We start from the raw sequence: 60,306 nt of genomic DNA on the forward strand, positions 1-60,306 counted from the left end.
TTTTTGTTTTTCTTTCATCCTAGTGGAAATCACCTTATGATGGGTTAGGTAGCATATCAATGTCATGGTGGACCCACCATATAGCTCATGCTTATAAGAGATTCTCGAAATCCCTGGTAACATGCAATTCATGTCCTAGTGAGCTATAGTCAGTGTTACAAGAATATGTGTTATGGGTTGATAGATGGGAATATCAAGGGAATGCTTTGGTGACACTTATTTTTTAATTTAGTTTTTACATAAATGGTTTTGGGAGGCGAGGGATCGTCAACTCCAACTGAGTGTGAATGTGTTGCACATGTAAAAGAATCTAAGCCGACAATAGGAGGCACCATCATGTAAAAGGGATTTCGCGTGGTGTAGCATACAACACCTACGTTGGCACTGTGTGCTACTGGAAAAGCTCTGTGGGCCTCACCATCATGTATGTGGTTCATCCATTTTTCCAGCATGACCCCACAAATGAGGTAGAACCAAATCTCAAGTGGACCACATAATAGGAAACAGTCAGTAATCAAATGCTCATCTATCTCATCATTAAAAGTTCTCAGGAGCTACCAAAGTTTTGGATCAAACTGATATTTGTGTTCTTCCTTCATCTAGGTCTATTTTCCCTTCAATTTCCTTCAACCGCCATTTCACCCCATGAATGACATGTTATAAATTGGCATTTCCCCCTCATGTAACCTTATTCTTATGGCTGTAAAGGACCTGGCCCGAGGTTAGCTTCGACCAAGATTTTGAAATGTTCCGGCCGGGCCTGATTGGCTAGCACTATTCAAAATTTTGATTTTGCCTGGCCTGAGCTCGACCTCGACCCATTGACAGACTTGTTTATTCTTCCCCAACAAAGCTCCCATATGATTATTAAGGAGCGATACCTCTTATTATTGGAAGAATAGATGATTCCACCATTTTTGGATATGTACTTGAGTGGACTGGTTAATTACTGAGAAGAGCAACCCCAAATAAAGAGATGAAATGAGCTTAGACCTTTTGCACTAACCTCCCTTTAATGGTTCTAACCCATGGCTCAGTGGTAGATAAGAGTGCCCCTCAACACTGAGGTCATGAGTTAAAGTAACTTATTTGGTGCTATCCAAATGGACCCAAAAAATAAGTACTTATTAGTATTTATTATTTGGTCATGAGTTAAAGTAACTTATTTGGATACTAAAAAATAAGTATTTATTATTATTATTTTCTTAACTTACATAAGTTAATAAGTTACTTTTCTTAAATAAGTTAGTTTAGTTATTAAATTTAAATAAATAGTTTTTTTTATTATTTATTATAGAAAAAGTAACTTATTTTTATCAAACAAACTTTCAGGATAATTAATTATGACGTTGGAAACCAAATATGCTTTTCTACTTTTTGGATGATAAGTATGTTCTTTACCAAACATACTTATCTGTTGATTAAGTAGAAACCAAAACAAGCTACTTATGGCATAAGTAACTTATCTAAAGTAACTTACGATCCAAATGCCCCCTAAGAGGATACTCTTAACGATAAAAAATAAAAAATAAAAAAAATAAATTCCCTTCAATTTGGGTTGCTCAATATTGTGCTTTTAACCATTCATTTGGTGGCCATTACATGGATGCTTGAATTGTTTTATTAGTCTAATTTAGATATATGTTGCATCAACAATGGTACTCACAAGTTGGATGGTTTAGATAGTTGTACATTGGTGCCACATGTGAAAAAGATGAACCATACTAGTTGTAGAAGCTGTGCAACAAAAGCTTTGTGGGGCCACTGTGGCATCTCTGTAACATCTACTCCGTCTATCAATTATGCCAGCTCATGTTAGGACACGAAGTAAAATAAAATAAAATTAGGCTAATATGACAAGAGAGGTTGTGGGAATTTCATGGTTTCTTATTCAGTTAGCATTGGACAGTAAAACCCTACCTTCTTGCTTTGATATGCACATCTGTTGGACATCCCTCCTCATGTGGAGGTGGGACCCACGTGTGTTGGCTTAAGTAATTTATTTTTCCACATGTGTGGGAGTATTTAGGTCTATATATATATATATATATAACTTAGAGAGAGTTTTAATAACATTTGGGGTTTAATTTCTTTCGTGAAGAAAAAGGGGAGAAACTAAAAGAGAGAAGGGTTTTGTACAAGAGGAAGAACAAGAGGCTCCTATCACCTAAATTTTTACATCCAAGTCCATGAGTGTTCATTTACAATGTTGGTTTCTTTAATTATCTTCTCCAAGGGATTGTGTTAGAGGTTTTCTACAATCTCTAATTGGTAAGAAATTTATTTCCTTCATTGGTGGTTGCAATCCACCTTTGGGTGATATAGTTTTGGTATCTAAGAAAGGTCGCTTGATGATTATACTTCCATTATTTCTATTAGAGTGGATATGTGGCGGACTAGGTCTCGTGATTTTTCCCTTCACTTCGGATGATTTTTTATGTAAAAAATCTTTGTGGCTCTTAAACTTTACATGTTTGATGATTTACTTACTTGTGTTAGAAGTAATTATATGTACTAAATATTTTATATTATTAATCCATTGATTTGTACATAGAAGGGAAATATGTGTGATTCAACCAGATGGCCAAACAAGCTGATTGATCAAGATTTGAAGGAAAGGCCCATATCTCATGCTTGCACGCTTCGAACATGTGCACAAGAAAAATTCCCACTTTCTTTTTTAGGCCATCCCTAACTTTTATTTTTAGGCAAATCTCTAGATTAGAAAATTTTCTTTATCTTTCATATCTTTATAATAGGCAAGGAGAAATTTTAGATATTTCTTATTTAAGTATTTTTTTAGTTAGTCACTTTCTTAATTACACTCCTTTCTTATTTAGTTTTTTATTTTCTCAAATATTGGTTAGTTAGGAATTCTATGTTTAGATCTCATAGCATTTATTACTGATTGTAAGGTTTGATTATAAATAAGGCTTATGACCTTTGGAATAAGACAAGTTGAATGAAATGATCTTTTAAGAAATTCTCTAATTTTCTCTACGGTGGCTATTGAGAAGGGGTGGGGGAAGTGATCTCTAGTTCAAGACTAAAGGACTATTGAGCTTGCTCATAATCTTACATTCGTAGTCTCTTGCATTCGGCTAGAGAATTGTTGGGTCTATTATAAAATCTCTCTTTTCTTTTCTTTAATCGATTTTCTTCTCCTCTTGGGTTTGTATTAGTGTTCCCAACAACCTCTTCTTGGCATGCGCACCTAATTCTCATGCCACATCTGCCTGGTATCTTTCAAATAATCAATCTCCAATAAAGATATATACAACCTTGAAGTGCCTTATCACGTCTTATCACATCATTTTGTTGTGTCACTGTAGTGTTAGATGACTATTTCCATTGAACTTCCAAATTTCATTAGTACTATTGGAAGTAAAGAAACATTCACCATGCTAATAAGAACAATATAATGGGTTGATGTACTTGGTTTTCTACTTTCATTTTATATCGTTGAAAGTATGAAGGCTTCTATTTTTCTACTGTATCGTTTAAAGTCATCTATAAAAGTAATAAGAAATTCCGTATTTTAACGAGCTTTAATGCCATTGGGGAATGGTTTTATTCACTTATATCAAATTCAACTCTATAAACTTTGTTGAATCAAAATAAATGGCTTTACAAATTTTTTTCTAGGCATCACAAAAAAGAAACGACCCTCAACTATCATATAGCACTGCCTTATTAGGCCTATATACAGGCAGGCCCAACCCTACCCATACAAAAGTCCTAATCAAAGGTATCATATATGTGAATGCTTAAGAAACAATTATTAATACAACAGAAGTATAAGTTGAAGCCATGTAATAAGCATAACTTATTCTATTAACATTCATGTCTTTAACTACATTAAGCCCATAAAATTTTCTTTTCATTAGTTAGCTGGCCCCAAGCAAAGATGCTACCATATTTTTCGATGTCTACCTTTGTGGCAGGAAGCAAAAATTAAAGAAAAAGCTGATGAAATATGGGAATGACATTGCACCTCATGTTAGGCAACAAAACACATCAGATCAAATTATATCTTGTCATGCTTTAATCTATGGGTTCCATACCTAACAGATTGAAGTGGGTGTTTATCAATGTAACAAATATTGTTGAGATTTTAAAAATCTCACGATATTAATTAATCAAATGATATTATTGCACTAATACACAATACTTTAAGGTCTTGGTAGTTTTATTCTATTTTATTTTTTTGCACTTTAATGCAAAATTATTTCAAATTTAATACAACCAATGGAAAAGTAAAAATAATTCATTCTATACCTATATATTTAAAATTTCAAAATTAATTATTGATTTATAATAAATATTCTTATATAGTTTATTTCTAGTGAGAGTTTTTCCAATAATATTGCGAGAAAAAGAATAAAAATGTAGACAACTAACAAGAAATTCCCAGGCTCAAAACAAGATTGTTTGTATGGTGTTTATTTACTATGTTTATAGATTTGTTTCCCTTGGCCTTAAATCTCTTTAAAGTCTCAAAAAAGTCCTTAAAATTCGCATTGTGGCAATCAACCCCACGTCAAACAACAATCCCTGCACGTCTTGTTATGCGAGCAAATACTCAAAACAAATGAAATCACTTGAAATTTACAGGGGGTATGGCAAATGCAATGGATATGAAGAAACTGGGAGAGGGAGAAAAAGGGCAAGAGAGGAGGGAAAGGGAGAGAGAAAAAGGACTACGCTAGCCTGTAGTCATAGGAAGGGTGTGACTTGTGCTGACCCCTATGTGGGAAGAACATGAATCAAATCCATTCTTTCCATCAGGGGTGCTATCGCATTTCCACCATGGATCCTAAAAGCTAGTCCAATCTATGACATAGGCAGGCCACATCATAGGGAGCCATGCAAAATCATGCCTAAAATATCTAAATTCACGTGATGTGGCCTGTATGAGTCTTGGAATGTTCTAATTTTTGGGCATCCATTCATCTTGGAGTGGCGTGTCAGATGAGTAGATTGTATGGCGCATATCCACAATTTTGGGTGCATAAGTTAGATGATTTTAATGGTGAGACTCCCCATCTCAATTGTTCCCCTTAGTAAACTCCACCTGAGTTTTAGGCCTTGATTCAAAACAAGGTGGTGCATCTGATGGACAGGGTGTTTCTCATCCACATGAAATAGTTCCTTCCACATCAACGAAAGTCATGCCCCACTATAACTAAGAAAATCATGGATGCATTTTTGGAGAAACAAAAAGAAAGAAAGATAGAGGGAAAGGGTGTAGCTCCACCTGGCTTCATGAAGAGAATAAAAACCAAGGAGTATTGAGAATAGTTTCAATTGTGGGTGACCCATGCTCATATTTTGAGATGATGTGGCCCACTCATATTTTAGATTTATCTTATTTTTGGGCTAACATCCTGACATGATATGAGTCGGTACAACAAATATATAGAATGGGATGCCACATAGCCATGATGGTGGGCCCTACAGAGCCATTGTTGCATGGGCTCTCTAATAACTTGCGCTTGTGCAGGGCTACGAAAAAAATAGTAGATGTTCAGGAAGAACCATGCCTCGGTGGTAGACTCACAAGAGTTTCAACACGAGGTCATGGGTTCAAGTACCCAATGCAGTGAAAAGTGAAAACCACTATGGTGTGAGTGCACGGGTTTGTGTGGGGTGCAAGTGTGCTAATGTTAAAAAAAATAATGATTGGGTGCGAGTGTGTATGTGTAAGCATGTGTGTGTGTGTGTGTGTGTGTGTGTGTGTGTGAACAATAGGGTGTGAGTGTGCGTGTTAAAAAAAGAAGATGTCCAAGAATACTCCTTAGGAATGGATTCAAAAGACACAAAACACTTTCAGATGAAGGTCCATCTACAAGCCAAAAGCTAAATGGTCCATGCCCCTCTCTACTAATGACATGTGCAGGGGTAAAATTAGCCAAAAGCTCCTCGCATTACATATAATAGAGAGGAAGTTTTTTGCTACCACTTAGTTGATGTGGAACTTAAATGTTCATTAACTTGAGCTTTCATCTCATGCTCTTGTTCCGAGGTCAGTTGCGTAGGAAGATCCATTAGGTTTAGAGATTTTGTGTATACGCCAAAAGTTAAAGGATAGTTTGGATGCCTCTAAATGGTCCAAGTTGTAAATGATTTATAATAAATCATTTACACTAAGTTTTGGTTGACCTTTTTTGCCTGTAAATTATTTACAAACAACATTTATTCCATCTTATTTATGGGCAAAAAGTTCAGATTACATTTACAGTCTTACCATTTACAGCCTAACAGTTATAAATGGAAAGATTGACTCTCCATTGATGGGACTTGAACAATTTATAGGCTATTCAGACACAAACACTCATTTACCTGTTAATCATTTACAGTTTAAAGCCAAACAAGACAGGCTGACACTGGTAAATCATTTATGGTCTTCCAAACAACCCCTGATAGTCCAAGCCAAAAGCAAGGTATGTGAGGCCTCACCGCTTGATGCCCCTTGCTACTTATAATAATTGCAAGGGTAAAATTAGCCAAAAGCTACTCGCATTATATATAGTGGAGATGGAAGTTTTTGACAAACACTTACTTCGCGATGAACTTAGAAGTTCATTATCTTCATCTTTCTTCATGTATTCTTCTTGCTCCGAAGTCAGTTGCATAGGAAGATCCATCAACTTAAGAGATTTTGTGTTTAACCTTCAAGCTTTCGTGATCATTCCCTAGGATAATGTTCACCAGCTAGTCAAAATGGTAGACACTTGCACTCAATTAGGAATTTCATTCCATATATATGAGTTCTTAGGATTCGATTAGGTTTTGTTTTGTTTTTGTTTTTTTTTTTTTTTTTGTATTTTGCAATGTTTTCCATCATCATTATCCAAGCGCACACCTACATCTTTAATTTTAATAATGGGGCAAGATGGTTTAAATTGTTTCTAGGGTTTCCTATACTTCCCCAATGATGTAGAATTCTCCAACCCACTAGAGAGGGAGAAAGTAGCATTGAAATTCTACTCTCTTCACACATCCCAGTATGCAACATTTGTGCCAGAAGCTGTATGATGATGGTGATATATTATTGAAATAGAACATAGCCTTAAATGTCACCCACACAATACCACCATCCACAACCAAAACAAGGGCATGTCACCGTAACATCAACTGTAGAACAAGAACCGGTAAAGCAAGGATTTTCGGGACTCAGAACATGATTTTTCAAAGTAAGCAGATGAAGGTGCCCTGTTAGATTGATCTTCCAGCCAAAGCAAGCAAGAAGTCCCTATAGTTCCCACATGTTATCTCTTCGATTTTGAAGGCAAGGGGAACTCCATAGACCTTTTGGTACTCCTCTTTGATCTCCTTCATGTCAACGTCGGCACGGGTCACAATCACTCGGGTGAGTGCTTCTTTCGTGCTCTCACTCACACCATCCTTTAAAGCCATGTCCAGTGTCTGCAACCCAAAAGAGTGACCAAAATGAAGTTTAAGAGAAGCAGAAATCTGTGAGGTTATGGATGAATTTCGATTGTATGTTTGGTGCTGATTCTTCACCTTGCTGAAATACTTCGGAGCAGAGCTCAGGCATTGGACCGTCTCTTGTAAGCTCAAGTCCTCTATATCCTAACATGTTACACCAATAAGCTGTAAGCTGAGAGACACAAAAGGCTGTGACGAATAATTAACAGACATTTTTAAAATTTTGGGAATTTTAGTACGGAGTATATAATATTTCGGTTTTACTATTTCACTTTCTGGAATGGAAAGTGTTCATATGCAAATCAATCCAGTTGAGTTCAGACATCAATTAGCTTTGTCAAACAGCATAAAAACCTCCACTTTCAACCATACCAAATGAGAGGATAGTTAGATACCTTCAAAGTAACTAACCATGTCTGTTTGGATAAAAAGGATCCAAAATGTGGACATGGAAACTCCTACAAAATCTTTTTTGGATGACAACTTATGTTTTCTTTTAAAGGAATCAATGTCCATGTTTTTTAGTGAAACTTTGGAAATTAAAATTGATCTTGATTCCTACAATTTTTTTTAAGCAAGGGAAAACTGTATATCCATGGAAATCGTTTTTTTTTTTTCCTTCTTCTTCTATAGTTCCCAAACAGGACAGCTGAAAATCACGCGATGCATTGGAAACATGGTAATGTTGTGATGGTTTGGTCATTGTACCTTGTCAATGGCCTCCCCGAACATCTCCTTGTACTCGTCGAAGGTAACTTTGAGCTGTAACTTGCTTCTTGTAGATAGAATCCTTACCACATCTTCATTTTCGATGAGCTTCTTCATGCTCGCTTCCTTAATAGCCTTACCGAGGGTCTTGGCCTCTGATCCCGCAATCTCTTTTTTCACACATGTTCCCTCATATCTATAAGAGCTCACCAATGCAACCAAGAGCTGCCATTAAATCAAGAAAAAACCCACAATGAGTCCTCTTTGAACAAAACTAGAATGGAAATTATGAATTCTCAAGATATTTTATTGACTTTCGTGTTATGGAAGTGTCGAAAGGTACATGTGAACAGATCTTTTCATGTTGAATTGGAGTTGGGCAATACATCAAAACGAGCCTCTTGGCCAAGAATTTCAAGATGGTGATTTTCAGATGTATGTAGCATTACCTATTGTATTTTCTTGTGCATTTTGGTTTGAAAACAAACCTCATTAATCTGGCCATTTCCAATGCCATTCTCGGCCAAGGGATCAATGTGATGCTATTCTCGATCAATGGATCAATCCCTTCCAGTGAGATGAAATGCCCAATTCCAAACTGCCTTCTGTCCAGGACAGGATCTCAACGGTTGAAAATGCCCCATTTCGTTGAAGGGGTTTAATCAGTTTCTAAAATGGCTTTATGAAGTCATTAATCCAGCAATGTGTACTTACACTTCGGTTGGCTCCCCTGACATGATAAGCGACGTCTTCCTCAAGAGAGTGGTTGAAAAGGGAATGATATGCCCTCCTCGCACCCAAGAGCTCTTCGGACGATCGGGTGCAAGCGATCTCTATAAGGATGCCCAATGGCTGGCCCTTGTGTATGACTTCATAAGCCAAGCGAGCGTCTCTTTCCGATGGATGCAAAGTGCATAGTATCATGGCTTTCTGAGACAAGCGAGCAGTCCAAGTAAGGATGAGAGCCTATTGAATTTTGTTGCTGCATTTGACCGAATTACATGAGCATCTCTACATTGAACATCTCTAGAAATCATGGGAGGCAAAAATTGTTGACTGCGTTTGGATATGCAAGTTGATTGACTTGCAGTGATTTATTATAATCATGAAGAAAATGACCGAAAGCCAATGACGATTCCTAGCATTCCCCAAACACTAGGCCCTCGATTTGAATTCAAAGACCTTAAATGATTTATTTCAACTTATCAAACTAATATTTGCAATTCAATTCGATATTGCATCCAAATGCACCTCTAACGTCTCAAACCCAAGTCAGTGCAGCAAAGTCTAATTGGGTTTGTTTATATGCCTAAAACTAAACAATGAGCCAAGACTTTAAAAGATGATGAAAGAAAAGGTAGAAAAAGCTTCGCCAAAAATTCGAAACCTCGAAACTCAATTCCCATCAATTGTACCAGTCCTGAAATCGTTTATAATGGCTGCGATTTTTCACCAAAAACTTCATTCACTATTTTTGCATCCTTTTGATAGGCCATGGTTTAAAAATTCAGTTTTTCAGTAATATCCAATCTCAGGAGTATAAATATGTAATTTGTGAGTAGAATCACAAGTTTCATTTTTTTTTGTTCGGAGTTCTGTCAAGTCTGTTAGAAAACCTTAATAAAATCCAAAACGAAGGTATTTATACAGAAAACCCAGTCCTAATCGATATAAGCTGTTGATTTTCTAACTAAAACTTTTTAATCTCATCCACCTTTTTTGAGTCTTGATTGAGTCATGACCAAATTAAGATTTTTTGTCCTAATGAAATCTGGTCGAGTTGACTTACTTGGGTCGAGTATTTTTTTTGTTTTGAAACTATGGTTTGGACACATATCAACTACTGTTTGTATTTCTTTTCAGTTGTCTTAACATCCAATTGGTCCCATCAACCTGACCTGCCATACTTGCCCTTGGTCTGGAACTCAGAAACTTTTGCAGGACCTACACACAGGCCTCGAAGCCAACCGCAAGCCTTGGCAATAAAGGCTCTTGAGTCCGACCCATTTTGAGCTGGTAATGAGTGCCTGGAAGGTTCGGTCACCCTTTTGCCAGCTTTAAATGGAATGTGAGGAATATGATCAGATTTAAAGCTCAACATGGCTGAGTGAGTGATTGATTCAGTAATCAGCCATGAGTAAGTGGAACTGGGACTGGGTTGACTCGATTTAGTTGACCAACAGCTGAGTTTCCTTCAATTAGTCAAGCAGAGCTCTTACTCATTTGGGTCGAAGCTATTTTTTAGTTGAATTATGGTAACATTGTTGAATAGCTATTAAGGGAAGCAATATGCAGGGCCTGACCCGACACTTAAGACCCAAGGCTGAAGACTGAAAATTGGTTAGGCATGGGCCCAAACAGCTACTCGAATGTTTCTAATCCATCCATTGATCAAGTGGGCCACACATGCACAAAGATATAGACATTTTAGCGTATGCATTCAAGATGGATGGTTTGCCCATTCGAGGACTGAGATCAAATATTTGTACGATACAATGCATATACATATAAAGTTGGCTCGGGCTAGGCTGTGCTGGGCAGATTTGAGCCCAGGCCTGACCCAAATATTGATCAGCCCATGCATGTAAGGCCCAAGACCGGCCCATGGGCCAAGCTAGTAAGTCTAAGTCCAGCCCAACGTGGGGCGGGCTTCCAGGCCCATTGTCAACCTTAGTAGCCATTGAACTACTAGGTATTGACCCTTGTTTCACAAGGGAATGAGGCTTAACTTAACCTCTTGCATGTAAGATGCTAACTGGTATATGTGTGCAAAATCCAGGCCATTCATCAGTTAGAGTGCACAATGAGCTTGCTTTGGCCCAAAAATCAGGCTGGTCCACCTAGTAGGATGGACGGTTAGAATAAAATGATGCAGCCCACATTCAACATACAAGTCTGCCTACTGTTTTTTTTTTTCTTTGGGGGTCTAGATCATGCTAACGCTGCGCCTAACCTGATGAATGGGCCAGATCTTGCAAATGTGCACAATGTTGGCATTTCTGCCACAAAGCATCTGTTCATCGTGCATAAGAGCAAGGGGCCATATGGTTCTATGGTGAATACTGTGTTGTGGCCTACCTGAGTTTTGGATCAACCTGAATTCTGGGTTTTCTATAGTAAATAGGGGGCGTCGGATCTGATAGAAGGGGTGGATCTCGTGCTTATGCAGAGCAAGTATGGCCATAGACCTAAGTGAGTATGGCTCCCTGATGACTAGATCTCATGCTTATGCAGAGCAAGCCTGGCCATAGACCTAAGTGAGTATGGCTCCCTGATGACTAGATCTCATGCTTATGCAGAGCAAGCCTGGCCATATACCTAAGTGAGTATGGCTCTCTCTCTATACCTGAGTATGGATCTCTCTCTCTCTCTCTCTCTCTCTCTCTCTCTCTCTCTCTCTCTCTCTCTCTCTCTCTCTCTCTCATGACTGGATGTTGGGCCCACATATGACCTCTTTATGAGATGATGGAATTTTGCACACTTCCATGTTCCATTCTAATAATTGGGTACCTAGAACAGAAGGCATCTTCAAGGCCACAATTGGATCATGACTGGATGTTGGGCCCACACATCACCTCTTTATGAGATGATGGAATTTTGCACACTCCCATGTTCCATTCTAATAATTGGGTACCTAGAACAGCAGGCATCCGATGGACCTGATTTAGCGTTCCATGGCCAATTATCAGAACCATGTAAAATTCGGGTTGGGTTTAGATCCACCATTTCGGACCCAGTTTGAAAATCAAGCCCATTGGGTTCAGGATGGATTGATCATATTAAAAAGTATTAATTAATCTGACAATGGGACGGGGTTTGTAAACCCTAAGCATGTAAGAGGAGCCAATTTACAAACCATGCATGTGTCAAAGGGACACACGAGTATGTGATTGAATCTATCAATCAGGTGGTTTGGGCCATGCAAATGCCCTTATGTAACCCAGAACTAGCTCAGATCTGACTTGAAAACATAGTTGGAAGACCCAATACTTGAAGAATGCCCAACCTGATGGCTGGGTCCTAAAAAGCAAGACTCAGACCTGGCAAGACCCAAATCCAATCAGCCCTGGTCATGTACTCTAAGACCTGACTCAAACCCATTGACACCCCTAGGCCAACACAACAGACTCAAATAAAAACCATTCAAAATCCAGGTCCAACCCATGCCTGGCCCACCTACACCTCTATTTGCCTAATGAAACAAAACTATCAGAATCATATATTCCAAGAGAATTGCACTAATATGGATTAGAAAAAAAAAAAAAGACGAAGAAGAAGAAAAAAAAAACATACCTTAAATCGGGCAAATTCCCTTTCCAATATACTGATGTGATAATCTTCCCACCTCTCAAAGAACCGATCATCCTCTTTGAAAAATTGGGGGCAGCTCTTCCGGAATGATTTCCGCTGTTCGGGGTGCCATTTTGATAATACTGTGATTATGGATTTCTCGTCCACGCCAAATCCTACAAAAGAAGATGCAATTCACAGATAAATCAGTTCATGAATGATCAGATCTTTATCAAATCAGTAAGATTTTGAAATGTGATATCACCATATATAGAAATCTGTGCATGATTATATAGAATTGAAAATGGAATTTTATGTAATATTGCAATAGAAATGACACCCAAATGGTATTTAAATCTAACACTGCTCCAATTTCAGATAACTCGGTTAATTCGAATGTGTTTTTCATCAAACAGGCCTTGAGTTGAATTTCGGTATGATTTTCTATGAAATCTGAAAAAAATAATGGGTTTTGGATAGAAAATCATAGGAATTTACCAACAATGATTGCGATGTTGAGCTTAATGAGTTATTTACGTCTGCTGGGATTGATTTTGTAAACACCCAATTTCCATATTCGGAATTTGAATTGTAAGAACTAGAAAACTCAGTTAATTCATGTGTTTTTTCATCAAACAGGACTCATGTTGAATTTTGATACAATATCCTATGGAATTTGTATTAAATAATAGAATTTGGATATAAATCATAGGATATCAACAACAATGCGCCCGGACTGATTTTGCAAACACCCATTTTCCATATTCGGAATTTGAGTTGTAAGAATTAGAAAATTCGGTTAATTCATGCATTTTTTCATCAAACAGGACTCATGTTGAATTTTGATACAAATTTCTATGGAATTTGTATAGAAAATCATAAGATTTCAACGGAAAAGATCATGATGTTGTTGTTAATGAGGTATTAACACCCACTCGGATTGATTTTTGCAGACACCCATTTTCCAATTTAGAGATGGATGCAGGCAAATCACACAGGACGGATCTAGATATCACATAAAAGGTGAGAAAGATTATGGAATTATCAAACAAAAAAAGGAGAAGAAAGATGCTAGTTCGCATTTGGGTGACACCCAAACATGCATTTTAAACAAATGACTAGGATTGTATTTGTTATTGCGGTATACTCTCTCCTCTGTAGATGGACTTTTCAAGAAAGGCCTTTCTCATAATGGTACGATGAGAGTAATGTCTAGATGTAGCATCCATGTAAGACATCCTCTCAGACAATAAATCGACCTTTCCCTAAAATGCTTTATTTATTTATTTATGATTTTATTTTTTAAAGTCAGATAGAAGTTAGTCTAAAGGTGTCAGCTGTGTTGGCAGAAGCTAAACTAACTATCTTTGGGGAAACAAGGCCTTAGTTGTCCAAAAATGACATTTAAATGAAAAAATAAATATGAAATATTATTAATGTTATGATTTGGAAATTAAAAAAATAAATAAAATAAGGGTGTGTCTGGTTTTAACAGTTTTCATAAATATCGTGGCCTTTAGCACAAATATCATGATTTCTTTTTTATAAAAATTTATAGATATATCATGAGATTAGTTACTACCAAACACACCCAAATGAAAGAGAGAAACACAGAGAGATTTTTAAAAAACCTGAGAAAGCTCGTGTGAGCGCCTCAAACTCTTCTATGGCAAGGGAATGAGCCATTTTTCTACAAGGAATGCAGGAATGGAAGAAGGAATGAGGAATGGGACGCTCTCTGTCCGTCCTGCCTTGCTTTTATATATGCGTTCCCGGAAAGGTTAATTTTGTTATATGGAAAATTCAAGAGGGGCATTATCGACATTCGAAAGAAAAAAAAAATAAAAATGCATTATCGTTACGTTGGGGACTTGCTGTTTTTTGTTTATGATTGATGGTAATTACGTCTCATAAAGAAAAGGCAAGAAACTAAGAAAACGATAGTCGACAGGGAAGTCCCACCCAACAGTTTCATTTTCATTGGGGTTTTTAATAAAAGAGCTCGTGTTCCACGAGTGTAAAAAAAGTCGTGTTGCACGAGGTAGAAGTTGGGCCTGACAAGGCTCATCTAGTATGAGTCCAAGCCCAGACCAACCTTGACTGGGCCACAAACCGTCATAAGTGGACGGTCCAAATTACAGGATTTTATCAAAGTATAGCAAAAGCATGGTTCATGCACATGAATGTAGAAATTGAACATATGTTGGCATACATGTAATTTAAATTAAACCGTCCAAATTGTGGGGCCTGTTGTAGATAGGTCATGTACCTAGAATGTATTGACGGGATACTCTCTACCTCTCATTTAGGGCCCCTTTGGATACCACCAAATAAGTTACTTTTTCTACTTACAGCAGTAGATAAGTGACTTGTTTTGTATAAGTTTGGTTTATGATTAGTTATAAGTAACTTTTTTACTTAAAAGTATATAATTACTTTAGTTAATTTTTATTTATTTTTATAGCCTTTTTACTTTTTATAAGTTGTTGAAGAAAGGCATTTGGAGAGACAAAAGAGAGGAGCTCTTTGATTCTCTTCATTCCTCACTTGGTTTTCTTGTATCTTTGGTATGTGAATTCTTCATTAATGACTTTCAAATCTCTAAATCTTCGTTTAGTAATCTTTTGAACATAAATCTTCCTTTTGGCATCAATTTCACCTTAAGCTTTCGAAATTATCTTGCACATGAAAACATGCATAATTAAATCGATTAAGCATTATCATGCTTATAAAACCAAGGTATAAATAGAAAGAAATATGCAATATTTTACACTTAACACACCCCCCAACCAGCATTTTGCTAGTCCCGACCAAAACATGCATGAAGTGATCTTCAATTCTCAGTGTTCAAAGTTCTTTAAGAAAACAATCATTCGTATAAACAAGTATGAGTGGGTATAATCCAAAGAAGCGAGATTAAAAATTTGTATACCTAGAGCTGAATCAAACGAGCAATCAATCAAATAGATTATTCATCAATTAATCTAGAGCATAAATTCATATATCAAGTTTTCCTAATGTGATTAGTGAATTTCAATTTACTTTCCATAAAAGCATATTATCATTACAAAATATTAGCCATGATCATCACCTTAAGATTAATTGAATAATCATGTACTGATACTGAACTTATCTCATTTTCATTCTTTTTGTAGTTTTTGATTTTATATCGACAGTCTCTTTTTATTTATTCATTCTTTTCAGACTTTCCATTATTTTACAGTCTATTCATTCTTTTCCAGTTTTTTCATCATATATGACATTTTTGTCGATCTCACTGTTTTTTAAACTGGTTTTTTTCATCTTTTAAGGTGGATAAAATTCTCCAGACTTAATTCACAATCATCTATCAATGCTTCACATACTAACAAATAAAAATTCTAGCATAATTCACAAAAAGCAACTTAAACGTATCTTGTGACGTAGATTCACATGATATTCAAACTTCATCTTAATCAATTAAAGGCAAGAATTGTAGGTGATAGATTACTTAGTTGATCATACTCCAACAATTCAAAATTCAATCTTAATCTTATCATCATACTCAAAACATTTTTTACATACACGATTTATCATTTTCCAAATAGATTTCAACTTGAAACATTAAAAATTTAAATTAAAAAAATTGCTCAAAAATAAAAAAAACACTGATTAGTTTACCTAATCCACACCCCCCAACCTAAAATCTACATTGTCCTCGATGTAAAAAAAAAAAATATAAGCATGCAATGCATATGAGACAATGAAAAGAAATGAGAAGTGATAAAAAGGTAGTACCTAAAGAAAGGGGATTGAAGCTTTTCCAAGGTTCTCAATGTGAAGATGGGTTAGCACAAAGACTCAAACAAACTAAAAGCAAACTATCATAATCCTAAATCCTACGAAAGCAATAAAGCTAACTACACCTCCATCAGACTAGGAGATTAATCCTGGTACACAAGATCAGTCAGACGCATGGACATGTCCTCTGAGTCAAATTTCTCAACAAATGGCTTTAAACGTTGTTCGTTCACTTTAAAAACATGGCTATTCATTGGATTCTTTATCTCAACGGCCCCATGTGGATAAACATTATTAACAGTGAAAGGGTCGGTCCATCGAGATCAGAGTTTACCCGAAAAAATGTGTAACTGAGAATTATACAAAATGACTTTTTAACTGGTTATGAATGATTTCTAAAGGATGATCCTGTTGTGAAACACTTTCATCCTGTCATTGTAAATTCTCGAGTTCTTGTATGCGTCGTTCTGGATTTCCTCAAATTCATTCAACTGTAGTTTGCGCAGTGAACCAGCGTTGTTCAAATTGAAGTTTAGATTTTTGATAACCCAGTAAGCTCTATGTTCCAACTCTACAGGCAAGTGACAAGCTTTTCCACATACGAGTCTAAAGAGAGACATTCCAATGGGGGTCTTAAAAGTTGTACGGTATGCCCATAAAGCATTGGTCAAACGGATTGACCAATCCTTACGGTCAGGGTTAACCATTTTCTCTAGAATGTGTTTAATTTTCTTATTGAAAATCTCAGCTTGCCCACTTATCTGGGGGTGGTATGGAGTGCTCACCTTATAAAAGATGTCGTATTTCTTCATTAAGATTTCAAATGGCCTATTACAGAAGTGTGAACCTCCATCACTAATGATGGCCCGAGGTGTTACGAACCGGGAAAGGATATTTTCTTTTAAAAATCGAACGACCGTACGATGGTCATTGTTCCGACACGGGATCGCTTTAACCCACTTAGTGACATAGTCTACAACTAGCAAAATGTACAAATTTCCAAAGGATTAAGGGAATGGCCCCATGAAATCAATGCCACAGCAATCAAATGCTTCAATAATATGAATGGGGTCCAGAGGCATCATATTTCGACGGGACAATGCACCCAATTTCTGACAACACTCGCAAGCTTTGCAAAACTCATTAGTGTCCTTGAACATAGTGGGCCAGTAAAAGCCACACTACAGAATTTTGACCGTGGTCATTTTAGCAAAAAAGTGACCACCACAAGCCTGCGAATAACAGAAGGAAATGACACTTTGGTGTTCATTGTCTAGCACACATCTTCTTAGAATTTGGTCTAGGAAATATTTGAATAAATATGGGTCATTTCAGAAGAACTTACGAACCTCGACGAAGAATTTTTTCTTATCTCGGGCATTCCAATGGGTCGGCGTGAAACTTGTGGCAAGATAATTAGCAATGTCAGCAAACCAAGGTAATTGGGACAGTTTAAACAATTGTTCATCAGGGAACATATCGTTTATAGGTGGCGTTTCAAGAAAATCGGGGAGATCAAGTGTCGAAAGATGGTCAGCTACTACGTTCTCTACTCCCTTTTTGTCCCGTATTTCCAAATCAAATTCTTGGAGTAAGAAGATCTATCTTATCAATCGAGGCTTAGCATCATTCTTAGAGAGAAGGTACTTCAACGCCGCGTGATCAATGTAGATGATGATCTTGGATCCTATCAAGTAGGACCTAAATTTGTCCAAAGCGAACACTACGGCCAAAAGTTCCTTCTCCGTAGTAAAGTAGTTCATTTGGGCAGGATTTAGAGTTTTACTTGCATAGTGAATTACGCAGGGCTTTTTTTCTTTTCTCTGGCCTAACACCACCCCAATAACATAGTCAAACACATCACACATAATCTCAAAAGGAATGCTCCAATCAGGTGGCTACATGATAGGTGCGGTAGTCAACATGCCCTTGAGCTTAGTGAAAGCTTCCTGGCATTGCTCAGTCTACTCATATGGTACATCCTTTTAAAATAGATTGCATAAAGAACTAAAGAAGTGACTAAATTCTTTTATGAATCGTCTATAAAATTCGGCGTGTCCTAAGAAGGATCGCACGTCTCGTATGCTCTCAGGTGGAGGTAGGTTAGAGATAAGATCAATTTTAGCCTTATCTACCTCAATTCCCTTGGACAAGATGATATGTCTAAGAACAATTCCCTTACGAACCATGAAATGAAATTTCTCCCGATTTAATACCAAATTCTTTTTCTCACATCGCTTCAGCACATTTTTCAGATTTTTCAAATACTCGCTAAAGGATGGACCAAAGACAGAAGTCGTCCATGAAGACCTCTAAATATTGCCCCACCATGTCAGAAAATATACTCAACATGCATCGCTGAAAAGTGACGGAAGCATTACAGAGTCTGAATGACATCCTTCTGTAATGACCCGAAAAATTTTGTGCTAAGACCAGAGTACTACCTCTATTTTCCTTAGAAGCTTTTTGGGGTAATTAGCGCTTAACTCGATTGCTTGTGAAATTTGCATCAATCACTTTAAATTGGATCTGCATGACTCAAAATCTGTAGAATAGTTAGCGCTATGTTACTCTGAAATCTGGGATTCATCGCTAAAGCCAGTTACTCTTGGAAATTTTTGAAAGTTCTGGATTGGACTTGGACCGCGCGTCGAAAGTCCGATAGCGGTGATTTTAGGCTATTGCGGTCGCCATGTTGGACTTCGCCATCACCTCAAAAATCAAGTACATGTGATGTTCTGGGTCAATTTGATTGAGTCCGGAGTGAAGAGTGTGAGAACGGTTGGAAATTAATTAAGATTTTATGAAATCTGAGTCGTGTCGCTTGTGCGATGATTTTAAGCAATCTGACCATTGGATTCTGACCCAATTTCACCCTCTGATCAGGGAAGGTGGCCCAGGCATGTCCTTGTGCTTGTGGGCCTGATCGAGATTCGGTGACCGTTGAATTGCGTGTGGTCCGCCATGGCTGATCTGAAGATCCGATCGATACGAAAACTCAGCTTGACCTAGATCCATGGTCAGTGAGCTTAAGTCCGACCTTTCGTGGTAATAGGCCCACCGGAAGTGCTTCGTTGGATCGTGAGATGCCTGTTTTGGCTATACCCTAAGTATACCTTGGCCCTGAGGTTATTTTCATCAATGTTATGCCTATATATAGACCTTAAAACCCTAGCTCTCTTTTCCATACGAATTTCCTAACCCTAGCTAAGAAAGAGAGAGGAAAAGAGAGAGAAAGTGAGAGAGAAGTTGGTGAATCATCTTAGATTCTTTCCTGTTCTTCTTCATCCTTAAACCTTCACTTTAGAATCGTTATTCCGGCGATTCTGAGTTCATCTTTGGGTAAGTTAACCTAACCCTAATCTGTGTTAGAGCTTAGAATAGTCTTTGTGATGTTGTATCTCATTTTTATTCTTGCTTTAGGTTATCTTGTCGCCGTTGACGAAGACATATCGTCTGAAATCAGTTCGGTGTTCTTTTCTGGTTTAAGGTGCGGACTTTAATTGTATAGGTTATGGTTTTCAAGGCTTTCAATGCCATGTAATGGTTTATTCTTGTTATGGGTGCAATTTCACATGCCAAATGTTATGTTTATTTTGCGTTCCTGATATGCATGTGTTACATTGAGGTTTGTGTATTCTATGTGTATGTATAAAGTACCGTATACGTATAAAATATGAACATGTGTTTGCCATGATTATTTGTCGTGTACTTATGCTAGATGTATGTGCGACAACCCCTTGGTAAAAGGAATTGTCCAAATGTGTGTATTTCAACATACGTCATGTATGTTGTATTATGTATTCTAAGTGTTTGTAGAAATGTCTGAATGATCTAAAGTGTAATATATCAATCTAGTATGGGCGTCGAGAATAGATTCTCAACTCTCCCACTAGTATGTATGATTTCCTTCATGCAAGTTACATTCCTTGTTGTTTAATTTCAAGTATTACTTATGCTTAAATCCTTGTTAAGTTGATATTCTTCAAATGCTTACATACCATATGACTTGAGTTGTTGTTCCATTACTATTCTAAATTGTGTATATAAATATCTGTTGTAGTGGAATGTGTGTGGGACTATGAATAGTCCAGAAAATCGGTAATCGGCCTTAAGTTCGTGGCTAAGGTTGCTTTCGCCACGTAGGACGTGATTAGACGAACCCGAGTCGTATTAGAGTTGTCGGCAGTGGTTTGGCCACGCGGAGTGTTTACACACTCTATGTCGTTCAACCCAACGTGCGCTCGTGCTAGTCGAGTTCGTCAAGTAACCCGATTGTCCGATGTATGTTCACCATGTATGGACGCTACTGTTTGAATCTAGGGTACCAAACTTACCAATGAAATCCTGTTAACCATGGTACCTTGATCTGCCAAGACTCATGAGCCGGACATGGTGGTATGGGACACTGTGGTCTAGCTGTCTGCCTACGCTAGGGTGACGAGTTTCCCCATAGTGACCAGTGAGCAACCAAACTTGTGAGCCGATTATGGTGGTATGGGACACTATATTCATGCTGTCGGCCTACATTGATTGGTGACGAGCCCTTTGTAGTGACCTCGAGCATGCCTGGATACCGCATTGAGGTGACGAGCCTTATTGTAGTAACGAAGGTATGATGGGCGTGCATTGATTGGTGACGAGCCCTTTGCAACGACCTGAAACCATATGATCGTATGAGATGTTTAGGACTGACGACCCTAGAATGGATCACTGTTTGGATGGTGATATGAGGAAGGTACCTTAGCTTCCCAATCCTGTTGTATGAAAAGGACTAATAACAACTTGGTAATCATATTCATGCACCGCATTTGCATGTGCTTTGTAGACGTGGCACACTTTGAGGTGGTGTCATGCGTAACGTAAGATGAAGATGCTGAGGGTATACGCGTGAGGGCACGCATCATTCTTCATACATCCTTGTATTAACAAGAGTACTTAGGACATGTTTAATTGTTCTGCTTTATCATTACTGCTTGATTGAACTGATAACATGTTAACCTTTGCTTTATTGTTCTACTGAGTTGATCACTTACTCCCACGTTCTGGGGCGGTGTTAAACACCCACCAGACTCTGTCTTAGTTGCTGATGTTGCAGATGTTGATGCAACCTTTGATGCAGAGCCGGAGATCGATGATGATGAAGCCGCATTCTCTTTTATGCAGTTTTCAGACGGGTTCTAGTGAGCCTTGTTCTGATGCGCGGGATGCTAGGATTTCTTTTGAGAATTAAATGATGTAATTTGATACTTATAATTTTGATAGCAACACTTATAATACGACCTGGTATGTATATGTATTTCAGGGATCTGCACATGTACACATATATTTCTTTAAGTCTTCCGCTTGCGTTCTTCACTTATCCCTGAATTATATTTGTTATTTGGCTTAATCTATTCCATGTTTTATGCATTAATACAGACAACGTACATCCATCATTCAATATGTTGCATAAGTGATGTTTTGGAACTCGGGAGCTGAGTTTTGCTCGACCCCCGAATTTTAGGGCATTACAAGTTGGTATCAAAGCATGATTTGGATTAAACCGGACCTGGGTTATGGTCACACACCGCACGCTATCGCCACTTTAGTGTATTGGGGTGCGAGTTTATAGTAGATTGTGTGTTTGTGCTCCGTTGCTTCTATCGGCGAAAGTTTACTGAAAACGATCGCCGAGATCGAGTCTGTGCTTTCTCTTGATCACACACAGCGACCTGAAACCTCTCCTAGACCATTTATTAATGAGTTTAGATGGTTTATCATCCCATTTCAACCCTTCAACCTTCAAGAAATCTCTGTTTGTATCAGATTTCTGCCCGAATGGCCCGATAGGCGTCGAACCAAGCAAAAGGGCCGATCGGGGCATTTTCAGTGGGGCCCAGGGGGGACCCACATCATTTTGGAGCTAAGGGACTAAGAGGACCTCGCCCAATCGGCGAGCCATCACCGGACGGTCCAGAGACCGGCGATGTCATCGCTGGTTCGGCGAGGCCTCGCTGATCAGCGGGCCGGCTCGGGCCGACAAGTGTATTGCCTAGTGTGGCCCACCCTTCCACGGTTTGCTGGTTTAAACCTCTTCTAAACCCTACTTCCTTCACAACTCACCCTCCCTAGCTCTCCTTTCCTTCAAGTTCTTCTCCAAACTCCTCCAAATCTCTTCCAAATCTTCTTCTTCTTCCATTTTCGTGCTCACCCTATCCACCCATCTCAAAACCCTCACCCCCATTGCTGTTTACCTTCCCTTTTCTTCTCATTTGGGCTCTCAAATCCTCTTTTGGGATCTCAAGTGTGTGGAAGCTTCACCATCCTTCCTATTTCTCTCTTTCTCTCATTTTTCATGGCCCTCTTTGAGTTTATCATGGCCATCTTTTCCATTTCTACCCTTCTTTCTTTGATGGGGAAGAAGAGAGCGCCCGTGGATGAAGCTGGGCCTAGCCACCCAACCCGTGCACAGAGGCCGAGAGGTGCCGCCGCGAGCACGACCACCGCTCGTGAGTTTCAGACCAAGCGGGACCTTGATCCTCGAGCTCCCATTGGTAGAACGTTGTTGGCAGAGTTGTCTCATGGAGTCTATGAAGGCCGTAGAGTCCTTTTTGAGGCTCATGTTGATCCGCGGCTATATGGCGAGTTTCTGTTGTTGGAGCGCCTGGAAGAGGCTAGTTTGTGTCCCTTGTTTGAAGGTGAGTATCGCGTGAATGTAAGTATTGTTCGAGCTTTTTATGCCAATATTCATGATCCTTCGCTGGAGCCTCTGCAGTTCAAGATTCCTTGTGCCACTTGGTGAGGTGCATGCCAGTGAGAAGAATTTGAACAGTATGCGCGAGAGGGATCGTCGCACCCGGCTCTTGTGTGGTCGTCTGGTCGAATGGCAGCCGAATAGAAGTCTTCTAGCTACCAACATGACGGACGACTTCCGCTTGCTTCACCACATATGTACGTTCAATGTATATCCGAGGTGGAGCAATCGCAGCGAGTGTACGCGCCTGATGGTAGATTTTCTATATCAGGTGAGGTAAGGAGCGAAGTTATGTGTGCCGACGTACATCTTGCGTCAGATTATCCTTACCGCTCGTTCGACTAGGAGGACCGAATCGCTTCCTTTTGGCCGACTTATCTGTAATCTTGCTCATGAGTTTGGCTATAGGCTTGGAGCAGAGAAGTCGGTTCCCGTTCGTCATATTAATCTGACGACCCTTAAGCAGATGGAGATTGGTTCTGATCGACAGGCCTCAGAGAGTGAGGATGAGTCAGAGAGTGATGAGGATGAGAGTTATGCTGAAGGTGGTCCTGAGATTGAAGAAGAAATAGAGCAGGACGAGGAAGAGGTTGAGGCACAGGATACGAGTGAGAGCTCTCCTCCAGTGGCACCAGAGCAGAGCGCAGATCAGGCTGCCAGGGATGCCCGTATTGCTCGGCTTGAGGAAGGGCAGGCTGTTCTCGCCAGGATATCATGGATCTTCGAGGCCTTGTGAAGCATAAGTTTAAGAAGGTGACTCGAACTCTAAAGTCTATCATGTGTTGTTTGCAGGATAAGAGTGCCCCGCCTCCATCTCCTGATTTCGACGAGTAGTTGTCGTTGTGGCCGTCCTTGCTTTGTTTGTTGTTTCTTTCTGTGTGTAGCCGTTGTTGGCTTTGTAGTTGGAGTTGTTTGTAGTTGTTTGTTGTTGTTTGAAGTGTTAGATGTTGTAGTTCACATGCTTTCCTGTCGTGATTCATGTAATGCTGCACTACTTGTATTACGACAATTTTGTTTAATGGAATGCATGTTGTTTATCTTTGGAGTTGTGCTGTGAATGCTGTGTGGATGGATTATGTGGACGTAGAATCTTACAGGTTGCATCCTCTGTTGAATGTAGGGTATGCCTCCTAAGGGTTCGAAGACTTCGGCCCGTCTCTCCTTGGTTGAGTCGCTTGCTGGGGTTCCTCCCTTGAGCGATAGCCAGTCAGATCCACAGACGGGCCCGTCTCATGCCGGTGTTGGGCCGACACCTATGGCTCCTCCAGTCACGCCTTCGGTTCCTGAGCCGAGCCGTGCATCTTCATCTGCTCCACCGTCTGATAGGTTTGAGCAGATGATGCTGTTGATGCAGCAGCAGTAGATTCAGCAGCAGCAGCAGCAGCAGTTCCTATCTTTCATGGCTGGCATCTTTGCTCAGTCAGTGGGGGCGACTCCTCCTGCTTCACCTATGCCCCCATCTGGGAGTGCCAGTGCGAGCGGCACTTTTGAGCGATTCCAGCGCTTACGACCTCCCACATTTGCGGGTTCTTATAGACCCGAGGAGGCCGAGTATTGGATCGATCGCATCTCTAAGATGCTAAGACCGCTGCACTGCTCTAAGGTTGAGCAGGTTGAGCTTGCCTCCTTCATGTTTGAGGAGGCCAGTCTATGATGGGACAGTGTTCTTCGCACTGTCGAGGAAGGATTTGAGTGGTCGTGGCAGGCGTTTGAGGCGCGCTTCCACGATAAGTATTTTTCGGTTACGTACCGACATGAGAAGGAGAGTGAGTTCCTTCGCCTCCGCCAGGGAGAGCTGTCGGTGACGGAGTATGAGAACCGGTTCACTGAGCTAGGTCGGTATGTTCCTTTGATTCTAGGCGATCTGCCGATGAGAATGCGGCGCTTTTCTGAAGGATTAAGGCCTGAGATCCAATCGAAGATTTGCTGTGCTAGCATTTCTTCTTATGCGGAGTTGGTGAGCATGTCCTTGCGAGAAGAGCAGGACGGGGACAGGTCGTCCCGTATGCGAGCACCTATGGTTCCTAGGCCGCGACCTGACTTTCAGGGTGCACCTTTCCTCGGCAAGAGGCCGCGAGCAGATTCTCCTCCTAGGCGTTCAGCGCCGCCCGCTCAGCAGATGCGAGCTGATCTTCACTATTCGTATTATGGGAAGATGGGGTATTTGGATCATTTTTGCTTTTCGCGTATGCGGGCCAGTGGTTTTACTCCACCGCAGAGGATTAGTCGTCCGATGCCTCGGGTTATTTCTCCTCCACCTCTTCGTTTAGCGCCAGCTCATCCATCCTTCAGACCTGCAGTACCTAGCTTCAGGCCACCTCAGCGGCCCATGGTTCCTCCGCCGAATCGTTAGCAGTAGGCTCGAGTTCATGCGCTCTCAGCTGAAGTGCCTATGTCTGACTTGGTGCCGAGATCCTTCGAGGTTACAGCGCACATTGAAGGTATTTTCGTTTCTATGTTGGTGGATACAGGGTCCACTACCTCTCTTATATCAAATGCGGCAGTTAGGCGTTTGGGTTCGAGCACTGTTTCTATGCAAGGAGTGACGCTTACTACCGCTATGGGGATTTCCTCTGCTATGAACAAGCGTTGTATGGATTGTTTGGTCGATCTGGGAAGTGAATCGATTCGTGTTGATTTCTTTGTCGCACCTCTTTATCATGACGATGTTATTATGAGTATGGATTGGCTCACGAGAATGCGAGTAGAGATTGATTGTGAAGCAAGGTCGGTGACCATCCATGAACCTGAGGGCGAGACAGTTACTTTCCCAGTTCAGGTCAGTTACCCTCTTCGTCTTGATTATTATACTTCTCTGTTGGAGAGTATGGCTGATTCGGCGTTTGATAGCACGCCGGTAGTTCGGGAGTTTGAAGATGTGTTTGAATCGATTCCTGGATTACCTCCTCAGCGTGAGATTGACTTTACTATCGATTTCATGCCTGGTGCGGCACCCATTTCATTGCCCACCTATCGTATGCCTCCGAGTGAAATGGAGGAGTTGAGGAAGCAGATAGATGGTTTGCTGAATTTGGGTTTTATTCGGCCTAGTGTGTCTCCTTGGGGAGCACCTGTCTTGTTTGTGAAGAAAAAAGATGGTTCCTTGCGATTATGTATTGATTATCGCAGGTTGAATCTGGTAACTGTGAAGAATAAGTACCCTTTGCCTAGGATTGATGATTTGTTTGATCAATTAAAGGGGGCACAGTACTTTTCAAAGGTTGATCTGCAATCAGGGTATCATCAATTGCACGTCAAGAGTGAGGACGTGCAGAAGACCGCTTTCAAGACTAGCTTCGGTCATTATGAGTTCCTTATGATGTCGTTCGGTCTTACGAAAGCACCGGCCGTGTTCATCGATCTGATGAACAGGGTGTTTCGGCCATTCCTGTTCCGATTCGTCATTGTCTTTATCGATGACATCTTGATATATTCTGCGAGCCGGGAAGAGCACGAGGAGCGCTTAAGAGCGATTTTTGGATACTCTTAGGAAGAATTAGCTTTTTACGTAGTTCAAGAAGTGTGATTTCTGGAAAGAGGAAGTCAAGTTCCTAGGACATGTGGTGTCCAAGGAAGGGATAGCTGTCGATCTTACCAAGGTAGCTGCAGTGCAGGATTGGAAGTAGCCTGGTTCAGTTACTGAAGTAAGGAGCTTTCTAGGTCTTGCAGGCTATTATCGACGCTTCATTCAAGACTTCTCGAAGATTGCCAGACCGTTGTCTCAGTTGACACGGAAAGATTTGAAGTTTGCTTGGAATGAGATGGCGGAGTTAGCTTTTCAGGAGCTGAAGGACAAGTTGACGTCCGCCCCTGTGCTAGTGTTACCAGAGCAAGGGGTTAAGTATATTATTTATACTGACGCCTCTCGCGTTGGTCTGGGTTGTGTCCTTATGCAGAAGGACAGGGTGATTGCTTATGCTTCGCGTCAGTTGAGGAAACACGAAGAGAATTACCCTACGCACGACCTGGAGTTAGCAGCTGTCATTTTCGCATTAAAGCTCTGGAGACATTACCTCTATGGTGAGGAGTTCAAACTCTTTTGCGACCACAAGAACCTTAAGTATATTTTCACGCAGCGTGATTTGAATATGAGGTAGCGCCGATGAATGGAAACATTGAAAGACTTTAAGTTCGATGTTTCATACCATCCGGGCAAGGCGAACCTTGTGGTAGTTGCGTTGAGTCGCAAGAAGGCTATTGAGTTTGCAGCTCCGCTGATGATAGCAGAGTGGGATATTTTGGAGTTTGTGCGGGACTTTGAGCAGAAGCTTACGGTGGAAGAGCCGTATGAGGTTATCGCACACATTCGTGTACAGCCCCTTATCGACGAGAAGATCGTTGCAGCTCAGGCAGATGATGAGCTTTTGGCAAAGATGAGGAAGCGGGTTGGTACAGATGAGAACTCCGACTGGAGTGTTAGTTCTGATGGGGGCCTACGATTTCATAGCTGGTTATGTGTTTCTGACATCCCTGACTTCAGACGGGAGGTTCTCGAGTTAGCCCATAATTTTAAGCTTGCGATGCATCCAGGTAGCACGAAGATGTATCAGGATATGAGAAGATCTTATTGGTGGGACAACAAGAAGGTCCATATTGCTGAGTTTGTCTCTTGTTGTCTCACGTGCCAGCAGGTCAAGGCAGAGCATCGCCGACCTCCTGGGCTGCTGCAGCCTATGCCCATAGCAGAATGGAAGTGGGACTTCATCTCTATGGATATTATTTCTGGGTTGCCGAGAACGAGGAAGGGATATGACTCTATTTGGGTGATAGTCGACCGATTGACGAAGTCGGCTCACTTCTTACCGATCAGAGTCACAAACTCTGCAGACGAGTTGGCTAGATTGTATATCAAGGAGATTGTACGTCTGCATGGAGTTCACTTGGAGATTGTGTCTGACAGAGACACGCGTTTCACATCTATCTTCTAGACTCGTATTCAGGAAACGATAGGTGTGAAATTGAAATTCAGCACCGCGTTTCATCCGCAGACAGATGGGCAGACGGAAACCGTGAATCAAGTCCTGGAAGACATGTTGCGAGCTTGTGTTTTGGATTTCAAGGACAGTTGGGATGATTGTCTTCAGTATGCAGAGTTCGCGTATAATAACAGTTTCCAGGCGAGTATCGGCATGGCTCCCTATGAGGCGTTGTATGGTCGCCCGTGCAGAGCACCGCATTGCTGGGCAGAAGTTGGCAAGCATAGTTTGATTGGCCCGGAGTTGGTGCAGGCGACTTCAGAGAAAGTTGACATTATTCGACGTCGACTTCTGACAGCCCAGAGTAGGCAGAAGAGTTACGTTGATACGAGGCGGTGACCGCTTGAGTTTGAGGTTGGAGACCATGTATTTCTGAAGGTCTCTCCTATGAAGGGAGTTCTGCGGTTCGGTAAGAAGGGGAAGCTTACGCCGAGATTTATTAATCCGTTTCAAGTGCTGGATCGAGTGGGAGTGGTAGCATACCGCCTTGCTTTGCCCATACCTCTTGCGGGCGTGCATAACGTATTTCATATTTCTATGCTGAAGAAGTATGTTCCTGATCCTTCGCATATTATCAGTTGGGAGCAGGTGCAGTTGAGCGAGGATGTCACATATGTACTGCGACCGACGCGTATTCTGGACAGGAAGGAGCAGGTATTGCGTAGCAAGGTTATCCCTCTTGTGAAGGTGCTATGGACGCATCATAGTGAGGAGGAGGCTACTTGAAAATCTGAAGCTGAGGTTAGAAAGAGCTACCCTTAGATCCTTGAGAAATATGAGAAGGTATGAATTTCGAGGACAAAATTTTCTTTAAGGGGGGTAGATTGTAATGACCCGAAAAATTTTGTGCCAAGACCCGAGTACTACCTCTATTTTCCTTAGAAGCTTTTTGGGGTAATTAGCGCTTAACTCGATTGCTTGTGAAATTTGCATCAATCACTTTAAATTGGATCTGCATGACTCAAAATCTGTAGAATAGTTAGCGCTATGTTACTCTGAAATCTGGGATTCATCGCTAAAGCCAGTTGCTCTTGAAAATTTTTAGAAGTTCTGGATCGGGCCTGGATCGCGGGTCGAAAGTCTGATAGCAATGATCTTAAGCTGTTGCAGTCACCATGTTGGACTTGGTCATCACCTCAAAAATCAAGTCCATGTGATGTTCTGGGTCGATTTGATTGAGTCCGGAGTGAAGAGTGTGAGAACGGTTGGAAATTAATTAAGATTTTATGAAATCTGAGTCGTGTCGCTTATGTGATGATTTTAAGCAATCTGACCATTGGATTCTGACCCAATTTCACCCTCTGATCAGGGAAGGTGGCCCAAGCATGTCCTTGTGCCTGTGGGTCTGATCGAGATTCGGTGACCGTTGAATTGCGTGTGGTCTGCCACAGCTGATCTGAAGATCCGATCGGTACGAAAACTCAGCTTGACCTAGATTCATGGTCAATGAGCTTAAGTTCGACCTTTCGTGGTAATAACAACTTGGTAATCATATTCATGCACCGCATTTGCATGTGCTTTGTAGACGTGGCACACTTTGAGGTGGTGTCATGCGTAACGTAAGATGAAGACGTTGAGGGTGTACGCGTGAGGGCACGCATCATTCTTCATACATCCTTGCATTAACAAGAGTACTTAGGACATGTTTAATTGTTCTGCTTTATTATTACTACTTGATTGAACTGATAACATGTTAACCTTTGCTTTATTGTTCCACTGAGTTGATCACTCACTCCCACGTTTTGGGGCGGTGTTAAATACCCACCAGACTCTGTCTTAGTTGCTGATGTTGCAGATGTTGATACAACCTTTGAGGCAGAGCCAGAGATTGATGATGATGAGGCTGCATTCTCTTTTATGCAGTTTTCAGACGGGTTCTAGTGAGCCTTGTTCTGATGCGCGGGATGCTAGGATTTCTTTTGGGAATTAAATGATGTAATTTTGATAGTAACACTTATAATACGACTTGATATGTATATGTATTTCAGGGATTTGCACATATACACATATATTTCTTTAAGTCTTCCGCTTGTGTTCTTCACTTATCCCTGAATTATATTTGTTATTTGGTTTAATCTATTCCATGTTTTATGCACTAATACAGACAACATACATCCATCATTCAATATGTTGCATAAGTGATGTTTTGGAACTCGGGAGCTGAGTTATGCTCGACCTCCAAATTTCAGGGCGTTACATCTTCGGTAAGCAAATATTCCAAAGGGGCATGTGAATGTAGTCTTTTCTTTATCTTCAAGGGCTATCTCTATCTAATTGCAGCTCGAATATCCATCAAGGAAGCAATAGTAAGAGTGACCAGCTAGCCTTTTCAAGATTTGATCAATGAAGGGCGAAGGAAAGTGGTCCTTCCTCGTGACGATATTCAACTTTCTGTAGTCAATGAACATTCTCCAACTAGTAGTAACTCTCGTTGGCATGAGTTCATTGTCAGCATTGGCTATGATGGTGATTTCGGACTTCTTAGGAACCACCTGAGTTGTACTCACTCATTGCCTATCGGATATGGGGTATATGATACCCACATCGAACAACTTAAGTACCTCGGCCTTAACCACTTCCTTGATGTTTGCATTTAATCGGCGTTGTGGTTGTCAGGAGGTCTTCGCATTTTTCTCAAGATGAATGCGGTGAATACAAATCAAGGGTCAATTCCCTTGAGGTCCGCAATCGACCATCCAAGGGCTCATTTATACTTAATGAGAGTAAATATAAGCATACTCTCTTATTCTTGCTCAAGGTGGGAAGAAATCTCCACTGGGTATGTCTCATTTTGACTTAAATATACATATGTAAGATCAGTTAGGTCAAGCTTCGACGCTGTGAGGCTAGACGGTAGAGGCACTACATTAGTTTAGGGTAATTCTTCAAATTTTGGCCTCCACCAATTAACTTTAAGTACCGGCATAGCATCAAGCATAGCATCCATCTCCCTAATTGTGTCGTCATCCAAATCAAGGGAGTGAGCCAAGCACGTCTCTAGAGTGTCAGATTACAGAGTCAAACGTGCTCTATCTTTCACAAAAGAATCAATCATATTAATGTCGTGGGTATCGTCATCATCCTATGACTGTTTGCTCATATTGAAAAAGATGTTGAGCTCCAATGTCATATTTCTGAAAGATAGATTCATAATCTCATTCCTACAATTAATGATAGCATTTGATGTAGCAAGGAATGGGCGACCAAGAATGACGGGTATCTGAGTGCTCACATTCACGATGGGTTAAGTATCCAGAACAATAAAATCTACTGGGTAGTAGAATTTATCAACCTGGACCAACACATCCTCGATCATCCCTCTCGATATACAAACTAATCGATCAGTAAGTTGTAACGTGGTCCGGGTGAGTTTTAATTCACCAAGACCCAGTTATTCGTAGACCGAGTAATGAATCAGATTTACACTCGCCCCCAAGTCAACAAGTGTATGCTCAATCCAGTAATTCCCAATTACACAAGTGATGGTTGGGTTACCAGGATTGTAAGACCCGTGTCCTAATCCGTACCATTCCGTTAGCTTCCGCGGTCCTTCCGGTCAAATTTCGGCAACCTTCGCACCGTATTCGGTGTTTGCGCACGATCCTAAGCCAGGTCCCGTGCACCGACGTCGGCTTGATCCGAAAGTTGTATCATAGCGACCGCGTCGTCGCCGCGGTTCCAACGCCGTGACTTGCGCACCGAACCGATACCCAGGCAAGAAGATGCCGATCTGCGTTTATTCCGAAGAAACACCGCGCATTGCGGATTTCGAGGGAATCTCCTCAATAAGTCCCATCAATCAACATTAAATGCAACCTTATCTCAAGTACAACAACCCATCCCTCTTTCTTCACAAAGTCAACTCTCTCTCTCTTCACCCATCCCTCCTTTACTCACTTTTCAAACAAACCCATGCCTCATTAATTACACCCATCACTCCATCACCTCATATCACTCCCATCCTCTCATTTTCTCTCTCATTTTCTCAAATCTCTCCAAGCAACCAAGCCTCTCACGTCCAACACTTCTCTCCCAAACCACAAGTGTGGTCCACCTTCCATCTTCCATCTACACCCTCCCATCTCTCATCCACACCATTAATCTCCCATCATCCACCATTCAAGGCATAGGCAAGGTGCATTTGAAGCCAAGGGAGCAAGGAGGAGGCTTAAAGGTGGGTGATTGGCCATTATTTTAAATTTTAGGGCCCACTTGTTGGTGGGACCCATTTGGATGTATGTGATTTATTCAAGAGGGCCCATAGTGGCGGGGTTCCTCTATCTCACCGCATATCTCTCTTTCTATCTCTCTCTCTCTTCCTTTGTGATGGTGTGGATCCCACCAATATGTGTTACATCTACCCGTCCATCTACATTAGACGGTGCGGCCCATCTTATTGTAGGTGATGATCCACACCATCCACCGTTTAGGTGGGCCAAATGCTTTATATATGTAAATATATGTTATATTTTATATAATATATATAATATATATAATATAATATGTATTATATATATAATATAATATAATATAATATATATATATTATATGTATAAGTATTGGTGGGCCACATCTGCGTGGGACCCACCACATTAATGTATTCATGCATGCCGTCCAGCGTCCCTGGACGCTGGACGCTGGCGAACGGTGAAGTGTAAACTGACGTGGGCTGTGCTAACGGGCTAGCCAAGAGAAGGAGTGGTGGGCCACTCATGCAGGCCTCACCTTGATGTACACGTATAATCTAAGCCGTCTATTCCGTTACCCATTTCATTTCAGCCGTTGAACCAAAAATTTGGACTAATCTGATAATCAAGTGGGCCATACAAAAGGAAATAGCGGTATTGCCATTAAAATCCCTCCCTAATGCTCCTGTATGTTTGAAATATCCCAATATTGGACTCTATGGGCTTGTATCAAGCCACAGGGACTCATGGCTGGAGTGGATCTTGCTAATACCGGGCCCATCTACTAAAATCCGTAGGAAAACAACAAAAAAAAAAAAAAAAAAGGAAAGCAGCAGTGCTGCTGCTACTGCTGCCAGCGCTCGTGCAGGCGCTGCCTGCGCTGGCCACCGACGGGCGGACGGGCTGGGGGCTCACGGTCCAGCTGTGGGCCCCATCTTGATGCGTTTCGACGATCAACACCGTGCGTTTAATGAGTACCCTCAGTCCACGCGTCCACCCTCATTCGGGTGGCCCTATAAAAAGGTTAGACGTCAAATATTTTGGTGGGCTCCCTGCCCGCGCAACCCGGTCAGCAGGTCAGATGAAAAAATAAAAAATAAACATTGGGGTGGGCCCCTCCCTGGCTGCACGGCCCTGTGAATAGGTTGTATGAAAGTTAAACATTTCAGTGGGCCCTTGGTCCACACGGCCCCATCAATAGGTACTATGGAAAATAAACATTTCAGTGGGCCCTATCCAGGCCCACGTGACTTTTGAATAGATTGGATGATAATAAATATTTTGGTGGACCCTACCCTGGTCCACACGACCTTATGATCAGTGGTTGGAAAATAAACATTATATTGGGCCTTAGGCAGGGTGGAAAACAAGCATTATGGTGGGCCCCGCTTATGTATGTATTGTAAACCACACCCTCCATTAGTGTGGGCTCTATCATGATGCATGTGTTTCATCCAACAGTCCAACCGTTTGGAGATAAATTAAGGCCCACTGTGGAGGCCCATATTCATGCATTGGTGGTCCTTGTCAAGGCCCACCTTGATTTGTATTAGGGCCCATATCCTGAGGCCCACTGTGATGTATGCAAGGCCCGTGTGACTAGGCCCATGTTGATGCAATTTTGGCCCATCATTAAGGCCCACCTTGATATGTATCTGTGAGACCCATGTATGAGGCCATTTGATGTAATAGAGGCCCATGAGTCGAGGCCCAATAAGATGTACAAAAGGCCCATTGAAATGTGTGATTCGTGTAAGGCCATTCCTTGGGAGCGATGTTGGTTTGACGTCCACATTGATAATGATGGTTAAATGTCCGCATTATAGCTCTCCCTAAGGCCCTCTGATAGGCCCAAACTTGTGGTAAGTAGACCGTCTAGGCCCATCTCCATTATACCTAGAACTCATCTCGTATTACATGTTTAGTATAGATGCATGATTCATGATCATTCGCACCATATGTATGCCTGATGTGAGGAGTGACCGATCATAGCATATACCTTTGGATAGACTGTTTATAGGCTCCCTGATAGGTGGAGTTGCCTCATATAAGTGCATGGTATATACAGAACTGTTGCATGACTGATGGTGTGACTCATGCACTTGCATTTGTGTGATCGTAGTTACTGTAGGCCCAGCGACATCAGGGCCATAGCCTCCATAGACACATCGTGGATGGCTGAGTTGGATACCGGAAATATTTGGTTCTAGCATACGGGCGCCATAGACGTCCCTGGGTGAAAATCCCTAAACCCGATGGTACCAGAGGATGACTCCAACGTCGAGACCGAGTGGATATACGAACGCACGAGGGCCGAATACCAGGAGGCCGCGTCTCCCACTGTGTCGTGGTCGGTTGGAAAGGGGTGTGGCCTTACTCGCCCGAGGGTAGGGGGCAATACTAGGCTGAGTTTGACCAGCTCGCGAATGGGTTCGCTATCGACGTGCCGGATAGGTATTGGCAGACTATTGGCCAGGCGGATAGTGAGGTTTCTTACGCTCACTTGGACTGTGCGGCTAGGAGAGCGACAGTGCCATTTGGAGTGTATTGAACCCCGGTGATTATCCAGAATGAGAACTGTACTGATACATGATGAGGATTGACATGCTTGAGTTGCATCTCGCATCGCATGGCTGTGTTATGGCCGATAGCATTCATATCTTGCACCGCATAGCCTTGGTACGGCTGATTGCATTCATGTGCTCATCACCATGATTCCGCATCACTCTGACCTTGCATTTTGAGCACGTTTATATTGCGCACACACTTACACCACCCTCTAAGCTTTTCATAAGCTTATGCACCATTGATGCGTGCAGGTGACGCCAGGACGCATTCGCAGCCATAGTCTCGTTGTAGTTGGAGCGTGCAGCCGAGCTTCTGGAGTTTTGTTTCTTTTATTACATTGTATTTTCCCCTTTCAGCCGCATGTACTAAAAAGTTTTTGATCATAGTGGATTTTGTGGTGGTGTCCTTGTGCTTATTGTTTGTGGGTTATGCTTTTGTTATGCTCATTATGAATCAGACTAATGATTTGAAACCCTCCTTGTAGTATCCCAGGATCGGAACCTGGTGAATGGGTGCCGGGGTCCGAGAATGGGGTTCTACGGAGGCTATCGGCGCCGGATTCGGCGATCGGGAATTTTGTGAGCCCGGTTTCCGAGTTTGGGGCGTGACAAGGATCTTCGTATTTTTGTGTCACATCTTGCTTGAGAATGACATTCACTTTTTCCATCAAAAAGATTTTCTTTTGTATATTTTGTCGTCTTTTTGTAGTGCATAAATCTTTCAGAAATTTAGCATATGAAGGAATTTGTTTAACGATATCCAATAGAGGGATGTTGACTTCACTTGTTTAAGCACCTCTAGAATATCGTGAGAATTAGATAGAAGTTTTAGTGCAATCAACTGTTGAGGGAATGGCACAATCGGCTTACTTTGAGGTTTTCGTTTCTAACCCATATAGAGTAATGTTAGGTCTATCACTCTTATCTTCTTCGAAATTCTTAGGCTTTTCAGCCCTTACTGGAATAGATTTATCAATTGTCTTTCCACTCCTAAGAGTGGTGATAGACTTGGCTTGCTCCAGTTGATTTGAATAGCTTGGGTCACTAATTTCACATTGTGGCTTTGGATTGGGAAGAGGTTGGGCTGGAAACATCCATTTCTCCTTACTCGCTAAGTGTGACTCAATCCTTTGAATGGACAATACAAACATTCCCATTATTATTTTGATATCCTGGAATGCTTGTACTGTATTCTGGTTGAATAACTCATGGGTTTGCATGAATTTTAGAACCATATCCTCTTGAGGCCTCTTCTGATTTAAAAATTGAGTAAGGGCCTCTTGTGGGTTAGCCGTTTGTTCATTCCTCCAACTAAAATTTGGATAGTTTCTCCAGCTGGAATTGTATGTATTTGAGGTGGGTCCTCTGAAAGGTCTTTGGTAGTTGTTCACGGCATCCAATTGCTCATTCAATATCTCTTGAAAAGCAGGAATTGTTGGACAATTTTCAATTGTATGTATGTTACAAGCACAAATACCACAAACAACTTCCACAGACTTATCAGATTTGATAAGTTCTGCCTTTTTAAGTTTCATGGCCTTGACTTTTCTTGTGAGATTGGCCACTCTTGCACTCATATCATCTTCCTCTTTTAGAAAATAAATTCATCCCATTTCCTTTGATTGAGTAGGCTTAGAAGTGGTGAGTCTTGAAAAGGTGTCCCATGATTGCGTATTTTTTTGCCAATTGATCAAGGTAATCCCATACGTCATCGACCTCTTTGTTCATGAATTCACCATTACATATCATCTCTATGAACTGGCGCATTGGTGAAGTCTATCCGTTATCGAAAAAGCTTATTGTTCGCCATACTTCGTAGCCAATAGGAATTCGTGAGATCTTTGAATCTTTCCCAGCATTGGAAGAAGGTCTCTTCCTTTTTTTGGGCAAAGTTCATGATTGCCTTCCTTAAAGTGTTAGTTTTATGAAATGGGAAAACTTTTTGAGAAATTTCCGGGTCATCTCAGCCCATGTGCTGATGGATCTTAGCTTTAAGGAGTGCATCCACCTCTTAGACTTATCTTTCAATGAAAAAGGAAACAATTTAAGTTGCACTGTGTCCTCAGACACGTTTGGAAAGTGTAATGTAGTGACTATCTCATCAAACTCCTTGATGTGTAAATATGGACTTTCAGAATCTAGTCCATGAAACTTAAGGAGTTGTATCACTGTAGGTTTGATATCCACGTTTCCTGCATTAAGTGAAAAGACCATGCAAGAAGGTATACTCACCCCCGCTGATTGTAAATAATCGCGTAGAGTACAAGGCGGGGGTGCACTATGCAACTCGTTTTCATCTTGAACTTCTTCAACTGGTGGTTGAGGTTGAGGTTGAGGTTGATTTGTATCCATCACTTCAATTAACTCAAAGGATCTCAAGTAGTGTCTAATCCTTTGATGGATAGGCAACTCTTCGACTAATCCTTCTTCACTCAAGAGACGGTGAATGTTCTTACGAACCCACTTAAATATGAAACACGCATAACCCTCAAGTAACTAAACAATTAGACTTAAAAAGAAAACTAGAAAAACTAAAATAAATAAGAGATCTAAGAGAGAGAGAGAGAGAGAGAGAGAGAGAGAGAGAGAGAATTAGAAAGATGTTACTGAATTGGAGTTGCTATGTTAGGATCCTACAAAACAGAAAACAATGTTAGTTTCTAAAAATAATTTTAAAGAGGAAAAAAAAAAAACCTCAACCTAAAATCAAAGCAGAAACTTAATCTTAATCTTAACCTGATTCTAATACCAATTAATTTTAGAAAAACATAGCCGTAGTCCCTGGTAACGGCGCCAAATACTTGTTCACAACCCCAAGTGTAGGGTCGCGATTAGTAATAACTCGTGAGAACGAGGTCAAATCCACAGCGGCTAAACTTATACGTATTCTGAAAAGAAATATAACTATAACTAGAAGAAGATCTAAATCTGAATTCTTGAATAAAAGAGAATAATTATGAATAATGTTTAAACTATCAATTAAAGGTGGGAATTAGGGTGCCAAGGATCCACTTGTAGCTATTAAGATGCTACCTTGCTTAATTCAATAAACACAATTGGAATTGGAGTTATATTTTATCCAATTGGAAGATAAAACAATTTAAATCAAATCTGAACTTTTTATTGACATAATTCTCAATGGAGGAGAATTGTGAAGATTGGAAGGGATTCCATCACCCTACCATGCCCAGGAGATAATGGTAAACAATGAGATTTACCAATTTTACTATCTCAAAACAGGAAAACAAGATATCCAAAGCTATCACATTATCTATTGTAATTTGAGTCAAAATAAATTATCGAAAACTGAAAATAATCATTTAATATCAAATTAGAAATCAATGAAGTTTAATAAGAACAAGACGCAAAGCAAAATAAATATCCCAACATACTACAACATTCACCTCTTAATCCTATCTAAGAGGTTTAGCGAACCATAGACATGATTGAAACCAAATTTCTTAAACAAAGCATGAAAAATAAAATAGAGAAGAAGAAAAACTCTTTGACAGCTGTTTCACCCCTTTGTTATGCTCATTGAGACATTTCCAACCCTAGAAGATGCTTTCGAGCATCCTAGGGAGTCCTATTTATAGTTGTGAAACTCTAAATTTCGTACTTAGTTGGAAAATTCTAGAAACCGTCTCAAATTTACACACTCTCCGTAGTTTGCTAAATTAAACTTTACTTTGCGCAATTTTTCAAAATATACTTCATTCTGTACAACTAAAATAGATGCCGAGTTTCAGAATATACTTTTTTAGGACAATTTCAGAAATATATTTATTTTTAAGACAATTTCAGGATTCCTTTTCTTCACTTCAAATCTTTAATTCTCCTCATTCTTCATTTGGTTTTCTTGGATCTTTGGCATGTAAATTTTTCATTAATGATTTCCAAATCTCAAAATATTCATTTAGTAATCTTTTGAACATAAATCTTACTTTTGGCATCAATTTCACCTTAAGCTTTCAAAATCACCTCGCACATGAAAACATGTATAGTTAAATCGATTAAACACTATCATATTTATAAAACCAAAGTATAAATAGGGAGAAATATGCAATATTTCACAGTCAATACGGAGCCTCCGCCTGTCCCAAGCTCCAAATAAGCGGGGGTAGTACCTAATCCATGCGCGAGACAGATTGGCTACAACCCCTGCCACCGCATCGGGGCTGGTGGTCGGTACTCTGTGGGCCCCACCATTATGTATGTGTTTCATCCATTCCTTTCATTCATTTTACATATCATTTTAGGGCTTGGTCTCAAAAATGAGAGTGATATAAATCTCAGTGGACCACATCACAGGAAAACAATAAGGATTGGATATCTACCATTAAAATCCTCCTAAGTCCACTGTACTGTTTATTTGAAATCCAATCTGTTGATTAGGTCATAAAGACCCAGGTGAAAGCAAAAAAAAAAAAAAAAGATCAGTTTCATCCAAAACTTTTATGGCCCCTAAAAAGTTTTTAATGGCCGAAATCCATTCAACACTCTTTCCTGTGTAATGTGGTCCACTTGAGATTGGCATATACCTAATTTTCGGTCTCATTCCGGAAAATGATCTAGAAAAATAGATGTACAGCATGTATGAAACACATTCATCATGGTTCATCATGGTAGGGTAGGGCCCACAGAGCACCGACCACCAGCCATTGGCTAGTAGCAGGGGGAGTAGCCAATCCGTCTCCGCCGCTCCATGGCCAGGCTAATATTTTATGTTTTATCTTTATCCTGACCTTTGCCACAGGTCTGGATAGTAAATAAACATGATAGATCTGAAGAAGGTTCCAACGGTGAGTATCATTGACACCACGGTTTCCTACTGTGTGGCCCTGAGATCTGGATCTATCTGGCTGAGCTTTGGGACCAATGTCTAAAACAGCCCCACAAAATAGATTAACGGTGGGGATTTAACAAATACAGCAAGATCTGATAATCAGAACCATCCAAGCAGTGGACTATGGTATACATCCATCCAAAATTTTACCAGGACCATCAGTGTTAGTTAATGAATTTACAAGAATTAAAATAAAATTTTCAATGGCCACCATTCAACTATAAAAAATCAATAGATAGGATCATAATTAGAGCTCAATCATGGGAGAAGAGACATCATATTAACAAAATATGAATGGTTATCATTAAACCATCTCATCATGTGGGGCCATGGCAGTGAGTTGCAATGGAGGTGAAACAAATTCTTGGAAGAGGTATATAGTTTTAGGAGAGATATGGAGCCTATGAGAGGAGAAGCTTGTTTTGCCTTAGCATGTTTCATGTTTCTCTGGCCATTGGAGCCCACATGTTGAAATAGTCCAGTGATTGGAACTATTCACATTATTGTTACTAACATATGTAATCTATCATTCCATAATCCTTGATTTTTAGAGTTGAAGGCTTGCCAATTAAAAATTTCTTTTTTTTCTTTTAAATTCATCCACCACTAGTAGTGTCATTCATCATCCATTCAACCTAATTCTTTTTCAGGCTCCTACAACAAAGATTCCTAAACATGGGAAGGTTCTGATGGCTAAACCACTAATCATATAGGCCTTGTGGGGCCACAAATGCTACATTGTGAAAGACACGTGAGAGAAGAAAAGTATTTTTTTTTTTTTTAAATGAGTTATTTGATACTCGGGTAGTCTATAACAGTTGATATACCAGCACTATTAAACTGTACATGTGACATATGATAACTTAAATTAAAACTAGCTAAATTGTTTGAACCCACATCACTAAAATTAAATTGGTCTAACAATGCAGGCTGTCGATAGCAAGTAGTTATTGCACGGTGCTCCATGGGCCCCACCAGAAAGTATGTGTCATATCCATGACATTCATCTATTTTTTCGGATTATTTTAGGAGATGAGCCCAAAAATGAGACAAATCCAAATCTCATGTGAACCACACCACTGGAAATGGTGTTAATTAAACTCCCACCATAAAAAACTTCTTGGAGGCCACTAAAGTTTTGGATGAAGCTGATATTTTTGTGTTTTCCCTTCATCCAGGTCTTTGTTACTTAATCAACATGTGGGATGGAAAATATTCATTGCAGTGGTCTCTAGGAAGTTTTTAATGGCGAGTATTCAATCACCACTGTATTCTTGTGGTGTGGTCCAGCCGAGATTTGGATCTATCTCATTTGGATTCATGCTTTAAAATAATCTGAAAAAATAGATGTATGGAGTGGATAAAACACATACATCATGGTGGGGCCCACATAGCACCCTCCAGTAGCCACCTAGCTACTAGGCAATCACATCCTTCATTGCAGATTTGCTATGAAATAATAATAATATCAATGAGGTATCTCAGGAGCATTTGAATGCTCGTAACATTTTTAAAATGTAACAAAATTATAGGTGAGAATATTGCACCTGGTGTTATGGGGGAAGAAAGTCACGGTTAACTTTTTCTCAACATTCTCACCGGAGAAGGCCAAAATGTTATAAGGAAGAAATGGCCAGGCAGGCTCAAGGACTGAGTTGAGCTAACTTCAAGCTAAGGTCAGCTAGTGGTTGAGTCAAGTTAAGCTGAGGCCAGCTCAACTCGGTTTGACTCCATGTACACCCCTACATCTAAACATAATTATTTCTCAACATGTAACTTTCTCACGGAGGAGGCCAAAATGTTATAAGGAAGAAATGGCCAAGCAGGCTCAAGGACCGAGTTGAGCCGACTTCAAGTTGAGGTCAGCTAGTGGCTGAGTCAAGTTAAGCTGAGGCCAGCTCAACTCGGTTTGACTCCATGTACACCCCTGCATCTAAACATAATTATTTGTAACTTTCTTTTACTTATAACTAAGTTAGCTGTAATTTACAATTTAAAAAACTTACATACATGGAGTTAATAAAAATCTTTTTTTAAAGGTACTGAAATATAAATACTGCAAAATTAGTTAGTATTTTATAGATTTCCCTAAAAATATGTAGGAAGTGACTTTGCAGAGAGAGAGAGAGAGAGAGAGAGAGGAATGGAGGAATTGTGCACGATAGTGGCCATGGATTCCAGCAACGTCTCCTACACGATCTGCACCACATGCGAAAAGACATTAGTTACCGGTTCTACTTGCAATTCTACTAATGATAATGACGTTCCTCCTTTCTGCAAGTTCTGCCAAGATTTCAAGACTGCTGCTGCAGCGGCCTTCATCACTTCTTCTTCTTCCCGTTTCAAGCGTCTCTATCGCCTTCTAGTGAGCACTTCCACTGTTTTCTGTTGAATCTTTTTACTATTTTCAACCCTTAGGACTTTTCTTCTATCAAGGGGACATTTGGGTCATGGCCCACCACCCACAAGAGATCATTGAAATCTCGGGCCCCACTCTTACAAAATCCACATTCGACGATATACCATACACTTCGATTATGAAACTGATAGGCCTGGTCGATGGACCAATGATTGGATAGCTAGCATCTTCCAATCTGGGCGAGGGCGATTTTTATTTTTTATTTTTTATTTTTTTCTTCCTCTTTTCTTTTAAATTTTTTTGGATATTTGTAAATACCTCCCTCTGCTTTGAATTATTGCTAGTACCTCTCATTCTCTTAGAGACCTTAGGGCCTGCTTGGATTCGTAAAAAGCATGGGAAAGGAAATAATGGTTCTTGAAAAAACTTATTTCACAGAAACTGTAGGAAAGGAAACATTGTTTTTGTTGTTTGTTTTATGGCAAGATTTTCCTAGAAATTTAGGACCTTTTTTCAAATTTGTTGTTTGGCAAAACAAAAACTTTTATTAAAAAGAAATTCCTAGTAGCTAGCATAAGCTAGATTATTTACATGTGGCACTTGTGGGATGCTTGAAGATGGCCGGTGACACATGTGGTATACCCAACATGTGTGGGGTGCTTGGAACTGAATTGTTGCACGTGTCACATGTGAGGTGCTTGATGTTGTACAATTGCACATGTGGCACAAGAGACATTGGCATATTTGAGATGTGGGCATTTGAAGCTAGATGGTAGTACTTGTGCACATTGGCACAGGAGCACATGTGGCATATATAGAGCAATTGAAGATGGATGTAGCACATGTAGCACATTGGCACATGTGAGGCGCTTTGCATAAATTGGGTGTAAGAGGAAATGGATGGTTGTACATGTGGACTGTGGTACATGAGCACATGTGGGGTGTAAGTGAAGATGGATGGTGGCACGTGGGATTCTTTGCACATGTGGGGTGCAAGATGATGGCACATGTGCTACATTGGCAGATCTGGCATAATGGCACTTGGGGTGTAATGAGGATTGATGATGGCTCATGTGGGACATGTGAGGTGATTGAAGATGGGCGGTGGGGGATATGAGTTTACTCTTTGGAAACCCATTTTTCTTAAATTTTAGGAAAATGCGTTTCTCAAGGGTGGAGATGGGAAAATAAATTCTGATTTTCCAACAAAAGAGGAAGTCGAACATGGTGTTTCCCATAAATTTCCACAAGGAGAAGTTTCACTAAAACTTGGAAGTTAGTTCCACAGGAAACAGTATTTCCGTTGTATTCCTTTCCATGAATTCAAACAGGCCTTTAGAGGAATCAGCACCAAATGACAAAAATTCTCTCGACTTAGGAGTTCATTTTTGCCAACGTGTGGGTCCTGCTGTTACGTATAAATGGTATCTGGTATGCCCAATAGGATCCATCCAACATAAATATTGGATGCCAAGAAAAAAATTCAGGTTAATCCAATGACTGGGTGGGCCACACCCACCCAAAAACCTTCAAATTTACACAGCGGACCACCTGATGGTTAGATCAGCCTGTTTTTTAGGGTTTCCCCATTTTCATGGTGGGGTGACTATGCTGAATGGGTTGGATGACATACACGCACTATCGTAGGCCCATACGTCTGCAACAGTGTTAATAGACCGTGTGGGGGAATCTGCAACAAATCTATAAACCAAAGGGTGGTAGTTGCAATAATTGAAATCAGAGAGGAGGCGTTTCGTAGGGTGCGTTTGGTTGCACCAAATATCATGAACTTGCATGAATATCCAAATATCATGAATATATTCATGAAATTTCGTGATATTTGGTGCGACCAAACACACCCTTAATACTTTTGTTGTCTTGGGTTCAGAAAAGTCAACTGTGTTTTTATGGGGTTTCTCATTTCTTGTTGGCATTTGCAGTTGTCAATTGCTTATGGAAACAAAGTAGTTGTGGTTATATGCTTTGATAAGGCTGCCCGAGTCCTGTTTGGCTGTTCCGCTGACGAGTTTTTTGACTTTGAGAAAGTGAACCCATTTGCAGGTATTCTTGAATTTTCCTTTGGCTCTTCTTTCAGTGGTAAGTGATTAAACTATTGATTTGATGGATCCCAAGGGTTAGGGGCGTGGTGGATCCAAAGTATCTGCCCATCAGTTCAATAGCCTATATATCATCAATTGGTGTGTTAGGATTGTTGCATTAATTTTGGATTGTGGTTGGTGGTCATCGTTCACAATCTTCTGCAAGAGTGTCATGAAAAGCTGAATGCACGTTCTTTAGATTTGATGTTTACTTGATATGCTGTTCCTTGAGTTATTGCTTGATACTGACGTTGGATTTTGTGGCTGTGTATGGATGTACATGTGATTGAATTGCAAACATTTTGTTTACAGTGTGTTTGGTTGCACCAAACGCACCCTACAAAAAGGGGGAAAAACATTATTTGGTCCTTATACAATCAAAGAGATTGATTAATAATGAAATTTCATGAAATATTATGATATCTGGTGCTACCAAATACACCCTTAATCAAAGAGGAGATGGCAGATATTAATGATGTCTTCTGGTATACATAACGAGGAAGTAGCCCTCAAATTGCAGGTGCTCTCTTTCAAATCTAAGTCACTATAATTGCAATTCGAGCCCAGACCTTCAGTATGGGTGAGAAGGAAGGAAATCTGCAATTTGGTCATTTCCACTTCATGAAACTGATAATTGCAGCTTAATCCAGTGGCGCTTTCATTTGGATTTGAAACCTTATTTTGACTGATTAAAATCATTTGAATTCATTTTTACAGCACTGAATGCTGGTAAAATTCTGGAGGGAGAAATGTTTCAGATGAAGCTATGCGAACCGAAGAATGGCAATGCGCAACATCTCCGAGCTGTTTCGGTTGTTCCCTTGCGCTCTGGTTTCCGTCCTGTGATTGACACTTTGAGGAAACTATACAGAGTCGGGCATTCGTCCCATCAAGTTCCACAGTCTCGTTCACATTCACCATTTCAGACATCTTAGCATGGATTCATGGTCCTGTTGTGTATAACATGCTCTCCGGATTTGATCTATCCTGGTCTAAAGGTCAGCCGTCCGGTTTAATATATGTCATCGTTATTGTGTTGCAAAGCCTATCATGCATTCATTTCTAGCCAGCAGACAGTACATCTGTTGAGAATGCCATTGCTGACTCACATATTTCTCATTCTTAGATCCTGTCTGGGTGCCACTTAGAAATGAGTGCATCTCATTTAGTTAATCACAATCATGTATTAGAGATCATATTTCTTTTTGTTGGGGTGAGTTTGGTTGCACTGAATATCATGAGATTCCCAAGCAAATGATTAAAAATAATCTTTGTACCCAACAATCATGATTGCTAATACAACATATGATTTAACTAAAATGAGATGACTTCATTTTTAAGTAACATACAAACCCTTCAATAACTGGAGTTTTGCTAGCCCCACATGCAACTCTGAGTGGCGAACATGCCAACTTGACACATATGTTTTGAGCTTATTTTAGAAGTGCCATAGGTGGGTCCTTCTAAAAACAATGAAACATGCGCGTTACATCCGACGCAAAAAAAAAAAAAAAGAGCCTTAGTTAGGTCCAAAATTTACTGGGATAAAATCAAGCCTTTTAACTCATCAGGTGGACCCCATGTTTTATGAAAAAATGGATGGTTTACAGAAGCTTGCCAACCAAGTGCACTGGCCTGAGTTTCTGACCAGGATCATCTTCATGGTGAGGTGTAGAACTGTGTGTGGAGAGCTGCATGTGGGCCCAACATTTTCTTGATAAATGTTGTAATCTTAGTACATGTATCTTAGAAAATGTTTTAGTTATGTTACCCTCAATCAGCTTAGGGTGGGCTGAATGATTTGAAATGCAAAGAGAGAGGAAGGGAAAGGTCAGCAACAAGAAGAACCAATGGTCTAATGGAAGTTTGGAAACTTGCTGACGAGTCATCTTGAGTCGTCAATATTTTGTGCTAAGCCACCCCCTTTTTTTTTTTTTTGAAGACACAGGGTGTCCCCACCTCTTTTTTGAAGTGAGACTAATCCCTGCGGATACATGCAATCACCCACAACCATGTGTATCGGGTAAAGCCATCCCTTTTGTAGGGGAGGGAGGGAGACTGTAGGGCTGCCAAGGGATTGGGTTGGCCTGTTGGGCTCATGCTGTGTATGAAGGCCCGTCTACCTGGCCCATTTGGTTTCCAGGGGTATTATTTGAAAGTTCCGACTCTTCTTTTTTTTTCAATGTATTTTTTGAAATATTTAATAGTTCTAGATTAGACAACTTAATAGCAACTAACATTCTCCTACATGACTATTGCTGTTTCAATTTCAACAGCAATTAAAATTCTCCTAGATGACTATTCTAATTCCAGAGGTGGTAAATAGGGGGGAGAGAGAGAGAGAGAGAGAGAGAGTCCTGATCTAAATAATGTTTTTATTTATAATATTAAATCTCGAGTCGAGTTTTTGGGTTTTTTAACTATGTATTGACTTCAGTTGCAGACGGTTCCTTGGACTATAGGGAGATAAGCATTTGAGGAAAAGAAAAGTGAGGCCTTTGGAAGGAACTTGCTGCTTATTTGTATATGTTGTACAAACAGCATAACTGCCCCTCTTAGTTCACTTAAAATATGGAGGTATGACAATTATGGGAAAGAGAGCAAGAACAGAAGAAAAAAGAGAACTTTATATTCTAGTAGTGTGATGGATGATAAGCAAGCACTTAGAAATTACTTAGAAATTGCATGGATGGCATGTAAGCAATTCAAATTAAAGTTTCCAAATTATTGACAATTACAGGAAAGAGAGCAAGAACAGAAGAAAAAAGAGAATTTTATATTCTGGTTAGTGTGATGGATGATAAGCAAGTACTTAAAAATTACTTAGAAATTGCATGGATGGCATGTTAGCAATTCAAATTAAAGTTTTCAAATTATTGACAATTACAGGAAAGAGAGCAAGAACAGAAAAAAAAAAAAAAAAGAACTTCATATTCTGGTAGTATGATGGATGATAAGAAAGCACTTAGAAATTACTTCGAAAATTCATGGATGGCATGTAAGCAATTCAAATTAAAGTTTCCAAATTATTGGTCCCTATTTAGATATATTGTGGTCCAAAAATTAGGTTATTTGATTATTCGATTATTGGATTGGTGGACATGTATTGGATGGTTGATAATGAAAAATACCCACAAATCCTCTTTCAAAAAAAAAATTAAAAATTAAAAATCAAAGGTCAGGATTGTTCAACCAATCTGATTTTGGTACCATGACTAAGTGACATTGTGCTCCAAAATTACATTGCTTTAATTTGTTAAAGATGCCACTCGTACGGAGTGCTTCATTATCAACCATAATGCTCTGCTTAAGTATCAGATAACTCCCAATAGAAAAATGGACCCTTCCCTTAGGGCGTGTTTGGACTCACGTATGGTATTGTTTTGCACTGTAAATGTGTACAGACACGGAAATCCTTTCACTGTAGCACAGTGTACATCTTGAACGTCGTGAACTATCACACTGTTTGTTTTTTACCCGAATTCAGATACGTATTAATTGCGGAATTCATTGTCGCCGTTTGGGAACAGAGTCCTCATCGGGCCAAAGATGTGTAATTGCGGAGTACAATACACACACACACACACACACACACCTGGCGTCTTTGTCCATATGAGGTCCACGTTGTATCTGGGACCCACCATTATATGCGTGCGGGGATTGCAACCTTGAACGATCTCACGTGGCATGGTGCACGTGCCATTTCTAACCCAAAGAGAAGTAACACACGCATGATATCCAATCACTGTCAATTTTGTGGTGTGGTCCACCTCTGATTTATAACCCTCACAGGAGGTTTTCAACGATGGATATCCAATCAGTGGTGTGGTCCACCTCTGATTTATATCATGATCTAGACCAATACCCGTAGTAACTGTACATTTAAAGAACTTATGATCAGTGTTGGGGTCCACACACTGGAGGGTTCATTTCTTCTGGGACATAAAAACAGAAATAAATTAAATATTTAAAAAGTGTTTCATGCAACTCAGTCTTACAAGATAACCAAAATCAAGTCCAAAACAAAGTAACAGTTCTAGAACTGTCAAGCAGGGACAGACATCTCCTTCAATCACAGAAAATGCTTCTATCAGCAGGCCTATTACGTTTTAAACCCTCCCTATGAGATGAGGTTTGAAACAATCCATCTGACCACCATATATATTATCAGCTCCCCTATCAGAACTTTAAATATAGGGAAACTATCAGCCGAAGAATGGTCATCTCCTTTCACATCCGGAACGGCAGCGTTGGAGAAATGCGACCCATCAAACCGATCTTCGTCTATAGCCGGAGCATGAGTTCGTGAAGATTCATCCTCGCGTCTCCTAAAAGGTCCCTCATTACGGCAATTATGCCTTGTGGCCTACAATAAATTTGAACAAAAAATTATGAGAGAAGAAAAAACAATCTGCTAAAGAAGATCAAATGAGTGATTTCAGTTACAAAAAGTTAACAGGACAAAGAAACCACTGATGGTTCGCCTATCCAGAATTAGCAAGTATATGAAATACCTCAAAGTTCAGCCAAGCTGTTGCGGCCTCCTCGAACCATTTGTACGACTGATGTCTACATTCTGAATATCGATCCACCTGCGCTTTTGCATTCTCCCATTTCTCATAAACACCCGGAACTCTTCCCACAAAAACCACATAATATTTCTTTATAATTTCCTGTCAAAAATAAGGGCTATTAATATCGTCAAAGCTTCATTGAAGATAACTGAAGTAGTTTATATAAACAGATCAGTATCCTAAAAGATGTTTGATAAAATTAGTATTCGGGTGATGTTTCATAGCAGTAGTCATGGAAAATTTCTTAAAAGTTATGCATTTGTAGTCTCACCTCAACAATTCACACTCATACAATAAGTCAATATTCGAATTCCATGTCAATATACAATCTAATATTTTGCTGCTGTGGTAGGATTTATAGGTACCCTGCTTACTGATATAAAATGTCTACAAGTTCAATAATCAAAAGAGGGCATTGTTATCGTCCACAATATCATAAGAGACAAACAACAGTTATCATCAGAAACAGTGTCTTTTAAACAAGCATAGCACCCTAGATTGAAACAAGCAGAGCATCTCAGAGCAATCAAATAACCACAACAATGTAGACATCACAAATGCAGTTTATGCATTCATTCAGAGGCAAATTCCCATGTTGTACCTGCAGTGATGAGCAAAATACCAATCCTGTTATGAGTTAGATAATAGAAAAAACTAGTAATCGATATAGATATATGGATGATGGTCCGACCATCATTAACAAAAGTTTCTTGCAAGTCCAACGAGCAGAGTGTTGGATGCTCATCCAGCACCTAAATATCCAGCAGCAATCCACTTCATAATATAAACCAAACAGTCATGAGAAGAAAAAGAAAAAAGAAAAAGAAGTGTTTAGTTGTTTATAATTCCGATTTCAGCCAAGCAGATCAGTATTAGACAGGCGGATTGTGGTCTAAGAGCTTCTGGACCCACTCCTTGCGCCTCTCATGTCCCATTTTGATGAAAAAAACCTGCACTGACAATATCTTGTTGCATCAACCTAGCAGCGCGGACCTGATCTTCGTGGCTCAGACCATCAACCTCCTCTAGTATGTCCAACAACTTCTGTACCTAGGTCATACTTTTGCCTTGTGCCATTATTATGGTAAGGGTCTTGACGACCTCTGTTATTTCCCACATTCTATCACCTATGTGATCACTTGGCCTTCCCCTTTTCCTCGGGATATGCCTGTAGCGGTGCTTTGGATATTTCTAGACCCATGGGAGGTCTCCATAGGCCCTTTGTGGACCCTCTTTGACCGTTTTTGTGATCCGTCATTGAGATGAAATGGCGCACCACTTACATGTTCATCATCCTCATATGAAAACAGGCGAACCGTTTCAGTTCCATTGTCATCATAATCGAGTTCATCTCTACCGCGGCGTTTGCCAAAAAGAGGAGATGAGTACGTTGTGCTGGCAAATGCGCCATGATCACAATCATTACAAAACATATATGTCAAATCATTGTAGCGGTCGATGTGTTTGCCACGCACTCTCTTAGCGTATGGATGAGACTGCAAAACAATCATATATGAATATAAGCATGTCTGAAGATAAATCAAGAAATATACATAGTAAAAATTGCATGAAAAAGACGTATTAAAGGGCTTTTCGGTTGACAGTAATGATCTCGTTACTTACCAAAATATAACCCTCCCAAACATCATCTGTTGTCATAACCATTTTCAAGTTCGCGTCCCATCCGAAACCGCTGGCATTTAGCATATCCCTAACTGCCCAATATAATTTTTTCAAAGTTCGCAGATGGTTGGAAATATGCTTATTCTCTAACTTCACCCCACATCGGTTGAATATTTCAGTGATGCTTGCCTTATAGGCTTCAGGCTTAAAACCAATATCACTCTTACGACCCAGATTGACTTGCTCAACTAATGCATCAACCAATGCATTATCCATCAGATCGCTCTATTGAATGCGCGTTGTTTTCTTACTTTCTCTGGTTATTCCAGTACGTGCAGTCGGAGACCTGGATGACGGAGCTTTCTGAAGTATTAGCGAGCTTGTCTTTGTCGGAGTACCGAAGATTTTACTAGTTGATGCAACAATCTTCTTGGGGGAAACTGTACATTTGGAGGGTGAGGAAGTGTCATTCTTGTCTTTCCCCACTTTGTACGAGCTTCGAAGGAAATTCATATTGGTCTAGGCTGCAGTAACAGTCAATGGAAATACAATCTCATGATCCAAATTAAAAAACGTAAATTACATGTTTAAACAGATCCAAGAGAATAATATGCGTGCGTACTGAAATAATATTGTAAAAAGTCGTCACATATTGTAGAATCCATATAAAGAGTTTGAAATTGTAATGAAAGAAACACCCCAACAGCACACACTAAAGAACAATTTGTCCAAAAATACAGTACTGTTGTTACAATAACAGCTAAAAACAGTTACTTAAAAGAAAGGAAATCAATGACGTTGTCATGTTCGAGGAAGGCTGTCATTCCACATCCTCTCCGCAATATCATCCCCCTTTTTTGTCCATTCATCTCTCGCGCGATCTGTCACAGTAGACGTTGCGCGCTCCTCCTTTGCAAGAGATACGTCTATCGGGGATGGCGAATTTTCCTCCATACTATCTCCAATATTGTCCACTGTTTCCGAAAATCCATCTTCACCACTAACACAAATGAAGTTGTGCATAACACAGCAAGTTATAACAATTTTTACTTGCGTTTTAAATTTGAATTGTAGTGTTATGCGCAGTATAGGAAATCGTCCTTCTAAAAGTCGGAAACATCATTCAATTACATTTCGTAATTGAGCATGATGATAATTAAAAAGTTCTTTCTTATTAACAGGCTTCCTCCCAGTACAAAATTCATTCAAATGATATCGTACACCTCGATAAGGTGTCATAATCCTGGAGAATGGGCATATCCCGCATCGACAACATAATATTTTCCTACAAAAGCAATATTTACATATTAAGCAGTAGGCAAATTGGATGCAACATATTTATATAAAACATGCAACAGATATTCTTTACCAGGAGGCACTAGGAAACAATCAGGGCGACGAGTTAATGCATTTTGCAAAACATGAGCATCGGATGCAGAACCATCCCAACCCGCTAGCACATATACGAATTTCATATCGAAAGTACAGGCTGCCAATACATTCTGGGACAAGAAACCTTTTCGATTTTGAAAGATTACACTTACTTCTTTCAGCAAATAAGCCGGTATGTGGGTGTCATCAAGTGCCTCAATGCAGTCCTACAAGAAACATTAAGGTGACTTTTAGGTTTATATTATATAAACAACAATTTACATGTATTATCATTGCATATTTTCGTATTGTCTTACCTGAAAATAAGGGCTCCGCATTGGATTATCAGATATCTCTTTCGGTGTATGCAAACCTGAAAACTTTACGTATTCCGAATAGAGGCCTATTACAGCATCAAGAACTCTATTGAAATGTCGACTCACGATTTCGCCAGACCGTGCGAATCGATTACCGATGACACGGTTTCGCACATTGTGGCTAATAGTATGAAGGAACATGACGACTTGTTCCTCTAAACTGCATCTCCTTGTGTCAGACAACAAATTCCTATCTTTTAACAAAGTACTTATCACGATCCATTCTTAGCCGTGCAAGATAGTCTATGTCGCTCTTCTTTATGATTCCATTTATAAATCTATTTCTACTTATATGACAATCTGGAAGCAACGACTTCATACAGTAACGACGATAATATTCAGCAGCCCACATAACACATGCAGAGGCTGCAATTGCGGTTAATGCTGCTGCAATTTCTGTTTCATTCCAATCACTATTGGAGGAGTCTGCCCGGCTAGAGTCCTCACTGTGAGACCCCATGAGTGAAATGAGTTCTGACCTGTAACTTTTTCAAGTTACCCTGTTTTTAATAATTTAGATAACAGAAAAAATCTTAAATTTACAGCAATGCCAAAATACTGTTTATAATAATATTCTTATAAGAAGTCTACAAATAATGTATCTGTTACACAATATACATTTCATTGAAGATAATAATAATCATTCATGGATCAAACATAACAGAAATTAATTTGTATGCTAGTTTATTCAAAATATTAAACAATAATTGTGCAACGAACATAAGTAATGCAATAATTACAGACAAAATTCAATTTCTCATAGCTACGTCATGTTTAGCATAAAATGACTAGTATACCATGCACCTGTTAACAGTTTCAAATAAAAAGTACTGATAACTTTGAAGGTCAGCACTCTTGGAAGACTGGACTGTAGTAAAAGGCTACAATTAGTCCTGTTTGAAATATAGATTTCACGGTGCTATATGGAAGTGAACACAGTATTCCTGGAGAAACGTCTAAACACATGATGTGAGTATTCACTTGAAAATACACGAACATATTACAAACTTCATTCGCGTTGAGATTGGAATATTACCTCCACCGTCCAACAGTGAAGGTAATATGAAAAATAGTGATGATCCTATACAAATCTCATTTGTGTTGAGATTAAAAGATTACCTCCACTGTCCTTCAGCACCTGCAATATAGGGGAAACCCCAACAATATTTCATAGACAAACGGAAGCTGGTTCTTCATCCGGTGACGAAAATTTTCTTATATATTTATTTTCGATATCGTTTTGACTGCTAGAGAAGATCATAAAAACAAGTCACATTGACAAGCACAAGTCATATCACAAGTATCTGGAGGTGTATCCATTTATGGGATTTTCTCCAAGATCGCAGTAATGTCACGGTGGTACAACAGATTGTAAAAGCAATTACGGATGTACAGCATTACCCGCCCGCATCGTAGAGGGAGAGGAAATCTTTGTCTAACACCCATAGACTGCAAGTCTTGGGATCATCTCGTGGTGAACACGGAGATGAGGAAGACCAACATGCAAGTGATAAGATCCATCACACGGCGTTTTTAAATCCTCTCCTCCACAAAAACACAATGACATTCCATTACATGCATAGGGTTTTATTTTTACCTTTGCCCAATACCTAGATACCACTGAATCTGTGAAATGATTGATGTAGCAGTTGGAACCGGGATGGAATCAGAGCAAGTTCACTGGAACTCGCCGATCTAACGATCCTTAGATGAGCACATAACAACAGCACACACCAAAGAGGACCACACGTAACCATCCATGACGAGGTTCTTCAAGATTTGCTATGATATTCTCAGCCAAACAGATCAGTGAGGAAGAAGGGAATGGATGCGGGAGGGATAATATGCGCCCGATGGAGTACATGCGCCTTAATTTGATATTTTGCTGCTGTGGTAAGATTTATAGGTACCCTACTTACTGATATATAATGTCTACAAGTTCAATAATCAAAAGAGGGCATTGTTATCGTCCATGATATCATAAGAGACAAACTGCAGTTATCATTAGAAACACAGTCTTTTAAACAGGCATAGCACCCTGGATTGAAACAAGCAGAGCATCTCAGAGCAATCAAATAACCACAACAATGTAGACATCACAAATGCAGTTTATGCATTCATTCATAGGCAAATTCCCATGTTGTACCTGCATTGATGAGCAAAATACAATCCTGTTATGAGTTAGATAATAGAAAAAACTAGTAATCGATATAAATATATAAATGATGGTTCGACCATCATTAACAAAAGTTTCCTACAAGTCCAACGAGCAGAGTGTTGGATGCTCATCCAGCACCCAAATATCCAGCAGCAATCCACTTCATAATATAAACCAAACAGTCATGAAAAGAAAAAAAAACTGTTTAGTTGTTTATAATTCCAATTCCAGCCAAGCAGATCAGTATCAGACAGGCGGATTGTGGTCCAAGAGCTTCTGGACCCACTCCTTGCGCCTCTCATGTCCCATTTTGATGAAAAAACCTACACTGACAATATCTTGTTGCATCAACCTAGCAGCGCGGACCTGATCTTCGTGGCTCAGACCATCAACCTCCTCTAGTATGTCCAACAATTTCTGTACTCGGGTCATACTTTTGCCATGTGTCATTGTTATGGTAAGGGTCTTGACGGCCTCTGTCATTTTCCCCATTCTATCACCTATGTGATCACTTGGCTTTCCCCTTCTTCCTCGGGATATGCCTGTAGGGGTGCTTTGGCTATTTCTAGACCCATGGGAGGTCTCCATAGGCCCTTTGTGGACCCTCTTTGACCGCTGTTGTAATCCGTCATTGAGATGAAATGGCGCACCACTTACATGTTCATCATCCTCATCTGAAGACAGGCGAACAGTTTCAGTTCCATTGTCATCAGAATCAAGTTCGTCTCTACCGCGGCGTTTGCCGGAAAGAGGAGATGAGTACGCTGTGCTGGCAAATGCGTCGTGAGCACAATCATTACCAAACATATATGCCAAATCATTGTAGCGGTCGATGTGTTTGCCACGCACTCTCTCAACGTATGGATGAGACTGCAAAACAATCATATATGAATATAAGCATGTCTAAAGATAAATCAAGAAATATACATAGTAAAAACTGCACGAAAAAGACATATTAAAGGGCTTTTCGGTTGACAGTAATGATCTCGTTACTTACCAAAATATAGCCTTCCCAAATATCATCTGTTGCCACAAACATTTTCAGGTCCGCATCCCATCCGAAACTGCTGGCATTTAGCATATCCCTAACTGCCCAATATAATTTTTTCAAAGTTCACAAACGGTTGGAAATATGCTTATTCTTTAACTCCACCCCGCATCGGTTGAATATTTCAGTGATGCTTCCCTTATAGACTTCAGGCTTAAAACCAATATCACTCGTACGACCCAAATTGACTTGCTCAACTAATACATCAACCAATGCATTATCCATCGGATCGCTCCATTGAATGCGCGTTGTTTTCTTACTTTCTCTGGTTATTCCAGTACGTGCACTCGGAGACCTGGATGACGGAGCTTTCTGAAGTGTCGGTGAGCTTGTCTTTGTCGGAGTATCGAAGATTTTGCTAGTTGATGCAACAATCTTTTTAGGTGAAACTGTACATTTGGAGGGTGAGGAAGTGTCATTCTTGTCTTTCCCCACTTTGTACGAGCTTCGAAGGAAATTCATATTGGTCTAGGCTACAATAACAGTCAATGGAAATACAATCTCATGATCCAAATTAAAAGAAGTAAATTACATGTTTAAACAGATCCAAGAGAATAATATGCGTACGTGCTGAAATAATATTGTAAAAAGTCGTCACATATTGTAGAATCCATATAAAGAGTTTGAAATTGTAATGAAAGAAACACCCCAATAGCACACACCAAAGAACAATTTGTCCAAAAATACAGTACTGCTATTACAATAACACCTTAAAACAGTTACTAAAAAAACAGGAAATCAATGATGCTGTCGCGTTCGAGGAAGGCTGTCATTCCACATCCTCTCCACAATATCATCCCTCTTTTTTGTCCATTCATCTCTCGCGCGGTCTGTCACAGTAGATGTTGCGTGCTCCTCCTCTGCAAGAGATTCGTCTATCAGGGATGACGAATTTTCCTCCATACTATCTCCAATATTGTCCACTGTTTCTGGAAATTCATCTTCACCACTAACACGGATGAAGTTGTGCATAACATAGCAAGCAATAACAATTTTTACTTGCGTTTTAAATTTGAATTGTTATGTTATGCACAGTATAAGAAATCGACCTTTTAAAAGACCGAAAAGTATTCAATTACATTTCGTAATTGAGCATGACGATAATTGAAGAGTTCTTTCTTATTAGCAGGCTTCCTCCCAGTACGAAATTCATTCAAATGATATCGTACACCTCGATAAAGTGCCATAAATCCTGGAGAATGGGTATATCCCGCATCGACAACATAGTATTTTCCTACAAAAGCAATATTTACATATTAAGCAATAGGCAAATTGCATGCAACATATTTATATAAAACATGCAACAGATATTCTTTACCATGAGGCACAAGGAAACAATCAGGGCGATGAGTTAATACATTTTGCAAAACAAGAGCATCGGATGCAGAACCATCCCAACCCACTAGCACATATATGAATTTTATATCGAAAGTACAGGCTGCCAATACATTCCGGGACAAGAAACCTTTTCGATTTCGAAAGGTTGCACTTGCTTCTTTCGGCAAATAGGCCGGTATGTGGGTGTCATCAAGTGCCCCAATGCAGTCCTACAAGAAACATTAAAGTGAATTTTAGGTTTATATTATATAAATAACAATTTACATGTATTATCATTACATATTTTCGTATTGTCTTACCTGAAAATAAGGGTTCCGCATTGGATTATCAGATATCTCTTTCGGTGTATGCAAACATGGAAACTTTACGTATTCCGAATAGAGGCTTATTACAGCATCAAGAACTCTATTGAAATGTCAACTCACGGTTTCACCAAATCATGCAAATCGATTACCGATGACACAGTTTCGCACATTGTGGCTAATAGTATGAAGGAATATGACGACTTGTTCCTCTAAACTGCATCTCCTTATGTCAGACCGCAAATTCCTATCTCTTAACAAAGAACATAGCTTAAAGAACTTATCACGACTCATTCTTAGCTGTGTAAGACAGTCTACGTCGCTCTTCTTTATGATTCCATTTATAAATCTATTTCTACTTATATGACAATCTGGAGGCAACGATTTCATACAGTAACGACGATAATATTCAGCAGCCCCCATAACACATGTAGAGGCTGCAATTGCGGTTAATGCTGCTGCGATTTCTGTTTCATTCTAATCACTATTGGAGGAGTCTGCCCAGCTAGAGTCCTTACTATGAGACCCCATGAGTGAAATGGGTTCTAACCTATAACTTTTTCAAGTTACCCTGTTTTTAGTAATTTAGATAACAGAAAAAATCTCAAATGTACAGCAATGCCAAAACACCATTTATAATAATATTCTTACAAGAATTCTACAAATAGTGTATTTGTTACACAATATACATTTCATTGAAGATAATAATAATCATTCATGGATCAAACATAACAGAAATTAATTTGTATGCTAGTTTATTCAAAATATTAAACAGTAATCGTGCAACGAACATAAGTAATGCAATAATTACAGACGAAATTCAATATTCTCATAGCTACATCATGTTTAACATAAACTGACCAGTATACCACGCACATGTTAACAGTTTCAAATGAAAAATACTGATAACTTTGAAGGTCAGCACTCTTGGAAGACTGGACTGTAGTAAAGGGCTACAATTAGTCCTGTTTGAAATGTAGATTTCACGGTGCTATATGGAAGTGAACACAGTATTCCTGGAGAAACGTCTAAACACATGATGTGAGTATTCACTTGAAAATACACGAACATATTACAAACTTCATTCGCGTTGAGATTGGAATATTACCTCCACTGTCCAATAGTGGAGGTAATATGAAGAACAGTGATGATCCTATACAAATCTCATTGGCGTTGAGATTAAAAGATTACCTCCACTGTCCTTCAGCACCTGCAATTTAGGGGAAACCCCAACAATATTTCATAGACAAACGGAAGCTGGTTCTTCATCCGGTGACGAAAATTTTCTTATATATTTATTTTCGATATCGTTTTGACTGCCAAAGAAGATCATAAAAACAAGTCACATTGACATGCACAAGTCATATCACAAGTATCTGGAGGTGTATCCATCTACGGGATTTTCTCCAGGATTGCAGTAATGTCACGATGGTACAACAAACTGTAAAAGCTATTGCGGATGTACTGCATCACCTGCCCGCATCGTAGAGGGAGAGGAAATCTTGGTCTAACACCCATAGAGATGCGACTGCAAGTCTTGGGATCATCTCGTGGTGAACACGGAGATGAGGAAGACCAACATGCAAGTGATAAGATCCATCACACGGCGTTTTTAAATCCTCTCCTCCACAAAAACACAATGACATTCCATTACATGCATAGGGTTTTATTTTTACCTTTGCCCAATACCTGGATACCACTGAATCTGTGAAATGATTGATGTAGCAGTTGGAACCGGGATGGAATCAGGGCAAGTTCACGGGAACTCGCTGATCTAACGATCCTTAGACGAGCACATAACAACAGCACACACCAAAGAGGACCACACGTAACCATCCATGACGAGGTTCTTCAAAATCTGCTATGATATTCTCAGCCAAACAGATCAGTGAGGAAGAAGGGAATGGATGCGGGAGGGATAATATGCGCCCGATGGAATACATGTGCCTTATGGTCCGTAGGACTGAAGCGTCTTGAGGCTTTTCTTTTTCACCGCAGGGCGGTGCAGCACAATGACACCACTGCATTTTTCGATGCGTTGATTTCTGACATGAGATTACGCATGGAAGCCAAAATCTAGTTCGGCGACGTACTCAGGTCCCTTGTCCACGACCGCTTTTAATTCGAATTCAAACGTTGCATAACGTACGGCCTACCTCTAAACATAGTGCAACACCACTTGCGACGTGAATCCAAACACGCCCTTATGTGCCCCCTCAAGCTAGAGCGTATATATGCAATATACCTGTGTTGCCAATGTTGAACTACAAGTGAGATGTTGAAAGTGCCTTAGTGAACATATATGCAAGTAGATGCTACAAATGAATCAAGGGAGCAGATTTTTCTTAGCAGCAATCTTCCTACATATGAAGTGGTGGTTTAATTGGATGCATTTGGTATGTTCATGTATAATAGATGGGAAGGGATAGATTGCAGCTAGATTATCACATCCCATTTCCTTTAGTAACTGAACATGGGAACATAAATCCATCATTTGTTTCTTTATACATCCCACTCCCACCTTCATTATTTTACTACCATAATCTGATGTCTTATAAAATCAATTTGAGCAGGATGCCCTTACTAAACAAGGCTTAAGGAGATTGTGTTTCAACCCATGTATTGTGTGGTTTAGGAGATACACCCCTTTATAAATGAAAGCAGGAGGATTGGGCATATAAACCTCCTTACGAAGATGATTATGCAAAAATGACCTATTAAGGTTGATTTTTGCCACAATATTAAGATTCTGAAATGATTAACCCTTGAGGTTTGAGTGTAGCAATCATTTGGGCTTTATAAATGACCTATGCTTCCATCTGGATTATGGTTGAGAGTAAATATTCATTACACCACTTGACACTTCATTACTAGTAAAATTGTCATCTCTCACATGAGTTTTTTTTCTTTTCTTTTCTTTTTTAATTTGGCAGGTCCCACGTGATTTGTTTTTTATATTTTTTATTTTGTAGGGCTACCTTCTCATCCTTCATGGCTTTATCAGTAAAAAGGATGATAGGGACAAAAAACAAGGAAGCTGCAGAGGATTTATATGAAGAAGACAAGGATGGATGGGTTTGAATTTCCGAGCGCCTTCATAATGAGTAACCAATTGTTGTGAGCTCGGTAGCTTAAACGATCTTCATATAAACAACCGCTCATTGAAGATCAGCCCAACAAGCTAGAATAAGTTTTTAAAAAAAAACATGTAGATCCCTGGTGGTCTAATAACTAGACCACTTTGCATCGAGGATCATTAATGATCCTTAGGGCTTGTCTGATTTTCCATTTACAACAGTAATGCAACATAAATGGGCCGTCATTATCATTTTAAGGTGTTTGTTTAAACAAGAATTATGGCTCATAAATTGAGAGTTAAATAGGCTTGTAAAGGAAACAGGCAAAGGAAATTGTAATCATTATATTTTACATTATAAAATTAACATTTTAACAGTGATTTCTAAGGCAGCAAGCTCATCATTGCAGTCAAATATAGGTAATGTCACCACACAATT

The 60,306-nt window shown here is 39.9% G+C and overlaps 2 protein-coding genes across 4 annotated transcripts; one reads left to right on the plus strand and one right to left on the minus strand.

Moving 5' to 3' along the window:
- Positions 1 to 7,030: 7,030 nt before the first annotated feature.
- LOC131248873 (annexin D4-like) lies at positions 7,031 to 14,241 on the minus strand. Its single transcript, XM_058249371.1, has 5 exons — positions 14,082 to 14,241; positions 12,454 to 12,626; positions 8,875 to 9,090; positions 7,528 to 8,385; positions 7,031 to 7,428 (listed from the first exon to the last, which is right to left on the minus strand). Exons 1-4 carry the CDS (start codon positions 14,134 to 14,136, stop codon positions 8,152 to 8,154), a joined length of 678 nt encoding a protein of 225 aa, XP_058105354.1. The 5' UTR covers positions 14,137 to 14,241; the 3' UTR covers positions 7,031 to 7,428; positions 7,528 to 8,151.
- A 27,436-nt stretch (positions 14,242 to 41,677) lies between these two features.
- On the plus strand, positions 41,678 to 60,094 carry LOC131248874 (uncharacterized). 3 transcript variants are annotated; one of them, XR_009172516.1, is made up of 4 exons: positions 41,678 to 41,907; positions 43,842 to 43,962; positions 44,718 to 44,998; positions 59,764 to 60,094. XR_009172516.1 is itself a non-coding variant. In XM_058249372.1 (3 exons), the coding sequence occupies exons 1-3, from the start codon at positions 41,686 to 41,688 to the stop codon at positions 44,933 to 44,935; spliced, it is 561 nt and encodes a 186-aa protein (XP_058105355.1). In that variant the 5' UTR covers positions 41,678 to 41,685; the 3' UTR covers positions 44,936 to 45,108. The 3 variants fall into 3 exon arrangements, 1 of the variants encoding a protein (XP_058105355.1); XR_009172515.1 differs by lacking the exon at positions 59,764 to 60,094 and adding an exon at positions 46,438 to 46,779; XM_058249372.1 differs by lacking the exon at positions 59,764 to 60,094 and having other exon boundaries at positions 44,718 to 45,108.
- Positions 60,095 to 60,306: the final 212 nt, after the last annotated feature.

The sequence above is a fragment of the Magnolia sinica genome, chromosome 6 (genome assembly GCF_029962835.1).
Source record: "Magnolia sinica isolate HGM2019 chromosome 6, MsV1, whole genome shotgun sequence".
Lineage (NCBI taxonomy): Eukaryota > Viridiplantae > Streptophyta > Magnoliopsida > Magnoliales > Magnoliaceae > Magnolia > Magnolia sinica.

Bases quoted from the DNA above. Each gene is read 5' to 3' on its own strand.
- LOC131248874 (XM_058249372.1), top strand. From the start codon at position 41,686: ATGGAGGAATTGTGCACGATAGTGGCCATGGATTCCAGCAACGTCTCC. The intron at 41,908-43,841 runs GTGAGCACTTCC...TGGCATTTGCAG, and splicing joins AGCGTCTCTATCGCCTTCTA to TTGTCAATTGCTTATGGAAA. The intron at 43,963-44,717 runs GTATTCTTGAAT...TCATTTTTACAG, and splicing joins GAAAGTGAACCCATTTGCAG to CACTGAATGCTGGTAAAATT.
- LOC131248873 (XM_058249371.1), bottom strand. From the start codon at position 14,136: ATGGCTCATTCCCTTGCCATAGAAGAGTTTGAGGCGCTCACACGAGCT. The intron at 9,091-12,453 runs GTATGTTTTTTT...CGCTTGTCTCAG, and splicing joins GGGAATTTGCCCGATTTAAG to AAAGCCATGATACTATGCAC. The intron at 8,386-8,874 runs GTAAGTACACAT...ATTTAATGGCAG, and splicing joins TCAGGGGAGCCAACCGAAGT to CTCTTGGTTGCATTGGTGAG.